Below are 72,089 nucleotides of genomic sequence, written 5' to 3' on the forward strand. Positions count from 1 at the left end.
TGTTCTTTAATTGAGTTGCAGATCTTGTTGTTTTTCATACACAAATTGTATATTTATTTGGATATTGAAATGCAGTAACGTAAATTATAACATTAAAAAAGTTATGTGACTCCTTATTGTGTATTCAAACCCAAAGCATCAGTCCTTGAGAGCAATCTTTTTTAGCAGTTTATAGGTGCAAAATTCTGATTTTTTACATGAGACAACACAGTGCAGGTAACTAATCTGCGCTTTACACCTCCATACTGCTATAAAAAATCCCTGTCAAGGGTTGGCATTTTGGTTTGGATACACATTAGAGACTCGTAACTTTTTTAAAACTATTATTTACGTTTCATTGGGTTATAATATTCAAATAAAAAATATATACATTCTTATATAAATGGAAAACCTCAGGATCTGCAATGCAATTAGAGGAAAAAATTGTGGCAGCTACTTTACTGCATAGGCTATCTAGTGTGACCTGCAAAATGTGATTTCTTGAAAACCAGTAGGAATTAAGAAAAGCTGTTTACAGTTTTATTAGAGGAAGGATTTTAGTGTCTGAAAAGGTATTTTCAAAATTTTATAATTTAATTTATGGATAAGCAGCAACAAAAGAAAATTACCTTTTTTTCAAATTTAGCTAACCAACTATTCACATGATTTTACAAATTTTGTATTGTTTATACTTACCTGCTTGAACATTAAACTACTGTTAAACAATTTATTTAATTTTTTTAAAAATATCTATGGGAATTAGCACAGTATAATCGAAGACGTTGACTGTATTGATGATTGATTTACTTTATTGATGCGCAACGAAGTTGTATAATTGTTGGATTGGTTAAGCAAATTCAAGCATCAAGGGTACTGATCAATGGTTTTTAACATTATATTTTCTTAATCAGTCCATTGGTAAAACGTTAAAACATTGGAATGGCTAAATTTCCATCGACTGCTGTTTTTTTCCAACATTTCCTTTGAATCTTCTGAAAGTAAAAGACTAAATGAAGATGAATAGTGTGATGACAATTCTCTGGATGATATTGACCCATTTGATAACAACTGTCCTGTGTGCGGAGAGTTTGGTATGAACAACGAAATCTGGTATAGATGTGTCAAGTGTTCTGGTTGGTCTCATTCTGAATGCAGCGGTTGGGACTCCCCAGATGCTTACAAATGTGATCTTTGTATGAAATCATATGTTAATTATTTGAAACAAACATTTTTGCTATGTCAAAGTGATGTCAGGTAGGCCTAACTACTCTTTGTTACGATGAAATTAGGCCTAAAATGTTTAAAGGGCAAATATGATGAATGTAATCAGATTTTTGACAACCTAACTCAGTTCCTTTTAACACTTAGACCAAAAACTAAATTTTTTAATTTGTTTTATAAAGAAAAGAGTGTATTATGTGTTTAAATACTGGGATTTTATTATTATTATTATTATTATTGAGAAGCTATGTGTAGCCTAATGTCAAGTATTTTGAGTAGAATACATTATTGTATATGCAACTTTAGCCTAAAACTGAATTACTTTAGTTGAAAAAAACTGCAACAGCGTTACATGTTCTGTTAAAACTTTCATTTACCTACCTAAATTATATGAAGGAAAACATATTTTTAATATTGTGTTCTTAAAATACCTTTTCTTTGATATAAAATTAGTCTAATATTATGTGACTTTGAAAGGAATCCATGACTGTAGTAGTTGGAAAAAGGGGGTTCAAGAGCAGCCGTAGGATTGAGGGTTCGGCCGCCATCTTGGATGAAGTCATCATGACCTTGCTAATCTATGCTAATCCGTATGACAATTAATGCTAATCCATCCATAATTTTTTTATTTCTAGAAATTTTTACCAACTTTGAATCGCGACGTCACCGTTGCACTTTTCGTTATGGCCGCCATCTTAGATTCAAATTGTTATTTTATTTTGGAACTTTAACTTTTCGAAATTCGATGTAAACAACAGTCACCATCTTGTTTTCGTCTGCTGCAGGCCGCCATCTTGTGACGTCATATAGTTCTGTTGGTCACCACCAGGTAGCAGTAGGGATTATTTTTTTTTTTGTTTTAAAAATATTTGTTTGCCGTGGTGTGGGATCGACCTCGAGTCCGCTGGGTGATAGGCAGATGCACTGTCCACAGGTCCACCAGACCAGTTGGGATATAGGGGAATAAATAATCTATATATGTTATGTAATGGTGGCAAGTTTATGAGAAAAGGGGGAGGGGGTTTTGCCTTCCTTAATGCATACCTAAGGCACCATATTTGAATTTAAAATTATTATACTACCGACATCTTTAATTTCAGCACAGACTACCAGACATTACCACCAGATAGCGCCAAATTCAAATATTAGTTAGGGAGTCGGCAGACAGGTGTCGCATGCCGCCATCTTGGTTCTCAAGTTGGCTGGTAGATGTTGCTAGTATCACGCGCCAAATTCGAAAATTAGTTGTCAGAGGCGCTGCCATCTTGGTTCTCAAGTTGGCTGGTAGATGGTGCCACCGTCGACATCTTTTAGTTAATATAATCGATACCAGATGGTGCCACCATCGCCATCTTTAATTCTAAAGTTACTGCTGGAGCACGCCAAATTCAAAAACCTAGTTGGTAGATAGCGTCACTAGCAACCATCTTGGCTGGAGAGGTGTTGCATGATGCATCAATGTATACGTACCCTTATGCGCATCAGACTCACACACGAGAATTTTAATTGTCAAAGTTCCTGAATGTAAGCTTACAGGGGATTACTCGTTTAACTGTATATACCTATTAAGTAAATAACCTACAAGTGTTATGTAGTCAGTCGAGACAAGTCGGTAGCCATGTTGGAACAAGACGGGCCAAGTCAAGACAGTCGGGGTCACCCCAAATCGACTAGAAAAAAAAATTCTTTTTACCCGTATTCACCAAGTTCTCCGCTGCTGTCAATGCCACCCGGGTATCTGACGAGTCCTTATTAATATACTCGTACACATCCTTACTCTATGACTTCTACAAACAGAGTGACCGTACTTACTCCAAAAGGACATTAATATATATATATATATATATATATATTACACCCACGTGAAAACAGTTTATGTTCAATGTCAGGCGTATAGGCCAATCGTCTCTAGAGCCATGATGTCATTAAAGACTAACTACACACACATGAAACGAAACAACACACACACCTACACGCATGACACTAGAAAAGTAATGTAAGGGAATGGCTTTTCATTTGTATTTGCGATAAACAAATTATCCATCCGATTACGCAACCCCAAGTGCCATAATCAGCTTCGCTTCCCCTCCACGATTGTACCCCGGGCTTGGTGCCGGGCACGTATGGTACTAGAAAAGTAATGTAAGGGAATGACATTTCATTTGTTTTTGTAACAAACAAACATCCATCTGATTACACAACCTCAAGCGCCATACCTGGCTGTGTTATCCCACGAAGCTGAAAATTAAAACGATTCCCATAGGAACACATGGGGAGGGTAAATATGTGCAAACATTGAGGGAAAACTAACCATCGCTGAAACATACTTCCCAGGATTAATTACAAAGAAAAACAACAAAAAGATGACAGCACAGATGTCGGAGAAAACAATATTTACTCCTTCACTTCAAAATCTCTCCCCATCCATTCATCATCTATCTCTGCAAACAAATTTTGTAAATAAGCATCCCACTAATCCTCCATATAATTATCCATGTCAACATAATCATCATCATCATTTTCATCATCATCACTACCACTGCTGAGTAGCAGAATGGCAGTTTGAGCTGCATCATTTTCAGCCTCTCTGTCCTGGGAAGAAATTATACTAGGTCCTGAAGAAGGAAGTGTCCTTCGATGCAGAGGGCTGCGAGATCGTTCCCTACTATCGTCCATTTCACTGTCGCTGGATGAAGTCATGTTGACTGGTGCTTGGTCAAAAGCAGAATGAATTCTACACTTACCACGTTAGCATGGAGTAGTAGTTACTTTGACCCCAGAACTCGCTCGAAATGTCCTGCACAACACATTCCAAAACCTGACGCAGCCTGTGGTTGACATCACAAACACCCTGAGTGGCTTGGCGAGATGTGACCTCGCCCCCCACCCCTCCCCCTCAACGGTGTTTCTTCCAGCCCGAACACGTGCTGCAGTGAAAGCCTCTTCCCAAGCATAGAATATATTCTACAAAGAACATCGCTGTAAGAAAAAATATGAATTCATAAAGTAAGATTCCTACTTAAATAATACTAAATTCACTAAATTAAACGCCTCGAAAAACAAGAACTAACGCTAACAGTATTGGTGCAGTCAGGAGACAACTAATGTATCTGTTGCGTTAACATCAGACTCTAGCTTCTGAATCATATAGATACGCAAATGACACACAGGTTTAAAGTACACACACTGGATGCATAGTACGTGCAAAGGATAATTAAGTATACAAAATATAAATCTATATTCCCGGATAAATGTTGTTGTATTGAAATAAATACTCTCATCATATTAAAATTATTGATTGCATTTAATTTTAACAGTAAAATAAATTTTTGAACATAATGTCCAGCGGCCATATTGAAATGTCGTAATGTGATATAAATTTGAGGACAAAGACCCTGAAGAAGCTAGTTGAATCATAGATCTCACCCAGTACTCGTGTACTGTGGTCAAAACGCCGTTCGATCCAACTGCAAAGTACGCGGAAGTAACGTCGGGATACCGCCATGTGCACTACGTCACCGAGGATGGCTACTTCTATCATCACTGGACCAGTGATTGTGACGAGGAGGCTCCGGACATCATCGAGACATCCTGCAACAAGGTAGATTGTGTCGTCCATGATCTAAGACCTGACAGTACATTCCCTACGACATTAGAAGTGCTTAAGGCTGCATCAGCGACTGAAACGTTACGTGTGCGTCCAGGACAAGCGTCAATGAAGTGTAAGTTGCGACGTAGCACCGAGACAGTTATCAGATGGACTGAACAGCGTGACGGGTGGATACACCACACCTTAGAGGAAGGTAGTAATGAAATATTGTTTGCTAATTGCGACTTCCTACAGTGTAATATGCATCTGTTCAAACCTCAGTCTGAACTTACAAATCCTGGCAGGTAGTGACATACGTATATTTGTTGCAAGAGAAGCATTCCCGTTGTCACACCTAAGTGAGTGTTTTCCAGCAGAAACGCTTACTATATTATCTAAGAATACTACAGATTCAACACCGGCAGGGCTATCATCAAAGCAAGTTTTGAAACAGACATACTCATATATTAGTATGCTTGTAAAGTGCAAATGACCATCACGTCTTGTGTTTCATACTTAAACATATCTACAAATTTTTAAAAAAATTTCAAAATGTAAGAAATATATATTGTAAATGTCTCTGTACTTACACATGTGTCGGCTATAATTCAACTTTGCATTTAAAACCCTAAATTACTATAACACCAAATAATAATAATATAATATTTTATTCATGAAAAATCATAAAGTCAGATACCTTTGAAATGGCGTGGTCAATGCAGTCATCACACTACCGGTGATGTAACGTGCTCTCAACCCCAGAAAATTTATTTTCGATCGAAGGAATGTGTTCTTCGGACCTAGGTGGGGACAGCCTTGAGGCAGGTTCATTCGATGTCTTCGGTAGTCAAAAGGCCATAACATCTCTAAAGAAAGAATAAGAATGTATTTGAATAGCTTAATACGTAATAAACTTATTAAATGTAACAGCACTATATATATCAAAAACATTATTTTTATTTTATATATATATAAACAATTACTGCCGTCAGTAATTGTGATGGAAACCAGTGGAAATTTTCATGAAATCAGTTTTCAAACGTGAACCCACCCTAGGTCATATCTCTAACTCCGGTTGGTGACCCGATTGACTTCACATAAATACGGAGGGTAGATGGAGAAACAGTCATTTTTGATGCCGAGCTTCCGTGAGAGAGCCTTCGCCTGATTTCTGTTTGTCTACCATTCCGTGTCTCCTATTCACAGTCAAGGTAAGTGATCTCCAGAGATACTAAGCATGACTGACATTTTGTTCCGTCAGGGAAAGAGGGTCCGCCTTGATGTATATGCCATAGCTATATGGCTCATGCTTCTGGTACTTCTCCGTTGAGACACTTCTGGTATTTCATGTTATTACGTTTAATCTTTAACTATGTTTAATTTTAATGTTAATTTAATTTTTTAGTTAATGCTTTCATATTTATTTTATTTACGTCTTCAAAAGTCTCAGTTAAAATTAATCAAAGACTTTGGTTTTCCGTGCGGCCATTTACCTCTGTTAAATGGACTTGTCCACATATGAAAGAGGGGGAATTAGCGGAGGGAGGTGGATAACGTCACGGGTGTATGACGTATGCAGGGGAGAGACTGTTTGGACTCTGGCGACGCTAGTGGCTCGCGGGCGTAGACGGAACAGCTATGATCATGGGCTGTCGGTGTAGCTCCGTGCACGGGAGTAGGGATACGACCCACACGGTCGTTGTGAACTGTTAACCCTGGAGACTGCTACGCGGAACTATCGTTGCCGCGGCCTGAATCAGCTGATTTTTATTTATAATTATGAAGGAACGGCAATGTATTTACCGTAAGCGAATTTAAACTTTTCGTGAGACGCGAGTGTTATTGCACCTCATCCCGAAGTGCGAAGACCGCTGCCGTTTGACTGCGCTACATGTGTCACCTACGCCAAGTGTACACCCCGGTTACCCGGAGGCGCTACAGTTTTGGTAAATTTCTACTACACGGCGAGAATTATTGTACACATGCACATGGACATACACATACACAACTATAGGCAGTTTACCCACGTGGTGGAAGTTGGTGAATTACAGCCTGGGTGGGTTTCCATCTTTGTCGGGAAGTGGCATTTCAACACGTACAGGTGCATGAGGAGCACAGTACCTCCTATGTTGTTCCAGGTACTGTTGCCCCATCATGCCAGTGGAGTCGATCATCAAATGGTTTGAAGCATTTATTACATATATATTTTTTCTCATTGTGATTGGTTACCTGAGACCGTATCAGTCGTGAAAAGTTCTTTATGAGGCAGTAGTGCTTGTGATCGGCATCAGATATTAGCAGAAGATGGAAATGCTGTTGCTTCTATTCATCAGCAACCCGAATTGGAGTCACCTTATTATCTTCGCCGAGAGTATAGACATTCAAGCCAGTCAAAGTTAAATTGTGTCTCCAGGTCCATTGGTCAACTCGGCACACCTTAATTCCCCCAACAAACTTGGAGATAATGGCCCACTTGAAACATTCGTGGTCTTCTTTCTGGGGATTAAGTACAGCATGTTTGATAGCAATCGATGGTGTCAGAGGCAGGTAGGAAGATGCGCACGCAGTGGGTCGAGCTTGCTGACACGGAGTTGTATGAGCTTCACTGACGTCAGCGACCAGCCAGAGAATTTGCTCATGTAGTCGTCCTCCTCCTTACAGATGTTCAAAATGCTATTTCGAACAGCTACAGCAACATCATCTACATTGTATAGAGGGATGTTGGGGGTCTTGAAGGCATGCAGGTCTGCACTGTCGTCGAATGGTGCTGGTTTTGCATAATTGCACTCAAGCCACATATTAAATTTTACAGCCCCAGTTGTCTCTACAATCTCAGTTAGCTGCGCAACTATTCTATCCTCCATTGCCTCCAGATATGTACATATATCCAATGAACGGTCGATTTTGTTCTCGTCTACGAAGGTACGCAAACTACCATTGAAGGTACGAACCACTTCCACAAAATCATTATTAATATCTTCTGGCTCAATGGTTGATGTGGCCTGGGATGTTGAGGTATTATGTAACACCATGGGTTGAACAGCTCTAGAAGTAGAGGCTTGCTGCTCATCACCCACAAGCATTGTGCTCCGAGTCGGTAAGAGCTGGAGTCATCACCACATACCCATGACATACCAAGCGGTGTGCTGCTAAATTGTTGCGTCGGGCAAAAACATTACCGCACTTATCACAAAGAGCATTAACTGCACGAGACTGGTTTCCAGTACAAGAATCCTCGTGCCTACGACCATCGAAGGCTCTCGTAAACTGTCTGTACCAGTACCGGCAATGCTTGCTGTTAGTTGCATGTGTGCCACTACAGCTTTTCAAATGGCGCTGTAGGTTATCCCGACGAGCAAATGTAGTGCCACACTTCACACAAATGTGCATTTCTAGGTTAAGTGCGTCAGCACACTGACGCTCATGACGCAAAGCATTGCACCACAGAGCAAACACCTTACACAACCTGCAACTAGCACCCATTGCGCCTACCCCTGAACTAACTGAAATACCAGCGGAAGTGGATGATAATAATGATGCCATTTCTCTCGATTTCAGCTCCGGATCAATGGAGAAGTGAATACCTACCAACGGAATACTAGTTTAAGTACTATGTTGAAGAATAACCAGCAGTCACTTGCGTAAAACAATTGAAAGTGTATAAACTGGACTACAAACTTGTTAAATAAAATTTACCACTGTATGACAAACAAAAAGATGTGTCAACAGTTTGACGCTGTAATATTTCACGTGTAACCAAAAGCAAGTCACACTAGCTTTAAAGTAATTAATTGTAATGGTAAAATTGTGCTGGAAAGAAATGCGAGTACTAGCAGACGAGACTCTAACAGACAGTCTACCGCTACGTGATACAGTGCTAGGCTACGTACGTGAAAACTAAGCAACTTCCAAAATAATTACCAAGTCTTTATTGTCTGTGTGAAACTTTATTTATTAAGAATATATTTGTAATGAAATACGTAGCAAATGTAAATAATGAGTTAACAAAAATACAAACAATATTTATGCTTTAATATTGTGTGGGACTCAGTCATATAGCGCGCGATGTAAGGAAATGGAGTCGCAGTGCATATATAACTTCACGTAGCTCTTCGCAGGGTCAGAGCACTAATGGAAACCTTTCAGAAGGTATGTTGAAGCTACCCCCCACCACCAACACCTCTCTTACACCACTCTCTTCAGACAGGCGGCGCGCGCTTCGTGACACAGTCCGAGTCGTGCCCCGACATGTCTCGAGCACCCTATGCTGTCAGGGGACTATTTACGTAAAATGAAAGATAGTAGCTCTGCTGTTATATCACTGGAATACTTTTAAATACTAGACATACTTACACTGATATTTAAAAAAAAAAGCCATAATCTATAGAAATTAATGTATCGCTGCTCATAGCATAGTGCGCTGTCAACTGTAGTTCCTTTGCCTGTGTGTGTCCAAACACTTTAGGACATCTGATTTCAGCATAAGTACAACCAGAAAATATTACTTCCCAATGTGTCCACTACATTGTCCCCAGGGTATCAAAAATGGTTATATGACTACAACTGCATGTGATACTACATAAAATAACAATCACAAGTGTAATACTTTTACAAGTATGTGTAGGCTTCTGACTGTGGTGGACTGAACGATCGTGCCTGCAATAGGACGTTAACACAGACTATGTATGTATCAGTTGAGACGTGATAACATTACAGGTTACATCAGCTGAGACGAGGTCAAAAGACTTGTCCGTACCCTCTAGCATAGGGTCGATGCCTGAGCGCAGCGGTATATGTAAGCCACTAGGATTTTACAGTACATTATGTAGATGCTAACTGCTAATTGCTGGTACTCAAGTAAAAATTGTTTAATAAATACGAAAAATAACCATTCTATGTGAAAATACACTAGAAAAGAATATTGTATGAAAATCCATATTACTCATGGTAGAGAATAAAACTGTGTAAGGACATGTACAATTATAAAAATAATAATGCATGCATGTGTATAGGTACTGGCGAGAAATGAACCTAGTGCACGTGTTACATTGGAAATAATAATTTTAAATAAATATGTTTTAACTTGTGACTTGTCAGAATAAATAAAGCCATCGGTCCCCGACCATGACTAGCATTTGGTTCAGTCAGGGGAAAGAGGACTGAGAATGGTTGCTTACGAGATTTTTGCTTGGACGTAACGTATACAGTAAATGCAACTATGAAAGATTTCAATATATAGACATAGTGAACAACTTTTTTTGTAATAACATAAAACTGGACGGGTCGGGTATCGAGCCACGCACTCCAGACTATGGAGCGTCCTGCCTACCAGCTGGGGTACAACACTGTAGCCACGAGTCGCAGAGTAATCAATGTAAACAATTTACAACTAGCCTACAAACGTGCTAGGAATAAAGCATAGGTATGCAAGATTTGTGTTGGATTTCCTCAGAGTGCTACTAGTTATTCTTGAGACGGTAATTCTCAGTAAAGTTTTTTAGATATTAAATTTTAGCCCGACACTTGTGATTTGACATGTGTTGGTATATATCATAACAAACTAGTACATGCATGGTTTGCAAAAAAGGGAAAATTACCTCTCGCTGATGAATTATTTTAGGAAATATGTTTCAATTTTTTAAATATCTGAATGCACCTGGATATATAAGCTAATATAGAATCCAGATCGATGCCTATAATGTTATCGAAAGGTCGCAGATTTTAGTGCTGAAAAATCTGACTCATTGTAATGATCACTAGACATTCAAAATGTTTTTAATGTTTAGTTAAATTTACAATCCAAATGCTTGTTGACGTCACAGTACAGACGTTAACAATATAGATTAATTTTAACTAATGCTTTTGCTTCTTGTAAAATGTTAAATATATGTTTATGTAAACAGCAACGTATGGATTTACGTTAGGCATTTGCTTATATTAACAGCAAAGTAGGATTTTACACTAGTCTAATGATAGACATAACACTCTACCCTAAGCATCAGAGTAGGTGAATATAGTTCGTTCTGGGACACCGGCTCATGGCTGGGGATTCAAGGATTCGAGGCCGCCAACTTGGATTACATCACTTCTGGCAGCCATATTGGATTTGACCATGACCCTTGACCCCGGCGGCCATTTTGTTTTCTAGAAAATTCCGCCATTTTGAAAATCTTTATTTGTTATTCGATTTTAATGAAAAAATTTAAAATTTATAAAAAAGTTAAATAATCAAAATTTTAAAATAAAATTAAAAAAATATTATTTAATAATATTTTAATTAAAAACCTATGCATCGAACACCCCACTCCTCTACATTACGAATACATCGTCATCAAACACCCCACTCATCCCTTTTACAATTTTTCTTTACACCACATTCTTTAAAATAAATCTATTATCAAAATAAAAATATATATACCATCGTTGTCTGCCGGAGGCAGCCATCTTATTTAGTCGAGACCACAATCCTGATTTCATCTGATGAATGTCATCGTCGGGTGTAGGTTTCTAAGGTACGTTTGTTTGCGTATATATTTTTTACTCTCTCTCACATGTTAAATACCTTTTAAAACTGTAGGCTGCTACCATGAACCAAAAATTAAAAAAAATGAATTTTCTTTTATTAATTTATGTAACACAAAAATTTATACAACAAATTCCTCGAAATATTTACATCAGACACTTCCAAATCGCTTACGCATGAACATATTGAGAAACTGCACCTTGACACTCAAACCTGCCACCACAAACTCATTGCCGTTGAAATGAGCATTAATCAGCTCCTCCATCATTCGCAGCGTCTCCACCAGTCCAGCGCACTCGCACACTTGCCTGTGGACGTCCTCCGGTAGTGATAGTGTGGGTGGAGGCGAAGCCATCTCGGGGTTGATGGTAACAGCGATGACTGTAGTTGTGTTGACGCTGCTGACGGTGGAGGCGACCGTCGCCCGGCAAGTTCCATCAGAGGTGTAAGCGGTCGCGTCATGGAGAGTGTATGTAGCCTGAAGTGGCGATCCCTGCTGAGCAGGCGGCTGCTGCCCGATAGCAGCAATGGTGATGAGTTGTGGCAGCAGACTGCAGCTTTACAGCATCAATGGGTATGAGTGGCGGTGGTGGGATGAGTGGCGGTGGTGGTCCGCGTGCCTCAAACACTTGGCGGGCCGACTTCACCGGCTAGAGGTCCAGCAGTGAGCGGTCCCGTTCAGTTGACTGGCCTCAAGGATCCTTGCGGGCTCAGCGGCGGCACTGACTCCAACACCAACAACGCTGTATTTCGCTCCAATTGTGGAGATATGTCTCTTCATCTTCTACGGCTGTTGTGAGGTCTATTATCGGTGGCGAAGAGATCTCACCATCTCCCCCCCCCCCCCCCCCCTCGCCCAGCAGTGCTCAAAATCACTACCGTGAAAAGACATTGTTAGCTCTCTAGCAACAAACTGAAGCTTGTTTTTCAAACATGTGCAGTATTTATGCTATCCTTTCCCTACCCTCCTTGACAGCCTTGTCCAAGTGTGCACTCCCCCGTGACGTACAACCTCTGACGCACCTATCCTATACATGTCGCCACTTGTTCCAACCTTCAAATATCATTTTAAGTACCACCCACAAGTGCTCCGACGCTAAAGTAAAAGGTTTATACAGTTAAGAAATAAATAAAACATTGTTATTTATTTACAACATGCATTTATTAAACATAAATTATTAACATCATATTACATTAAAACATCAGTATTTTTTATCCAGCTGTTTTCAGATTTATCAAATCCTAACCACTTTACAAACAAACGGTCGTCTTTACGTCTTATTACTTTCTCTACTAAATAATCATTTGGGTACTTGGTAGGTTGAATTTCTACCTCGTAAATCTTCCAAGTAGTAACATCTCAAACGGATATTAACAACACGGAATATTTCTGTAGACCAGTTAGGAGTATACCCTTTTTCAAAAGTATGTTTATATTTTGAAATGCGCACAAATTCTCCAACTTGTGCTTTAGGTTTTTTTACCTCTAGTTTGATGTAAAATGTATGTATGGCGCCACCGGCTGCCGGCGGAAGATTGGGATTAACTAATCGATTGTGACCCAACTTCGGTAGGATCGATGACGCTATCCACAACATCACGGTGACAGTTGGTATTATAAATACAGTAAAACCTCTATTAACAAATATTCTATTTAACGAAAAACCCCATACAACGAAATAAAATTTTGGTCCCGCCGAATCGCCATAAGATCAATGCGGTTTTAACCTCTAAATACCGAATTTTATTTGTTCCGAAATAGTGAAATTCCCTTTACAACGAACTGCCGCTTTTGAAAAACACGCAAAAATAAATATCTCCTACAAGACATACACTAATTTTTTTGCATAATAATATGCACCATTGCGGAAGACAATAAATAAACAAGTATCATGGATAACACACGTCGTGTATACATGCCACACTTTGTTCAAAATGGCGGGTACATTTAGCGCTAGTGGCAGAAACCTCTCGTACCATCGCTCTGGCAAGACGAACAACTAGTATATTTTGCGTTTCTATGGTTAAAGATGCGCACACGCAAATATTTTTAACTATGGTGTTGTACAATTTCCGTTTTTTCAGTTTTCACTGTTGTTTATTTATTCCACACGTAGTTACGGAAATCAACAAGTTACTACTGTAAAATGAATTCTAATCCTAAAAAGCAGCAACAGATTGACGTTAAAATAAAATTAGAAATTTTAAATGCAGTTGATGAAGGTGGAAAAAAAAGTGATACAGCTAAACGTTCGACATCATGGCGTCTACACTTTCGACCATATTATCGAACCGGGAACAGATCGAAAACAACGCTTCTCTGGTAGGGACAAATCGAAAACGTGTGAAAGAATGTAAAAATGATGATTTAGACAAGATACTTTTTGACTGGTTAATGGAGGCTAGGGCATCTAACAACATCTCTGGGACGATTTTACAAGAAAAGGCATGCCAGGAAGCACTGGGGATGGGAATTGATAATTTCCAAGCATCAAATGGTTGGCCATTAAACAAGTGTATTCTATGTACTTTTTCATGTTTAATTCCTCATATCGTATTAAACAGTTCTAGCCATTTATGTGAAGCTTTATGATGACTAGAAATATATTGTGCGAAACCTCCATTTAACAAACCCCTTTACAACAAACACAACAAATTTTGGTCCCTTGAGATTTGTTAAATAGAGGTTTCACTGTACTAAATAAGGAATATATGATTCACACTAGCGCCACATTTGAAATTCAAAAAATTAGTGTGGAGAGGGTGCCGCCATGTTTTTTTTTTATTTTATAGTGGTAGGCGGGAAATTAAAAATATCTTGTCGACTGCTAGGGTCCGCCATCTTTTTTTTTATAGGCATTCATTGATTTAAAAGAAAAAACGTTAAGTCTTATAGTAAAGCCCTATTTTTATAGTACTAGCGACGAATTCAAACACCAGAGATTATTTGTTAAGTGTTAGCATGTTTTTGCTATAGTACTAGTGGTTTTTATAGTGTTATGTTATTTTTGCTATAGTGAAAGAATAATGTTTTGTTATTCTGCTATAGTACTTTGTGTAAACATGCCAGCCACACTCCGTACAAATGTTTTTCAGTGATACAACTGTTACTGAACATAACCTAAAAATGTCAAGCGACACCACAGATATAAAATGTTAACACGTGTTATGCGGAGCTCCATCACTCACCTATCCTGCTTGAAGGTCCGCAGACAACTGAAACAGTAAGATACTTGCAGTCAGGTAAATACTGCCAAATAGAGTCTGCTCTGTGAAAGTATGTGTACGCAGTTCCCCCCTCTCCTGCTCGTAACTGAAAGTATGTGTTTTACCACAAGAATTCACCTCGAGCAATATTTTCCCCAGACTTGAGACTGGGCATTCTGGCCAATTATATTGATGATAAGTAAATATTACCATTGTTCTCTTGTAGTGTGTATTTTTTTTTCAAGTAATTAAATATACAGTGGCAATTATTATATTTTTCAACGCGTTGTGTAGCGCGAGAGTCTCCAGACATGCGACGTGGCGACGTGTTCCCCCTCCTGATTTAATAATAGGTGGTCTCCTACGTAGCGGAGATGCCAGCGCGCGCCAAGCGGCGGTCGCAGAGGCAATACGTAAAAACAGCAGGTCCTTGTTGCTCACATCTGGAACTCTACACGGAGGAACGATTCAGTCTCCACAGTAGCCAGTTCATACCTGGAAAAAAACTTTAAAAATCACATTAGAAACATAGTTTAACACTGTGTGCTGCTTTCTATGTCACCTTAGAGACCGGTCTCAGGAGGCACTGAACGCATTACCCCTTTTTTTTAGACAAAACAATATACAAAAACAATGCCAGAGTAAATATTGTCGCGGTTCAAAATTTTGCAGGGTTGTTGAAATCAAATTTAGGGACTTTACTGGCGGGACTCTGGGCGGGCTGCTCTGTTCACTTGTCGGCGCGGCACCCTGCGGGCTTGCAGATTTTTGTTTGTTGTTTGTTCTGCCGGCGCTGGCGCAGCCACGGGCCGCAGTTACTGGGGCGCGCTGTCGTAACAGGCCGCGTAGTGTGGCCTGCACGTTGGGGAGAGGGGGGGGGGGGTAGCCTTCCCAGATGTCCTAGTGAGTTGTTAAGTAAATTTGGCTTCAATAACGAGCGTTTATTATGCTAGGCGCGGCGGTGCGCACAATTTTAAGTGCAAGTGAGTGGTAGCTCGGGGCTTACTCTGGCGGAAGCTATGGCCCTCGCCAGTGGTAACGAGTTGCTTAGTTTAAGTTCGTTTGGAATGTATGAATTTAAGCTCACTCTGACGGGAGCTCTGTCTCTCGTCAGAAGTCACGAATCATTAGAGTCATAGTTTTTGAAATGTAATGTTCGTTCGGGTTTTCAAGGGCAGGAGAGGTCCCTACGGTAGTTTTTAAAGTAATTGATCAAGAAATGCTTATTGGAAAATGTGAGTATGGAATTATCTTTGTTTTAATTTTAATTATAAATTATGATGTATTGTATTCGGGAGGAGTAGGGAAGAGTTTAGTGAAGTTCTCTCTCTCTCTTGTATGGCCGTTCAGTAGTTAAGTAATGAAGAGATTGTTGTTGTAAATTTTAATCCCTCTTTGTAAATGTTCGTAAAGACTGATTTTGAGTCTTTGACTTTAAGAATAAAATCATTTAAATTTTGTATTATGTTATTTTGCAAAATCTCCTTAGCTCAGCTCTCCCCCCCAGACATCCTGTACGGGATGACGAACCTATTACCTTCGATCCAAGGTACATTAAAGGATTTTAAGAAGTTAAGAGGAATTCTAATTAATGCCTTTCGTAGAGTTACGATTCTTCCCCCCCCCCCCCCCCCCCCTAAAATTGACATGTGACAATATACATAAACAACTCCTGGGTAAATATAGAAACCATTGCCTGGATATATATATATATATATATATCACTATCTACTTTAACATATATGCAGTAACTGTATGCAGTATGCTTTTGGTACTGCAGCGTATATGGATCATCAGGGTTGGGGTGACATGTATGGATTTTTTCGAGCATGGCCTCAAAATCACACAGTAAACTACAATTGGCATCTTATCGGAATGGTTGAATTTCGCAAATTTAGCTACGGGTGGCTGACCATTGGCGTCAAGCTGCGGCATTTCCATGCGGATGGCAGCATGTTGCCTGCAGAGCTCACGGTGTTTTTCTAAACACTGAAGACCAGTGAGCCCACTAACCTATCATGGCCATCGTAATGCTTGAAACAACGATTGCATACGTGGATAGCCTTTGTGTGTGTTGTAAGCTGCGAGCGCACCAAGGCGGAAAAATAAGTAATTAATGTAAAATGGGACGATTTGTCATTGGTCAGGAGCAGAAGATTGAAGTGTTGTTCCTTTTCATCTGGAGCGACTCATGCAGGAACAATCTTCTGGTTCTCGCCGATGTTGTAGATGTTGACCGACACACTGGGATTATGCCTCTCGAACAGAGGCACCTGGTGAAGGCGAGTGGGGAAGTCGATGCCAGCGAAGTCGAACATCCCCTCCAAGTCATGGTAGCCTTGGTCCACCCTATAGATATGGTCACCCTCAACAAACTTGGAGAGGATGGCCCACATGAAGCATTTGTGGTCATCTAGATTTTGTGGATTGACGACAGCGAACTTGTTCTTGATGGACGTGGCTAATTTGATGTAGGAGCTTGCACGGAGTGGGTCCAGCTTATTTACACGGAGTTGGAGTCGCTTCACTGCGGACAAAGTCCATCCAGACCCCTTCCACATGTAATCCTCCTCTTCCATGCAGATTTTAGAGATGGCTCGTGTAATCAAGTCCTCCACCTCATAAACCACGTATAGGACATTGACGGTCTTGAAGGCTCTTTTATCTTCACCCACATCAATAGGCTTCACGAAGTCACACTCAAGAACTATGTTGTACTTGACCGGACCATGAGCCTCAATTTCCTCAGAAAGCTGGCTATCAGCTTAGCTTTTATTGACTTCTGGTACGAACATATGTCCGTACGGGATGTATTTAAGTTCCCCTTGAACCAGATTTCAGCGGTGATGAAGCCATGTTGATTAGCCAACCTAGCTCCGGTCACCACCTTAGTACGTGCAGTGCTGGGCTTAGGTATAGCTACTGTAACTGACGCCATCTTCTGCTTCTTGGTCGGAGGTGGTGCCGGACCCTTGCAGACCTTGATGTGATTTTTTAAATCAACAAGCCTTGCGAATTCCTTGCTGCAGATCACACAAGAATGCACTAAGCGGTTAGGGTTCTGTCTGCATGTTGATTTCTCATGCCGCCTGGCATCACTTGAATGAATGAAATTAGCATAACAGTAGGCACATTGGTTAGTCGTGGGAGCAGCACCGGTGCACGAAGCAAGATGTTCCTCCATCGTGAATTTGTGTGGTACCATATTGTCTTATATTTGGCACTGTTGATGGTCTCGCTGCTGGTTGACGTCACACTGTCGCTCGTGCCTGTACCGGTTGTGGCTCAGTGTGAAGGTGGCAGGACAGAAACGGCATTTCAGGTTATTTGTTGCCATCAAGCTAATGTTCTCAACGCACGGAACACGCGTAGGAAGCTCGACGTACGGAGAACTATAACAAATGAAGAATAATAATAATAGCTAGCTGCTCGCATAACAAAAAAAAACTGCAACTAACCTACTTTGCAGCACCGGTTAGGTTGTCACTGCTTCCTACTCAATCGCTGACAATGAGTAAAAAAGTACTCAATAACTGCAAGTAATTATAATGTGTGTGTGCCACGGATGTAAATAATACGTTACTAATAGCTTTTTACAACTACTAAATATTTACGGCTATGAATAATATTAACGAGTATGAATGTATGTGTAAAAAACAGTAAACATATACTATAATGTTAAATATAACATAACCATCTGACACGTGATCAAATTAACATGCAACTCATTTCAGTAGTCAAAAACATACGTGTTAATGTACTAGTTAAGATTATAGCCGCGCGTGCAGCAAAACATGTTCAAAACAATCTGATCAAACCTTGAAAATATTTTTAGAGTGTAAATAAATAATTTACATGTTCACTTAACAGGATACCTTCATGTTTTGTCCACAAAAAACTAACAATTGCGGTGATTTATATAAACGATACATGTATAGATTAACTAAAAAAATAATAATAATAAAATGTGTGTTGAAACTTGTACTGTGCGACGTAAGAAAATTGAACCGCGGAGCGACTGTAATTCCACATCTGTTCACGTGTCGAGTCGATACAGTACTGACAACTTTACAAGCCAACATCTGAGCCACCCCTCCAACTAAACCGGGTGGCGCGCGCCGTTTTTTCCCCTCTCTCTCCGCTACCGACGCGACAACACGTTTTGTCCATGCTCTGCTGACACGTAAAAAATGTAAGGAAGCCTATCAGTATATATGAATATATAAAAAACTACAGTTACAAGTGTTGTTGTATGATAACAATTTTATATATTGAAAAAAGTTAAAAAACCAATTTACTGTATTTTTTACTGTGTGTCCGAATAACATACGCTATAAATAACTACTGTGTCTGAATAACAAGTGCTACAGTGTCAGAATATTGTTACCTACAAAAAAAAAATACATCTGTGGCTCCACACATATTTAAACGGAAGATTCTATAGAATTGAAATAAAAAAATGATAGTTATTACAAAAAAAATTAATTTTTTTAATTGCGTACTATTTAACAGCGTATCAAATTACGTAATATTAATTTAAAAAAAAAAGTATCATAAGTGTGGTATGGTGTATTTAATGCATTTTAGTTCAAGACCATGAATTTCTATATAAAAAAAACTTTCCTTCAAGAAATTTATTTGCCTTCTGTTAAAATCTTTCTACAACAATTATTCAATGAAAAATTGTTAATAATGAATTATAAACTAATATGTTTACCAGTAATACTACTATTAATCATTACATAGACTAACCCATGATTAATTTCCTGCGAGATGTGAATTACACTTGAAGAAAACACACTGGGTTTGATATTTCATATTTAAAGTTAATCACGAATAACAATCACATGAAGTATTTGAGTAGCCCATATGCAAAACCCGCTAAATCCAAAAATGATTGAAAATGAGTTTATAGTACCTATGGATTCGTCTTTTCATTGGCTTCAAATTGATGTGAAGAACGAGTGTGAAACCAAGCTAAAACCCATCAAAATATTGAAGAGAAAAGTGAGCTCAGTTGCAAAACCTGTTAAGTGACTCACGACAACAGATATAAAACCTGTTACAATAATTGGAAATGTTAATACCAATAGCCGCTATATCCATGACCACCATGATAACCAGAACATGTTTCCATTTGCAATACCTGTTATAACTGCTATATCCATGACCACCATGATAACCACAACATGTTTCCATTTGCAATACCTGTTATAACCAGGGTGGTATCCTTGTACATGCACATTAAATTGCATATAAAATGATATTTCACATCATTTTGTATGCACATTAAATTACATATAAAATTATATTTCACATCATTTTGTTGGCTATTGCTTTGTAGTTGGTAATGATAAACAACATTCTATGAAACAGTTCTTCAACAAAATTTTTGGAGCCAAAATCTTAATGTAATCTGTGAATTGTGAGACGAGAGACGATTGTGTTAGGGGTTGGTTTATGTTACGAGTAGGCACATTTTGCTAAATTGTAATAATGGATGGTGAAGAAGCATGTCCCGGTAACAATGTAGCAGAGACTCCTGCACACAAATCAAGAAAATGAAAACGTAGGCCGGAGATGTGGAAACGAAATGTTGCAAAGAAGGCTAGGTAAGTTAGAAGGTGATTTAATATCAGCCTAACATTTGCTGTAATTTTATGTCCTGCATGTAGTATGGTGGCTAATTTTTGTTACGACAAATATAAACATTGAAAATAAGTATCGCAATACATATAAGTCTGCACAGCAATGGGTATGTTTTCTTTTCAGACATCACTCAAAGGGATTTCCTGTTATGCCTTCCTACGGACATGGGATGAAGGGACGTTTTCAGTGTCATCAGCTGTCAATGCAGGACGTACGAAGAATCCACCGAAAGTACTATGCAAATCCAGATCTGGAATCCAAGAAAACTTATATCCTGCAGCATGTGACAGTCTCGTCCGCCAAAAGAAGTCGTGTACCAGAAGGTTAATCAAGGCGACAAGTAAGCACATGTTATACATTATCAAGGCAAAGGCAAGGCATTATTAAACATGTAAAAGTGTGTAGAAAAGTATTTTTAAGTGCTTTAAATGAGAGTTCCAAAGACTGTGTCAGAAATATCTTCACCTCGGTGTTACTCCGCCTGAAACTCGTGGAGGAGCCCGAGTGCTGCCTAAACTTCCTGACCAAGCGGCATATTACAAAAGACAAATGTATCTCTTTAATTTTACTATCTGCGAGGGTGTTTCAACCACTTCTCAAAACACGACAAACATATTTTTATATGTGGACAGAAGATGCTAACGCGAAAAGTTCGAACAAAATAACATCAGCATTACATCACAGGCTTAAAAACCTGGATCTTGATGAGGTCACCAGAATCAGACTCTTTTCCAATGGCTGTGGAGGCCAAAATAAGAATCTATCTATGATCGGCATGCTTTCCCATTGGATGCTTTTGGAAGCACCAAAACATTTGAAAGATATCATAATCCTGTTTCCAGTTGTCGGCCATTCTTTTCTACCCTCAGATAGGGTATTTGGAAATTTGGAACGACAGTTCAGAAATGAAAGTGTTATTGAAAATCCAGAAAAGTATATCCAGGTATTTCATAAGTTCGGTTAAGTAAATAATCTTGGAGAGGACTGGAAGTTATATTCACAGCAGATTTTTAAACCAAGAGGAAGATGGCACTTCCAGTTTCAAAAAACCAAGAAGCTTGTGCTGACTAAAAGCCACTCTAGAAAGAGCATTTTGGTTCAAGGGGAACCATTTTATAACTTTGAAAGTGGTGAACCTAAAACCATTTGCAAAAAGGGTAAAACATTTAGGGATTCTCAGATCCTAGATGTAGTGAGAGGGGTGCAACTGCAGGATGCCAAAATACACGATGTGCGCACATTGCTGTTACTTCACTTTGGAGAGAAGTGGGAAGTAAATGCCAAGGTCACATTTTATACTCTTGTGTTTCAACAGCAGACTACAGATAATGTTCCAGCCACAGAAAGGAATGAAGCAGATGAAGATGAGATGAATGATTTTGAGTTGAAATACGACGACGGTACTGAAATATCTTAAGTGTACCTACGTTTGTTAATAGGACAGAACACTTTCAGAGTGATGTTTTCAAATAATGGCTGTATATATTAATGTCAGTGCTGTCGCGATGTCGCTGTCGGAGGAGTAGGTTGTGCTCTTGGGTAGCTCCCGAAAGTGTGCAATTTTAAAGGGGAAAATCGTAATAAACAATAAAACAAAGATAATATATCGACAAAAAAAGTGTTAATCTTTAATCTAGTAAAAACCTCTTAGCAAAACTCTTAATAGTTTAAAAGTTATTAAAGAAAACATGAAATAGTGCTGTGCTATCAAGAATCAACGAAAAAGATACGAAGAAAAAATAAGATTTCGGCAAATCAAGATACATCATCTGAACCGTAAAATATCTTCAAAAGGCAAAAAACCGCTTCGCTTAATCTTCAATAGTTCAAAAGTTATTTTAAGAAAACTGTATCTACATGCTCATTATGGTAAAATAATTTTCGGACATCTGTGATAAATTATCGAATCTTCACGATAACCTTGGCGGACCTTAGACAAAAATTTTCGGAACTTTGATATTCTTTTCTGGTACATTACTAAAAATTATCGGCGGAAATTTACACAGGAAGTGCAATGAACCTATAAATTTTTAACAACTTTATACAATTCTTTACAACAGTTACATTGTAATTTACATTTCAGGACAAAACCCAGTACTTAATAATAAAACCAGTATTTGATAACTATTTTATAAAACACATTAATAACTATCGTACAATACCATTATAACTTCCAGGTTAACCATAATTTCAGTATACATACTTACAAATTCTGGTACACCATACCACAATTCCAGTACGAATTATTGTGCCTTACCATAATTATCGCACACTTTTAATTCACATTCTGGGACATCATGGATATCGTAAATACAGTCATTTCAGCAGTACAACATGAATTAAACAAAAAACAAACATTAGAATCACCACAAATTAATGTAACACAAGAAACAAAAAATGAAGTCAATCCGGAAAACGAAAATAAAGAACAATCACAAACAAACAACAAAAACAAAATGAAGAGACGGATCAGAAACCACAACAGACTCCTAAAGTACAGGAACAAACTAGAAAATCAAATCGATCCCACGGAAATCTACAGAGAGATGGAAAAAAAAAACTTAATGCTAAGACGATTGGAAGAGGAAGAAAATTTGACTTTGGCCATCCAATTTATTATCTACGAAACTTCATCAACAGGGAAAAGTATTTTATTGCCATACTCCAGGTACGTCATGGCAAGAAAACTTCTCAAAGCAGGTCTACCAAACGATACAACAAAATGTACTGAAATCATCAACGAATCAGGAAACGCACGCGGATTAAATCCCATAAATTGGAAATAGGAAGAACGTCATTTGATTAAACGTTTTGGGAAAATTACTCTTAAATATGATAATATGAAGAAAACTTGGCAACAAGAAATAACAAGAATCACTCTGCGCGCTCATTTGATAGTGACATAGATATAGTTTTAGTTTAGTGTAGGGTGTGTACAGTAGTGTGAAAAATGAGTGATAAAAAACTCCAGAAAACCCAAGCCCCTTTGCACAGGGATCTAAAACAGCCCGGACACCTCCTAAAACCAGACAACAAAGCGAAACTAAATCTGAATCTTGGTATCAATCCCCAACCGTCCAAACCCCAGAACATACCCAAATAGAAGGAAAAAAGATGAAAGAAGAAGATAAAATGGAATTTCAAGAAGAAGACACAGAAGAAGAACAATTTGAAATCTTAGACAAAAGAGTCCGGTTAGAAACATCAGAACAAAGCTCATCAGGATTTGCCGAATCAAAACAATTGAAAAAACCCCTAGAGAATCCCGAGCTACTTTAACAGTTAGAGACACAATCTTCAAAGTTTTAGATGGACTACAGGAGATCATTACAGAACAGGAACTTGAAATTATCAAACTACAAACCCAATTAGAAGAAAAATAAAAATTTGAAAAAGTATAAGTAGTGAAATAACTCACTTACTCAAAGGTCGCAATGCCAAAAGTACAGCAGGAAAAACAAGAACCCGTCAAAATTGTCATAGAACCAAAAGAAAAACAGCAAGATGGTAAATCTGAAGTCACAAAACCTATATAATCACCTCAAGCATCAACCCATCGGAAGCGAAAATTCAGATTAACAAGATTATTAAAATTAATAATCAAGCATTTATTTTGGAACTGCCCACGAAGGAACAAGCAGAAAAAATTCAAAAATTAGTTCAAGAAAAAAATCTACAAATGACATGTAAAAATATAGTAAAGAAAAATCCAAAAATAATAATATATGAAGTCCCGATAACAGTGAAGCAAGAAGAAATATTCAAGAATATATACGATCAAAATTTGACCAGCTATACCACTTTCGAGGAATATATAAAATCATGCAAAATTAGGTTTGAAACAAAACCCAGAGGTTCAACAAAAAACGTAATTTTAGAAACAGATACAAATCTCTTTAATTACATGATAAGCAATGGCAGAATCTATATTGGTTATGAAAAAAGATGTATGTGCAAAATCCGGTCATACAGAACAACAGTGTAAAGGAAACATTTTCAAATGTCTAAATTGCATAAGAGCTAAAAAAAAACGGAACGGGAATGTAAACACAATTCTAAAGACAAAACCTGCCCTATGTTCATTTTAACAAGAACTAGGGTCGAAAATAATATTAATTATACTGTTAAATAAACCCTATAAGTTTCTTCAGGCTAACTTCCAAACTCGAGAGCAGTAACCATTGATATAAATACTAAAGTTATAAATGAAATATTTGACGGTTGTTTTACAAGAAACATATTTAAACTATAGTAAATGCATTAATTTACACAAAGATTGGCAAATAACACACTTAAATGATGAAAAAAAGACTAACAGCAATTCTCACGCATAAAGATATAGAAATATTGCAGAGCTGCCAACCTCAAATCACACCCATCAGTAATGACAATTATATGAAAAAAAAAGTATGCGTAAATAATGCGCGATAAATTTTTCCTGGGGAATTATGACACAAGATAAAACAAGGACAATAATATGCAAAAAAATTAAAAATATAGGCCTATGTATATGAATACAATGCAAATTAATGAATCGAAAAAAAAAAACTATTTGAACAATACAATCATCTGAATATGTAAGAAATGTCAATAATTTTACTGGAAATTTTGAACCTTCAATAGAAGTATTCAAAGTTAAACTTGTGAACAACTGTCTTTTTATTTGCTTCTTTTATCCTGGTTGGATTAGAACTGTCTAGTAAACAAGCAACAGAAAACAAACAAAAGTACTTGTAAACAATAACTCTGCGTTTGTTAATTTCGTTTCTTCAGATGTAGCGAAAAAACTACGATATAGATTTATTGCTTGTCATGACTATAAAATAACCGCATGTTTCTTTGATTCAATATGCCGTCTACAGTCATCCCTTCCACCATGTGCAATCGAAAAGTCACACGTGCATACATTACAAAACGCGTGGTGTTCCAAAACATTTGAAGACGACAAGCATGGCCATTATTTTGAATAGTTTAGGTCGAAAGTTCTGAAGTTGCGTTCTTTTTTTTCCCCAGAAACACTTTTGTTCTGTCACACGCTTCATTTCTACAACCGACACTGAAGAGCACAACACTATCAAAAAATTCACGTCTTTAGACACGACAAAAACACTATGATGAAAAAAATGGCTTTCAAAAAAAGTAAAACACAGGTTAGCCAAAGTACCGTACAAAAATTATCGTGATGTAATTAGCCAACAAACGAAAAGTCCGAGAATATGTACTAGTTGTGTCGCACAACAGACGTAATACTATCCCAATATTATTTCAAAACACGAATTATCTACTTATTTCCACAGTACATGCGCGCACATACTAGTTCCGTTATTTCGCAACCACGGGATGTATTCGAACTGCGTTCATGAAACAGCACAGCAGAAACGGAATTTTTTCCGTTTCCGTAATAAACCAGCGATGTTCCGTAATGCGGTGTTAAATCCGTAATAATTACGGAAAATCCGTAATGGTTGGCAGCTCTGATATTGTTACGGCACGTTTTCGCGCTGTTGTTTTATTTGACATTTTGATTTTTTCACTTCAGTTAGATAGAAGGTTTTGGCAGTAATTTGGGATGGTTTGTTAAATGTTGTGTAAGGACTGTTGCGTTCACGTAGTGGGATGCGCGGGGCATTGCCCGCTGCGCTTCACGCGGCCGTAACGTGACCGGGGCGTGCTGTGGGCGCTGGTTGCTAAACACGGGGGGGGGGGGGGGGGGGCTGAGGGGCGTAGCGCATCCTCCTCCGCGTGGGGGCTACGTCCTGTACGGAGTTTGGGTGGGGCGTCAACGACAGGAGCTCGAGCGGGACGGACGTGGTTGGTGGCGAGGGAGGAGGACCCTCGATCTGGTCACCAAGATGTAGATTTTACAGCTAAGTAATCTTCATTTTAATTATGTAGTTGTAGACTTTTTATCTGTACGTTGGTAGTTGTGACCGCCGTGACTCTAGTTATTCCACTGTTAATTTTGCGTTTAAGTATAGTGGTTCATTTTTAGGAGTAATGGCTAGAGGCCTGACATAAATTTACACTTCAGATTGTAACTAAGGCCTCGCGCACACTGGATGCGTATTCGTATGAAATTCAGCCGTCCGAATACGCACGACTACGTACGAACGATCTCAACTGTTGAAAGACAATGAACGCTCTCACACTGTGTACAAGTTAGTCGTGCGTATACGTACGTGTACATCAGACGTCCGACACGATCCCATCTTGTTGGGATTTGAACGTACGACTAGGAAACATGGATGTTGAAATATTTATTAATATGATACATGAAAGAACTTGTTTATGGGATCAAAGCGATTGTAATTATCATTTACGTGATTACCAACGCACTGCATGGAAAGAAGTGGCAGAGCAACTGAAAATACCAGGTAAGTTAACATTACAACATGTACACATAGTTAAACAGTTTCATATGGTGAATACAATATTAGTGAGTTCTGTCGCGAGAAAAATATGTTTTTAAAGTGTCTCTGATTGCATGAGCTCGTAGTGCACTTCGGTTTTCACCTAAAGTAGCGAACCTTCTGTTTGCGCCAACAATGTTCGTGGTTACTGCTTGTTGTGTCACCTCTGTAACACCTTCTTTATCAATTATAATATTATGAAGCAAACACGCACACTTCACTATGTCATCTGCTCGGTCGGGTTTGACCTCAATCGTTTTCAACAATAACCGCCACTTCCCGCATAGTATACCAAAAGCACATTCCACGACTTGTCTTGCTCGAGTGAGGCGTTGATTGAAAATCTCTTCTTCAGGGCCCAAGTTCCTTTGTGGATAAGGACGCATGAGGTATGTCTTCAAAGGGTATGCCTCATCACCTACTAAGAAGTGAGGCAAGACTTTATCACTATCTGGTAACTGTTTCTCAACTGTGACATTAAGCGCTCCGTTATCCAATTGCCTTGAGAGATTGGAATTTGAAAAAATACCCCCATCACTCTCCTTGCCGTAAGCCCCAACATCTATAGCAATAAACTTGTAGTTCGCATTGACAACAGCTTGCAGTACAATGGAAAAGTACTGCTTGTAGTTACGGTACATACTACCTGAACATGCGGGTGCTTTAATTCGTATGTGTTTTCCGTCGAGACTCCCGCAACAATTAGGAAACCGCCATTTTGTCCAAAAATCATTAATGATAGATGTTACATCTCTTCCCGATGGAAACTGCATATGCATGTCGTGAAGACTGTCCCAAAGCACTTTGCATGTCTCATGTACAATGTTACCAACAGTGTTGTTGGAAATTAGGAATGAATATCCAAGTGTCTTGAATGATGAGCCAGTTGCTAGGTACCTGAAACAAAATTCCTCATTTGTTTCAGTTGAAGAGCTCAAAAAGAAGTGGAGAGGAATGAGGGATACATTTGGGCAAGAGCTGAAGAAAGTGACAACGACAAAGTCCGGTCAAGAAGCCAACTCAGACCATTTAAGTAAGTGGCCATATTTTAAGATGCTACTGTTCCTGAAACCCACAATGTCTCGAAGAGATTTAAAAGGTTACATTCCACCAACTCTTGACGACGCAGATAGCGAGGGCGACAGTGCAAATACAGGTACGTTGGCAAAATCTCCAGATTCACCTGTGGCAAGCAATAGCAATATGTCACCTTCATCACTGACTACAGTCAAAACCCCTAACAAATCATTTAATCTACCATTGAAAAAACATAAAAAAAGGAATAGGGCAGATGAAATCGACGAAAAACTTTTGCAGATTGAAGAAAAGAAACTTCATTGTTTTCAAGAAACCTTAAACGATTCCGATTCACAATTTCTAATGAGTCTTGCACCTTATCTAAAAGAATTACCAAAACATCGTAAATTAATTGCGCGAGCAAAGTTACAACAGGTTTTAATTGACGAACAAAACTTGCTTTTATCCAAAGCCAAGCCATCTGATTATTCGTCCGATTGTAGTGTGCATGTATCAACAGTTTCAAGTGATCTGCAGCCCCTTGGGATACGGAATTCGCAAGAGACTACAAACTTGGTGTATAACACCTCACGTTAATGCGAAGTTCCTAGCTGGATAGGAAATGAGTAGCTACACTGTGGAGGAAACCCTTACGTGGTATGAGAGAAAAACAAATAAATATAACCAAAATAGCAAAACCATTTATAGTTTAGTAAACTCTATACGTACTCGAACAAGCAATTAACAATAAACTGATTAGATTCGTAATACAATAATGATCAATTTACATACGCCAAATATACAACAAAAAAAAGCCGTTATGACACATGCAATCCCGGGTCTAGTTCAAAGCAATTCACCACGACCAAGGTAAAAGGACTAAACGCCCCAAAAAACTGCGCACCCGACTAAGCGCGCAAGCCCAACAAATTCAGTTACAAACAATGACTCTCAAAAATTCCAGCATTGACATACAAACCGAGACAAAGTACAAGTTACACGATGGATTATTACTCTACCAAACCTGACAGTACTTCATTCGACGCGGCGGACTAGAGATTGCATGGCCGTACACGCGTATTATTCACCGTGGTCGTCGTTGCAGAAGGTTATAAGCTGGCTAGCGTGATTCCAAATTATTAAAGGTTATGATCCTTTAGACATGAGTTCTCAACCCCGCTACACCAGCACGTTTATTTCCCAAAGTGAATTTAAGTAAAGTTCTGTCAGACGTGCCCGAACGAAAATTTAACAGATACAAATTTACAAAACATTATGACGACCAACAGCAATGAAGTGATTAAATCTGACAGAACGGCAACAACAATACTTGTTGTTTCTACTAAAACTCAGTTGAAAAGAAGAGGCTCCAATGAGCTCTGCGAGCCCTTAAATAATAGAGCCTAACACGATTGCGCATGCGCGGAGGGGAAATTAAGGGGAAACGGCGCACCGCACACCAGACACATGAGAATTCAGCTGTAAAAAATTATAGGCGAGAGGGAGGGGGTAGGAGAGGAGTATAATGACGTGAGGAGAGGGGTGGAAGGAAGGCGCATGTACGAACTCTGAAGAAACACCCGCTTCAGATCAATCTAGTGATTCGTTGCAGTGCAGCGTGCAACAGTTTTCGCCTGCAATGCGTATTGACAATCGTAGCGACGTGTCTACATTAATAAGTGTGGAACAATCAAGCATTTTGCAACAGGACGTACAAGAAGAATATGTGCAACAAACCGCTACACCGCAAGAGCAGTTGTCATCAGGCGGAGTTATGTCACTCACGGATTTTATTCTTCATTATAACCCGCAGAAATGAATGTGTCTTGTATGTGCTCACAGTTGGAAAGTTACGTTTTCACGTACACAAATAGCCAGCCGACAAAAGCCCACTCAATTGTTGTAGTGTATTATTATTATGTAAAATGTTGATTAAAATATGTATAATATAATTAATTAATTATATATATACTCTTATTCACTCACCTCAGTGTTACCACTAATCGTTCTTCAGGTGTTATGGTCTTGCGAAAGTTGTTGTATTTTGTCAATGCAGGTCTCACTTTACTTAACATATATTCAAATGTCTCTTGTGTCATACGTAAATATCCATAGAACCGATTAGGATCACTTTTTAAATCGTCCCAGATGTGATGAAATTCACCTAATTCTTCTCTTCTCATGTGTATTACATTCACCCACTCTTTTCTTTGGCGGTGCTGACGTATTCTACGTCTCACAAGATAATTATCTAAAAGCAATATGTTACTCATGTTTCCTGCCTTCCTACAGCTACAAACTATGCACGTTCGTGTCGTACAAAACCGCAATCAGTGTGCGAGCTCTTTAACGCACAATATGTGTCGTACGTATACGGACGACGTTCATACGCATCCAGTGTGCGCGAAGCCTAATTGTAAATTCATTTGCCAGTAATCGCTTTAGAATTGAAAGTTAAGGGGCTAGCATGCCTCAGTTAATCAGTCCATCTTACGTGAGGACATTTGTCGGACGTTTTTGCTAAAGACTGTGAAAAGATTTTAAAAGCTTTTATTTGAATAAACATAAATGTAGTTCTCAACTTGCAGTACTTCGTTCTTACTTAAATCTTGAGTTCCTTTCCCAGGCTACTGTCTAAGTTTATAAAGTTATTTTTTTTTATAATGGTTCTTAGTCAGATATTTGAGGTGTAATTTAATTATAGGTTTTCCTTGTAATCTACAGTTCTGAAAGATCCCTGGTACAGCTCTAGTTTACATCCCGTGGTTTTTTTTTGTGCAGGCTTCCCTGATGTCTGGTGATGTTATCACGCAATCTCAGGGTGGTGGAGGCTTTGACAGTGTGTTTATTGTCGTTTTGTGAGTTAGACTAAGACGCAGTCATCTCATCACATTTCATTATCATTTTCACACACCCACATTTCATGGTTATTTTATCATTTCATTTTTTTTTTCACACCGGAACAATATTAGCTTTGCAGACAGAAAGACAAATGAACTTGAAAGCAGACAGATCGGTGTTTGACCACTGTTTTATGGAAAATGTTAAATTTTTTTTGAAAATGGCGGTATTTCCTTGCCGTATTACATGTATACGCAGTTCCAATCTTCGTACCATGGACGAGATTGCACCCAATCCTGAGTCTAGACACATACAAATCATTGGCTCCGCTAATCGTATTTGATATGAGCAAACAAGACGAATCGATTAGCAGTTCAATGATTGAGGGCCGATTGGAAATTTTCACGAAATATGACGTAACGCCACTCACAACGGCGTTCTGTCTAATCCTACACGACAGAGTAAATAATTACGATGCGTTTTCAGGTTGTACCGGAAAAACAAACGGTCGAATTTATGGCTTACCAAATATTACCACGGACTACAGTGGGAATAAGGAAAAATCCCATACCACCAAGTGAAACACAAGCTGCAAGATTTACTACAGCAAAATCTGAATGGTATAATTTACGTCGCCGGACTCGAACAGAAGAAATAGCTACGAGAACTGTGTGACGACGGAGCAGCTGAAATCGTAGATTTGCAGGATGAATACGGCTGTCCTTCACTGCGCAAACTTTGTTCAATGTACGAAGCTAAGCAGCCATACGACAAGTTTGAATGAGTGTGTGCATGCACAAACTCACAGCTCATGCATAAATGGCACTCGCAGCAGTGCGAATAATTTTTTAAATATTGGCATGCCCGATAAATTTATAATTTTAAAATATTGGCACACCTGAATTTTAATATTTTTTTTTGGTATAAATAGTACGAAAATCATGCTCAATTAATCAGTATACGACCGGACACGATGACGCCATTCCAGTCGGAGATTGCGCACGTGAACACCACGCTAGACTTCAACTGCGTCGAATATAGTTTTCAGGATGAAGAAAATTTACGCACTTATACGGAAATGTGTTACGGCGGAGTATTGCATTTCCTAATGGCTCATTCGCCACGAGGCTGCGAACCATCCCAACAACTAATAAACTGTTGCAGGGCAGACAAGTGTGTCGTGTTTAACCTCAAACCGCAGACTGTACTGCCATGTAGATATGCCAACTGTTACGGATATTCCGTAATTATTACTGATTTTAACCATAATTACGAGGTTACGGACGTGACAAAATTTCTACGGAAAATGCCTTAAAAGAAGAGACGAGACAGTCGATATATGTTATCGACTCTGACTTGGCTGTGGCTGTCACATGGCGATATATCGAATCGACTTAAGCGTGTGCGCCATTCAGTTGTGAGAACTTGCGTCTCGGCGTGTTGTGCTGTTAATTTTTTGTAATTTTAATGTGTTACGTGTTGCGACCGTATAGTGTGTGTATAATAGTATGTGTTAGTCAACATTTTTTGTGATAAATGTTCTCACCATGTTTTCAAAGCGGCAAAAAGTTCTTCAGAAATATAGACAAAGCTACACTGAAGAGTGGCCATGTTTGCGTGTGTCCAAACGGTCTGAAAATCACGTGTGGTGTTCTGTGTGCGATTGCGACTTTTCAGTTGCTCATGGAGGTAGAGACGACTGTAGGCGGCACGTGAATTCTACTAAGCATCAGGACAACATGAAAATAAATTGTACATCGAAGCCGGTAACATCATATTTTGCAAACAAAGACGACACTTCCGTTACAAATGCCGAGCTTTTATTCTCGTCATTTCTGATAGACATTCCAATTGCATGCGCGGACCATGCGAATTCTTTGTTTCGAGCAATGTTTCCCGATTCTGCCATTGCATGTGGAAGGACTAAAGCTACTGGTCTAGTTAAATGCATGGCTGATTCCACAACAAAGCATATTGTACAGCAGTTACAAAATGGGCCGTTTGGTTTGGCAACAGACGGTAGTTCAGATTACAATATGAGCTCTGTAAAATTGTATCCAGTTGTTGTGTCATACTATAATAGTTGTCAAGGCCGAATATGCACCTCGCTATTGTCTTTGCTGGAATCCACTGATAGTACAGGGAAAGGAATCTTTGATATATTGAATAAGGAACTGACTCAGAAGTCTATACCTTGGAAAAATTGTGTCTCCTTCGCATGTGATAATGCAAACACAATGGTGGGCAATTTAAAAGGAGTTATAGCTTTCATTAGAGAAGTTCAACCTTCTGTACTTCTGCAAGGATGTTCTTGTCATCTTCTTCATATAGCTGCACAAAAAGCCTCTAGTCAATTCAGGGATTTAAATGTTGAACAGCTTTTGATACAGTTGTATTATTTTCTTCAAAAGAGCTCGAAACGTAAGAACTGTCTAAAGTTGTGTGAAGCTGTTTGTGGCACCAAACCCCACAAAATTTTGAAACATGTGAGCACTCGATGGTTGTCTCTGTTGGATTCTGTTAACAGGATGATCGAACAATTTGAAGCTTTGGAACATTTCTTCTCTGGTGACAATGCTGATGTTTCCAATTCACAGTTTCTCGACATAAAGTCTCAGATTGAAAATCCTTTATGTAAACTGTACTGTCTCTTTTTCAGTAACACTCTTCCACTTTTTGTTTCTACCAATGTTTTTCTTCTACAAGAAGCTCCCCAAATACATGCTCTACAGAGGAAACTTGTTGCTCTTTACACAGATTTACTAGTAAGATTTGTTAAGCCTACAGCACTCAAAGATAGTACTGATAATGCATCTATTTTTGATGTTGACTTTCAAAGAAGAAAAAATCAGAAAGATGATCCTGACCTAGTGATTGGTGCTAGCACTAGAGCCTACATCCAAGGGAAAAATCTTACAGCTTTACAGATAAGTCAGTTTTATTCCAATGTTAGGGAATTTTACAAAGCAGGCTCTGACTACATTCTCAAGAAAATGCCCATTTACAATGAGTTTCTGAAGCATGCTGAGGTATTGGATGTTCGTTTGAGAAGAAAAGTTTCATTTTCTTCTGTTCAGTACATGGTTACTTTGTTCAAAAACTTGCCTGTTAATATTGGCCAATTGGAAACTGAATTTGCTGCTTACCAGTTCTCTGATTTTGGTGAAGAAGTTCTTGCTGCTCCTAGTATCGATGTAGCATGGCACAAAATTTCCAGATTGCAAGATGAAAGTGGGCTGTACAAATTTGGAGAACTCAGCAAATTAATGTTAACTATTCTTTTAGTTCCTCATAGCAATGCACCAACTGAAAGAATTTTCAGCATAGTACGAAAGAACCAAACTGTATTTAGACCCAATTTATCTACAGAAACACTAAATGCACTGCTTGTGCAGAAAGTGAAGTCATTTACTCACAACACCATATGTCACCAAAACAAGTTTAGCAAAGAAGAGTTGGCTGCAGCAAAACGTGCCACAAAGTTGTCCCTGTCTGATGAAGGACAGTAATATGGGGTAAAACTATCATGTATAAACTATCAAAAAATGTTTTTATATAGTGTAACATCCAATATGAGATTTATCTTTAACATTGGATTATACTCACTATCAGTAGGTTCATAATGTTCAGTGTTCATAAATTTTTGTCGCGCCTGATTTACGCATGTGTAAAAAAAATTGTGATTACTGATTGTCTCACCTGGGGGTTGGCATCTCTAGCCATGTACTAAAGAACAAATTCTCGGTACAACTCTACAAGCATGTGCGACGCAGACCGAGGAAGACTCTGGACGCGGTGCACAGGACGAGTCTGAACCTGGGACATCGTTGGACCAGGTCAAGCCTCGAACCACCTGCCGCGTCCCAAGCTAGCAACTCAGTGCCGACGCAGCAGTGATCAGCCCCAGTTATACAGTGATAATACAACAGATTCAGATACTGTTATTCGTACCGCAGTGCGGTCATTACTAGAAGAATGTTTGAAAAACCTCTAAAATAAAAAATTTATATGTGTTAGTAGTAGAAAAAATTTCATCTTTAGAATCATCTACAGAATTGCATACTTGGGGAAGGTGGGAGGATATTTCCGAAAGGAGCGTACTATACCCTTTCCTAGTAATAACCAATAATACCTACATCTTATACGCAATGTTTAATAAGTATCGAACTTATCATTATGAGATAATGTGGATTAAACAAGATATAATACGTACATATTAACTGTAAATGATTATTATAATATGACAGTAATTATTAAATACTTTTATTTAAAATATGTATGCATACCGGGATTAAATACTAAATTTTTCGTTTCATCGAGTATTTAACATATTTATAGAAAACTTAAGATCTATTCAGGCTACAGAAATAATAAAAGGTGGTGTTCATGCAAAGAAGTTTACCATTTAATTTGCTGTTGTATCATAATAATATCAGTGTCAATTTTATATTTTCATATGGAAAATAATCCCCTCTGCTCTTAGTATTATGAACGAGGAAGAAACCACAAATATATTTCATCTTTCCAATCGATAAAATTATAATTATATTATTTAAACTTTGTGGCGGTCGTGTTTGTGGAATTAGTTATGAATAGGCTCAATAGATTTCACACATGATAAATGATAAATATTGTATCTAAACAAATAAAAATTAATATTGACAGGTTGTTCCAATAAGCGCGTGGTTACTTATTAATATGATTAGAGAATCTAATGTATTCTATCCATCAATATAAATTCGAGGATACCAAATAGAATAATAATTTATATTGATCAAATGTGTTTTTTTTATATACTTGTATATTAATTTATCAATCATTGATCTTCTAAAGTATTTAAGGAATACATTCATTGATTGATGTTTACTATCAACTTAGGTCATCAATGTTACCAGTATTCAATTATCCGTTCTTTTTTTTATGGTTCGTACATGTATTTTGTGCTATTACAATAAAAGTACCTTATTGAAATTGTAGGTGATAGTCATAATTTTATTTTTTAGTAAACGACAAGTCTGTTCCAGTATATTTACAGCACCACTATATGTTACTTTGCACATTCCTTGACTTTTCAGAAAATTAACCCATGATTAGGTAACTTACGTAATATGTTTTTATAATGTATGGATTAACTATATGTGTGTATACTTAGAGAAGAACAAACAAATTAACCGTAAAAAAATTGTACCAACTCATTACATAAGAATTCTATTTACATGTGTAGACAATGCAATTAAAAAACGATTAAATAATAAAAAAATTAACTTATACATTTTCAAAGTACAATTGATAAATTTACTAACTTTTAAATTTTCAATCGTTTACTATATAGAACCTTAGTATTTCTTCAATTTTCCAAATGTTGATATCAAGTCTATACTTATGCCATCAAATGACAAATTAACAACTTGAGATATGTTGCTTAATCCAATTCACTATTCACGCCATTTTCATGATGATAGTAGAGAAGTGAGGATATTTAATCTTCAATCTTTCTGAGACTTGTCTAAAAAAACATTTCCTTTACTTACAATGCTTGATCAATTTGTATGATAGCTAGTCTATACCCAAAGCATATCGTAGACCTTACAGGAATATACCATCTACTGATTACATCAATTATATAGTCATGTTCATCCAACTATCTGTCTCAATGTACTTCATGTTATCCCAAGATCGGTACCAATGATTAGTAGAAATCACAGAAAAGTGCTATAAGGTCTAATCTTTACATTATCCATGTAATGGTAAATTTTTATTTAATGCTGTTTTGCACTGTTTGACATGCAAAAATGACTAAAATCAACACAAAAATAAAAATATGAAGATAGAAAACAAGACTGAATCAGCTGATGACGAAAAATTGTAACCAACGATGAAATTAATCATGTATTATGATGAACACATAAATATCACACAGCACAAGGAACTAAGTCATGCCAAAAAATAATGTAACTACAATGTCGAACACAGTGGGTCTACAAAGTTGAGACACATTAAATGTGTGCGGACAATAAACCTGGTCAACGTAGCAAACATAAAACATATAACACATTAATGAAGATAAACAGGTTCTATGGACACCGCAAAGACGATAGCACTGACGTATACGGAAGTTTTTTTTCTATGATAACAGTTGTGGTTTGTTAAATGTAGACTTGACCATCATGTTTGCAATGCATTCGAGTTAAAAATTTATAAGAGAATAACGAAGAGCTATTATTAAACTACTTATAAAACATAAAATTTAACAACGTGGAAAATAATATTTTTTTTGTCTCTGTGTATTGTAATTCTAGTAATTTTTTGATTACCCTAACCGTAGTGTCAAATGTGCGAGTACCTAATCAATGTGTAGAATGTGATTCTCCGGGTATGGAATGCACTTCCGACTGACCTATCCATATTTATCCGATATGTGCATACAGCGTCTAAGATTAGTTTTGAATAATCAATCCGATTGTTTGCGACTCGCCCTCAATAAGTCATCGCGCAATAAATTCTTATTGTAGTATCACTAGGATCTCTTATTTATAAGTATTGGAACATCACTTTATGATTTAATAGGTAAGGTTTTTAACTCTGCTAATGGGTTGTTTTACTGATAAAAAACATTAGGTCTACGGTTTGACAAAGTACATGACGTTTAGTATCTAGAAAAATTAGGTTTGTAGTTCCCTAATTTTTGTTGGTATTCTTTTTATTTTCATGTTTATGTTCTTTTATAAAATAGTATGGATTATATTAATATTTTAGAAAATGTAAGTTTAATATTATAGATTTGTAGAATTTTTTTTTCTTGTTTGTGTTCATGAACGGTTGCCGGATATATATATGTGTGTGTGTGGGGGGGGGGGGGTCGTTACAGACACAGGTTTCCCCCCCTCCTCCGCTATTCGTTTCATTAGCGGGTGATCATAAGGGTCGTTGGGGTAAGGGGAAGGGAGGATAGAATACTATATAGACGATTTTCACGAGCGTCCTCGCCACAGTCATTCGCGGTCTGAGCTGACGGTAACGATATGTCATACGCAAGTGACAGTGAGGAGGAGGCCGCCATGATGGCACTCCCCCTTGAAGAGGATTACCGGAGCTCCGGGTGAGGAGCTAGGTCGAGAGTACACCTGCGGTTGGAGGACCGGGGTTCTCGACTCCAGGACCGTCATCACCGTCGGGTGGAATGGCTCCGGGGGCACCACCACCAGTGGCCCAACTGGTGTCGCCAGTTCCCATTTGGTCGCCACCTTCATCGCCGATGGAAACCACCTTCCATGAGATGGAGCTATCGCCGACGTACTGGATGTCACCGACCCCATCATTGATGGAGGAGCTCATGACATCCCTCAAATCTGTGCAGGGGGCTACGGTCACGTCAACTGTACAACTACCTTCGGCAACAGAACTGTGGGGTCTAATGGCCCTCCTAGATTCCAGACCGTCTGTGGTGACCGGGGCGGAGGCGACGTCTGCACGGGATAACGTCCTGCAAACACTCCTGGATGCTGTCAAAGAAATGCAGGTACAGCTGAGGACAGCTGTCTCACTACTTCGTGAGATTAAACTGAACATTCAACACATTATATATCCTCCTTATTAGGTTCTTTATATAGTATTACTTAGAATTATAATGTTCGTGTAGATATTTGTATTTCTTTATCATGTGGGAATTTTATACAGTGAAACCTCGTTAATAAAATACCGGTTATTTCAAAGTTCGCGTTAATTCGAACACTTTTAATTCCCCTTCAGACTGGGATAGCATATTTAATGTCAATCAATACGGTTAATACGAAATATTCGTTATTATGTATTACGAAGTAACCTCACGTCCGCTCACGTAGTGTACTATTGTTTTATTATCGGATAAACCGAATGAAATTTTAGAACAAGAATCGCACACTTTAATCATGTGCACGCAGCTTCACTATAATTCTGTTAACGGCATGTATCAATTGTCTGTTTTTATCGTATACTTTCTACGGTCCCGGCAAAATTGCCATACAACTAAGGATAAAAAAGTCAGCTTGTACCGATGTTCGAATTATCGTTTTTTCCGCATTGATCATGATAACTTTTCGTAATTAATCACAATTTTATTTTATACTTACACACATACATGTTCTTGTTATTTCCATAGACAAAACGATAACAGTTTCTTTCTATCAACACAAAATAAAAACCGTCAATTTATATAAACAACATAAACGGAAAATCGATACAATGGATGGCGCTAAATTTGAATTCATTTTAACACGCCCCTCTCAAATTTTTGCGTCTCTACAGACTTTTAATCCCATTGCTTCTGCATGACGATGATGCGCAGGTCCTGGAAGCGGCTTTGTGAGAGCATCAGCAGGCATTATTTCTGTTGGTATATATCTTAAACTTAGTTCATCATTTTTCAACAATTGACGCACAAAATGGTATCTTGTAGCAATGTGTTTAGTGCGTGAGTGACAAGTAGCATTTTCTGCAATGTATTTCGCACCTCTGTTGTCTGTTCTGAGATCTATTTTTGATAAATCAATCAAGTTCAATTCCAACATTAAATTTCGTAAATACAAAGCTTCGCTAGCTGTTTCTGACAAGGCTACATATTCAGCTTCAGTGGACGAAATCGCAACTGATTTCTGTTTCTTCGAACGCCATGATATTGCAGCTCCACTTAATGTAAATACATATCCTGTGTATGAAATTTTATCGAAGATATCATTTGCGTGATCTGCGTCAGAATATCCTTGAATTCCATATGAGTTCCCCTTAAATGCTAGGCCATAATTTTGGGTACCTCGTAAATAACGTAATACACGTTTAGCTGCTGACCAATGAATATCTTGGTACTTTTCATTGAACTGCGATAATCTGTTTACAATAAATGTAATGTCCGGACGAGTAGCGATTGCCAAATACATCAATGATCCAATTAATTGTCTGAATGGTTTTTCTTCACTCCCTTTTCGATTTGAATTTCCATCTGGTAACTTTGCTTGATGTTTACAGGATTACATTCTTCCATGTTAAATTTTTTCAAAAGATCGTTTATATATTTTTGTTGACTCAATATAATTTCACCATTTTCTTGATTAATTTCAACTCCTAAACAGTGTCGTGCTAATCCTAAATCTTTTACTTCGAATTCTTTTGCCAGACCAGTTTTAATTTCATTTAGCTTCTTTTCATTCTTTGATATGTACAAAATATCGTCAACGTAGACAACTAAAATCGTATACTGATCTTCACTCATGTTGTAATATAAGCAAGTTTCGCTTGCGGCTGAAATAAGTCCAATACCTTGCAACACTTCACTTAATCTTTTATGCCACTGACGACCAGCTTGTCGTAGACCATATAACGCTTTCCTTAACTTACAAACTTTATGTCCTTGTGCTAGTGTCAGGAGCATTTTTTGAGCTTCTTTTCCTATTTTGCTGTTTATACCATCATTTGTAATTATTTCTTGTAAAGCTTCTTGAATGTACTGTGGGGGTTCCATAAATATTTCTTCTTCTAAACTTCCATTTAAATAAGCTGCGACAATGTCCAATTGAAAAACTGGCAGTTTTTCACGAGCAGCCAGTGCCATCAAAAGTCTAACTGAATCTAATCTTGCTACAGGAGCAAATGTATCAGTAAAATCAACCCCTTGTCGCTGCGTAAAACCTCGAGCTATAACTCATTTTTAAGAACAATTTTACTTGTGATAACTGCTCTATGTTTAGGACGTTCAACTATTTCCCAAGTATTATATTTTATCAAACCTCGAATTTCTTCAGAGATAGCTTTCATCCATTCAGCTGCTTCGTTTCCAGTCATAGCTTCTTTCAGTGTTATGTTAACCAAGTTTGCTTCGTCGAGTATGTCAATTTCATTTTCTGCACCATCAACAAATGTTTCATCATCACTCAGAACTCCTTGCGTTCCAGTATGGTTATAATTTTCATATTCTTCTTGATCTTCATTTACTTTTGCTGTTGGTCCAGTGTTATAAATTTTACGCGGTCTTCCTCGTTTACCTAATTTCTCCAATCGTGGTCTTCCGGGCATTTTATGCAAAATTGGCTGAAAAATTTCATCTTGTGCCTGTTCTTTTTTATTTATTTGCATATGTACACATTCAAAATCATCTTTATTACTCTCAATGGTTTTACTTCCCTTTTCTTCATTCAAAAATTGGTTTTCCAGTATTCGTACATCTCTTGCTACAACAACTTTCCTTTCGACTGGAATCCATACTCGGTAGCCTTTCGATTCTTCAGAATAACCTACCAGCACACCTTCTTGTGATCGTGAATCAAATTTTGATTTTCCTAATCCTTTTTCCAAAACAAATGTTTTTGCGCCAAACACTTTCAAGTTACTCAAGTCCGGCACTTCTTTGTTCCAAGCTTCAAATGGAGAATGACTGTCTAGACTAGATGTTGGGCACCTGTTTCTCAAATAATTTGAAGTAGATACTGCTTCAGCCCAAAATCCATGACCTAATCCAGAACTTATCAAAAGACATCGTGCCATTTCAACTAATGTTCTATTTTTTCGTTCTGCCATTCCATTTTGTTGTGGTGTATAAGGAACTGTCAGACGTCGACGAATACCATTTTTCTTTAAGAAATCATCAAATTCCTTATTGCAATATTCTTTACCGTTGTCTGACATCAAACATTTTATTTTACGACCAGTTTGTGTTTCAACACAAACTTTGTATTCCTTAAAAACTCGAAAAATATCACTTTTATTTCTAATGAATCGAACTTCACACCAACAAGTGCTATCGTCAATGAATGTCACGAAATACCTAGCGTGTCCTAATGACTCTGTTCTTGATGGTCCCCAGACGTCGGTATGTACTAATTCAAATATGTTTGTACATTTTTCAGATTTCTTGGGAAATGGCAAGGCGGTCATTTTTCCTCGTAAACATACCTCACATGTTCCCAACTGCTTTTCTCCATTTAGCTTTATTCCAACAGCTAATCCTTTTCGCGGAATCTTTAACAAGTCTTCTTCATTCAAATGACCAAGACGATGATGCCATAACTTCAAACTAGCAGAATTATCATTTGCAACATTTGTTTGTTCTCTACTACCGCAAACATAGTATAGATTTCCAACTCTTTGTGCTAACAGTTTTATCTTACCATCTTTCCCGAAAACTGTTGCACCAGTTTTGTGAAAAGTGACTGTATTTTCGTGATCAGTGATTCTCGCAACAGATAACAAATTTGTTCTCAATTCTTTTACTAACAGTGTATCATTTAGTTTTACCGACCTGTTTACTTTCCCATCCGTAGTAGTAACTTGCGCAGTTCCTTTTGCAACAATTTCAGTCTCCGCACTGCTAGCTAACAAAACTTTTCCATTTGTTGATGACATATTTAGAAACGCTGCTTCATTACAACACATGTGAGACGTGCAACCACTATCCAGACACCATCGATCATCGTTTGATGTAATCTTCGTATGTAAAGATTCCTCGGTAATTTTCTCTTTGATTTTGAACACATCTTCAACTTGAGATTCAACTTTTGACGAAAATTCTTGACCATCATCACTTAGTTTTCTGGGACAATCAATTGCCTTATGTCCTATTTTATTACATTTAAAACAGTTGTATTTGAAAGGCCTATTAAAATCACTATTGTATCTGCGTGGACTTCCTCGATATTGCTTGAAACTTTTCTGATTTTTCCTTACCCACATAACCTCAGAATCGTCTGTATCTCGTTGATTTTTAGCTTCATACCTTTCGATAATTTTTTCTCGAAGAACATCCGGTTTTGGCAATTCGTTTTGAGACTCCATTGCACATCTAAACATTTCAAAACTAGGTGGTAGTGCGTTTAGAAGTAACGTTGATTGTAAATCATTGTGCATCTGAACGCCCATAGCTGACAGTTTTGCAATTATATCGAAAAACTCCATCAGTTGTGTGTGGAAATCATCATTTTCCCTTATTTTGTACGAAGTTACGCGTTTTAATAAACTTGCCCTTTTTACTGGTCCTGTGGAAGCATATTCTGACTTTAACTTATCCCAAACTTGTTTTGAAGTTTTTAAACCTTTTACCATACGTAATAAACTGGGATCTATTGCAATTATTAGATCTGATTTTGCTTTAGCATCATCATCCTCCCACTTTTCAAGGTCTTGTAGTGAAGCGTCCTTACCTTCAACTGGTTCTGGTCTTGGCTTTCTTCCATTTACGTATACCCATGTTCCATTTTTAACCATCACAGCTTCAATTTGAATTGCCCAAGTATCGTAGTTCTCCTTTGTGAGAGGTTTAATCGAACTCGACGAAAACATCTTAAAAAACTTATTAAGTCTGATCAAATTTTCACAACTTTTACATTCAGTGGATCAACAATTTATATTTTAAGCACTCTGGGCCCATAACCTGATAACTTTTCGTAATTAATCACAATTTTATTTTATACTTACACACATACATGTTCTTGTTATTTCCATAGACAAAACGATAACAGTTTCTTTCTATCAACACAAAATAAAAACCGTCAATTTATATAAACAAACATAAACGGAAAATCGATACAATGGATGGCGCTAAATTTGAATTCATTTTAACAGATCATACAAAATATGTGGTCCCGTCACTATAAATTATAATAGATGATCGTTTAACCATAAAGATTTTGCAGAAATAACCATTTCTTAGAAAGAAACCGTCATAAAAACGGTAACGATAGTATACAGTAGTAAAAATCAACTTAAATCTGCAGCCAAGTAATGGAGCACGTAAATACGAAGAAATTGGATGATGTACCATAACTACAGTACAAACCCAATTGTTATCCTAATATAATTACCATAAAAAGAACTAAAGATTCTTTGTCGATACCATAATTACTACAGAAGCACGATAGCTACCACATTTGCACTACAGTTACTGTAACAACCGAGATGTATATTTACCGTGACGGTAATGTATTTATTTATGACATATCAAAAATAAAGAACATTATTGAAAAATAGGATGTTAAATTTTTATATGTACGTTTGGCACATGTTGCGAAGAAATAATGCGATCTGAAAAAATGCAGTACTACTACGAAAAGCGAAAAAGGTAATCGTGGATTTTTAGGTTATGGCAGTCTCTCTCGTTTTTCAGTAATATCGGCCGAAAATTAACAAGCGTATCAGAAGTCGGCAGAAATGCCGATTCAACTAAATATTGGCAAAATCGGCTTCTTCAGTACAGCTCTACATTTTATGACATGAGTAAACATATTTCAGACTTCAGGATATTGAAAAAGACTTTAATTTCCATGTAGATTTATTGTGCGTATGTTTTTTTTGCAAGTGTAAATTGAATTAAGTAAAATACTTCCATTTTTATTTATTTTTCAACTGATTTAACTTTAATGACAAGTAACTGATATATTTCTGACACTAATTTTGAGGTTGAAATATTTTTTAAAAATTCTTAGAGTGAAGTCCACTTCAGCATTAATTGTCTTGGAAAATGTTCTGGCTGCTAGTGATGTAGACACTGATGTCTTGTCTTCCTTCGACAAACTTTGCAGTGCAGTAAAGGACATTTATGCAACTAAAAAAGTGCAGGAAAAAATCAATGAATTTTTCAAGCCTCTTTAATTCTCTATTTGACTAATTTTCGAGTAAAAAATCAATACTTGATTTTGTTGATTATTATTAATGTGAGCATATGCACCTGTTAATACAAACCTTGTTAATACAAACTGCAAAATTTTATGTCCCTTCAGGTTTGTATTAAAGAGGTTTCACTGTATACTGTTTATCGTGTAGCAATTTATAAATAATTTTATATCTGTGTGATGATTTTTTTAACTTTTTTGATTTTGTGCATTTTTAAATTAATATTTCTAACAAATAATATTTGTATTATACTCAATATGTATGGATTTATTTAATTGGTGAATGTTCACTGATTATTAAGAGGTACGATTTTTAAACTGTCATGTGCTTTACACCTGGGAAGACCGCTAGCAATGAATAATTGACTTAAGCTTTAAATAAATTACAACTGGTAATTAGGTATGTATGTGTTTTATATACATTCTAAGGTTTTGTGTATGTTTGTGTATACAAAAACACACACATACACACACGTGTGTCATGAGGTATGTAAGTCAGGTCCGTTGCTGACTCTGCAAGGCTACGCCTCGCGTTATCATTACTCAAGGCCGCAGGACCCGGCAGAGGACGTGCTTCGTGTTATCATTGCTAACAGATGGTTCGTGCCTGTAGACCGGCCTCTGGTCTTTAACCGACGAGCACTTGTACACATGCAAAAAAAATAACACTCTTGATATGATCATCATTTTATTTTACAATTATGTTAATTACTCTTGTGATTTCATTTTGCAATATGTGCGGTGCAACTATATAATTAGAAAACAAAAACACTGGGTCTTGTATAAAAGCTTTGCATACCTGCCAACCTATGAAAATCTGAACTAGGAAGATTATTAAACACAAATAAAAATACCAATTTAGACAAAAAAATTACCTATATAGCTACAATGCAGACTTACTGCTAAATTACAACTAAATTACACAAATTACCCACTATCAAATAAGCTATAGCTACATGAAAAAATATTTGTGCGTTGTTACCTGTTGATTGTGATACTTTAAGATTAGCACAATATTTCACACAAGAATACAACTCACAGAATCTATCTTGGCTTCCGATAAGAATTTTGCCAGAAAATTAATATAACATAGTCAAACAATGTGGATTATAAAAAGAAAAAATAATAAATTAATACTTAGCTAATTTGGAGCACTGGAGCACTGTGGCTTTAAAGAAGCAACTGTTGCCTTCTTTGCTCTCTTTAAGAACTCAGAACTAAAATTTTGTTCATAACACAAATTTGATTTTCTTGTCTTCAATATTGAAAGGGATTCTAAAGTGTCACTGGACATGGAGGATATGAACTGTCTTCTGTTTTTTTTCACCAAACTGAAAATCCTTTCACATTCCGCATTGCTGTGTGGAATGGAAAGTATTGATAGCATTATTCTACAAATTTTATCATATTTCAAAATACCATCAACTCCACGAATTTTGGCTAACTTAGTCCACTTCACATTAGTGTACAATTTCCGAAGCAATGCGCCTAGCTACTGTAACAATATTAACACTGCGTTACACGCATTCAAATTTTACCATGGTTACACGCAATGTATCTACCAGATACATATATTAATAAACATCACTTATATCTTTAAAAAGTATAATTATTTTATGAGTAACTTGTACATAAAATTAAACAAATGTTTGAGTCGACTTGCGAGTTAAGAAAATTAATTTACTCATTTGTTTACATGGTAATCATTACACACTTTAGTTATATAAGTTTTACAAACACTTATACCGTTTCACTTTTTTGTTGCGGTATTTACTCAGATATTCGTTCAAAAGCTATATTCACTTATTCTTCTTGTCCCATATATGTTTCTTTTTGAGTATATTATATTTTGTTTTATTCTTGTTCCTGTGCAATAATGAAACCTCCCCCTTATATTTTACTACCCATTTCATTCTTTTTGATCACACACAGTTTATCTCGCAAATACAAGTATTTTTGGAACAATTTCATTTACCACAATAGCATGTATACATTATTGAAAAGTAAAGGAATACTGAATTATTGGTATAAATGATTTAGTCTAAAAGAACAATCGGCTAAAAACTGGGAAAATACAGTTCAGTCATCACTATCAGGTGTTCTGTTCGTTGCATAGTCTGAGCACACAATTTTTGCATGTTGCAGACACAACCACTTATTGAATTTAATGCAATGATATTTGGTACGGCGAGTTTTCTTTGTGGTAAAACAAGGTTCACATCTTTTCCTCTTCCCATATTCTTCTCTGCCTGATTCGATCTTCTCCTGTTCATTTCGCCCTTGTAACCTCAGTTGCAATGATGATGGAATCCCTCTGGTACTTTGTGCTCGATGATCTATATGCTCGGCTGTCAAATCTCGCACTAACTGTTTCAGAAACTGTCTCCTATATTCGCTTTCATTTTTGTTGCCCAAATAAATAACTTGAGCATTTACAGCTGCAATATTCAACATACTGTAAAACACTACCATCGGCCAGCGCCTTGTATTTCTAGCAACGTTGTAAGTTGCAGTCATTTCATCCAAGACATTGACACCTGATTTGGTAGCATTATAAAACGTTATGATTTCTGGTTTCCTAAGGTCACCACTCTCTTCATCAATTGCTGCATTATAATGAAGGCTTGACAGAAGAACAACTGTTTTTCCCTTTTTTGGCACATATGACACTAAAGTCATTTCATTTCGAAAGCCAAAGATGCTACTTCGTGGCTCTCTATCTCTAGCAGAAACAAATTCAACAGGCAGCTCTCGCTTATTTTTTCTAATGGTGCCAACGTAACTAAGCTAATGTTTTTTCAACTTTTCTACGAGTTCCACACTAGTAAACCAATTATCAGCAGTTATATTTCTACCACTACCATAAATATGTTCTGAAAGCATCATGACAATTTCGCTACCACTGTTGCCATTTTTGAATGGCCCATCAGGCTGCTGTCCAACATACACTTCAAGATTGCTTGCATAATAAATTTTTGCATCCACCAGAGCAAAAATTTTACTTTAAAAGTATTGAAAGTTATCAGTTGAAAATAGGATCAATATTCAAAACAAATAAAATATATGGCTGGTTTGCTCAGTAATTCGCAAAACCGACCACTAGGGAAATTAATACTTTCAAGTAAGGGATCTTTTACAAATTTAAGCGAAAGTTATTTTCGTTACTGAATCCATCTGAACAGAGGAACTGTATTACAGCGTGTGCAAAGACATAGATTTTTTAAATAGATTTAAATCAAAATACAAAATTATATATGGTAATTTAGATGAACATGCATTGGAAAGAATATGTCTCAAAAGATATGTAAATCAATTCAAAGGAAAATTTGTACGTTTGCGTAACAGTTTTTAAAATGAAATAGCTACAATTGATATCCGAAGCGCTGACAACCAAACTCGATGACGTAGGTACAGTAAGTCCTCGGTTTACGTCGGGGTTACGTACCTGAAAACCGCGACGTAAATAGAAACGATGCAAAATGAGCCATGTTTCATGCCACCGGCCGACCACGGCCCAAGGTCGGCCGGAAGCGCTGGCATACAGACGTGACAACGGGCAATTTTATCAGCAAATGACAACCGACAGCGTGGGAAACAAGTCCAACTAGTACTTCTCAGCTTTATAGAATGGTTATTTAACCAGCTGCTTTATTACCTTTATTGATTGAAATATAAAAACAGATATATAGTACATACTGTACGTAATATAAACGCATAATGCATTCAAAGTGCAAGGATACAAAGTGGTTTAGCGCTACACAGATTTTACTTTAAGTCATTCGCGGGAGAAAACAACTGTTTTCTTTTGGAGGCTGGTAAGAACAAAGTCAAAAGAAATGCATACATACAATAAAAGTACTATAAGTATGACAAACATTGAGAGCCCTTGATTTAAAATAATCACATGAAGTAATAAACACCTAAAAGAGGTTATACAATAGCGCGACGCAATTCTTACAATTTACGTACGGGAATAAATCTAATAAAAATCAATGTAAAATATTTTTCATGAGAAACACTACTTTAAATTTACATCGCAAACAATATAAATTATATCATTTTACGTAACATTTTAAATGAAAAAGCTGTGAATACACTACACATAGCGACTGAAGTGCCAAGGAGTTGGACGAAAAGGGGTAGGAGAAAATGCTGTGTCGTTGCGGGAAGTAGATAACACTTCTACGTGCGAGATACGTGGGTGGCCGAGCGGGCGGGCTAGTATTGCATCACCACGCGGAGAGCAGGAAGCGTCCCTCATGATGTATGATAAGATAAGGCGGTGAACATGTAGCTTACGCTACATAGCATAAATTAACTACCGAAGGAAACAAAGAATTATAAACGAATTATATACGGTGTTTTGGTTAAAATAAAGATTTACGGTCATTGTAAACGACGTTATTGTGAATAGGCGACAACTTAAATTGAAACATGAGTACTCAAACATTAGCGACGTTAATCCGAAACGACGTAAATAGAGGACTTACTGTACATCAGAATGAAGGTCTCCTGCGCAGTTTGGAAATGAGACTGCTATGGATCGTCGAACAACTGGACGGTCTCCGGGTAAAAGGTAACAAGTCACATTTTGGTGATCTTTAGTTTATTCCAGCAATAAACTCTTAAGTATACTTAGAATATGTAATGCATTTTTAATCGTTGGTAAATATGTTGGTAAATAAAAGAATAATGCAAGAAAAATTTAAGTATTTAAATTCAATTTTTATCTAAATTTTTTTGTTTCTCCTGCAAAAAGTGAATTCTTGACTTGTTACCTATTACCCGGAGACCTTCCAACTCATTCCAGAAGTAGATATCTCGTTCAGCTCTCGCCCAATGTGGACTCTAGACGTTCTGCGAAGCCTTTTTTATATAATCATGACTCTCGTTAAGCTGATGCCCCGAGTTTTTACGTCGACTGCTGTCAGACCGTTGCCATCTGTTAAGCCTATGCTGTTTGGAAGTAGTGGTATCGTGCAGGAACTTGAAGTAGGTGTTGATCTTAAAGAGATTTCGTGTAGTCTAGTGTGAGATGGGCATTATTATCTTCGAATTATAATTGAATGTCAATCTTGCGTATTATTGTCGTGTCGAAAAATTTTACTTCGAATGATGTTACTAATCTGGTATTAATAAATTCATCTGTTTCTTGATCTCTTCTGCAAAAATTATATTAATCTTGTTTCCCTCAGTGTCGTAAAATAATTTCATTATACTTCATACTGTTCTCCACAGTTAAATAATCTTGAATTATACCCGGTACAAATTTACAATCCCCTTCTATTGTGGCATCAGGAATACCAAGGATCATAATATGTTCAAAACATAAAACAACTGTATATTAACCCACAATCAATTTCATTACAAGTTCATCCACTTCAAATTAATAAAAAAACGGTTATCATGAACAACATTCGTTAAAAGTTAATGATGTTGTATCTAGTGATCCAGTGGTGTTGACTAATGTATTTGCTGAATACTTTTCAAGTGGTTATGTGTCCTCTAATGTCAATTACCAAGTTCCCACCTTAAATTCATTCCTTGATACAATATCTGTTCCCTCTGTTTCTGACAGCCTTGTGCTTTGGGGCATAAGGGCTCTAAAACCCTCAATGTCTACAGGACCCGACTGGATTCCTAATTTTATTCTGAAAGGCTGTTTACATTTATTAGTACCCCTATTAAACCATTTATTTAATACTAGTTTAAGAACCCAAAGTTTTTCCAAATAAATGGAAAATTGCAAAGGTCATTCCAATTCATAAAAACGGTAGCAAATTAAATGTGGTTAACTATAGACCAATATCACTATTAAATGGTCACTCTAAAATTTTTGAAAAAATAGTTTTTAAAATCACTAATTTCCAACTAAAAAATCGTTTATCTAGTAATCAACATGGCTTTAGATCAGGAATGACCACAGCCACCAATCTAATTACTTTCCTCAATCCTATTTTTAATGAAGTAATTAGCAGGGGTCAGGTAGATGCCTGCTATTTTGATCTTGCTAAAGCTTTCGATACTGTAAACCATTCATTACTGTTAGGCAATATACATAATTTCGGTCTTAGTGACAATTATGTTAATTGGTTTTCTAGCTACCTTAAAAATCGAACTTTTTTTGTATCTATCAACAACTCCAATTCTTAAAATTTTATAGCTAGTTCTGGAGTTCCTCAAGGTGGTACCTTGTCTCCTTTACTTTTTAACATATTTATTGATGATATTACTCAAATTCTGAATCATTCTTCTGGCACTCTATTCGCAGATGATCTAAAAATAAGTAGAAAAATTTTCTCTTTTAATGACTGTTTATTATTACAAACTGACATTAATGAAATTAATAACTGATGTAAAGCTTATCTTGTGACCCTCAACAAAGGCAAAACAAAAATAATATCCTTTACCAGAAAATACCTTCCTATCAAATACGATTATAAATTGGGCAACACCTTAATTCAGAAATCCTCTTCTCTCAAAGATTTAGGTATCATTCTAGATTCTAAATTGTTCTTTCACCAACATGTTCAACATTTAATTTCTAGTTCCCGAAGAACATTAGCTTTAATTAAATATGTCACATGTTATGCTACCAAAACTGATTCTATCCTCTCACTTTATTTAGCATTAATTAGGTCAAAACTAGAATACTGCTCAGTAATTTGGAACAACATCCTATATGTGCGATAATATGAAAATCGAAAATATACAGAATAAATTAATAAATATTATTATTCAAAAACAACTTCCTCTACCCAATCTGATATCTCTCTCAAATCGAAGAGAATTACTTGACTTTATTTTTATTAAAAAATGTTATACTAACAAATTAAACTGTAAACCGGTTTAAGAGTACCTCCTTTTAACAGTCGTTTAACTTCCACTTTATGTACAGTTAACAGAAATAATGATATTATCTTTAGACTAATAACCAATTTTAATAAATTTGATAAAGACTTTAATTATTTTCCTTAGTTCCTAATGATCATATGTGTTTTAGTTCTGTATTGTCTAAATTGTAACGTTTGATTTTTGTTTTATTGTCTTTCGTTGTGTGTATTGTTTTGTGTTTTTCATTTATGTTTATTATTGTGAGTGTATATGTATCTAATTGTATGCCAACCATTAAAGACTTTGTTCTGATGGTTGGCATGTTACAATTACAAATAAATAAATAAATAATAAATAAATTATTAAAATTTTTAAAACGAATATCTAATTGGCAATTTAAATTTACAACCTTGTAACAATAGATGAAGAGACTGAAAGGTAATTTCGTGTTGACATTAAAACAAGATCATAGAGAAAAAACATGTTTTTCATAAACTGTGTTGTAAATAATAAGTAAATGAATAATTTTACTGTTTGTAACTAAAATTTCTAGGAAGATACTAACCTTGCATTTATAGTGCAAACATTTTCTTAATATCTATGGGGATTTTAAGAGAGCATAATGATATGTTATTTTTTTCCAGATATCCAATTCATACTTCCAGTATAATTTCTTTTAAGGAATTGGAAAGCATTATGAAGAAAGCACACAAAAAATACAATCCACCAATTCCGAAAGATTTGAAGGAGTATTGCATGCTGTTGGTGCAGAATAATGTTCGTTATGGCGTAGTAGATGGTAAACCATTCTTCAGAGGCATTACTGGTGGCAACAACGACAGAAGTGTTGTTTTCATTATTCAACAACTTCAGCATTTACTGTTGAGCAGCAACGAGCTACATTTGGATGGAACATTCAAGGTTCCGCCTAACACTTTGGAAGCTCGACAGCTGTTTAGTTATGGCAATGGGATATGATCACGTAAGCATTAAATGTTGAAAAGCCAACTGAAAGGTTGATTTGCTTAACAGCATTATAACAGGTAAATACTATTTGCACAGGATTTAGACACTGTAATAGTGGTTAAGTACAATTAAATCTCAAGTCTGAGCTGAGATAGTTACGTAAGTATAATACTTTTGAAAAAACAAGAGCGAACTTGTAATATTTTTCGGTGCTTCGGTTTGGACTGAATTAAAATAGCTGTGAACTAGCAGTGAAAAAACCGGTTGATTATTGAACATTATGAAATTTATAAATTGGAGGGTATTTTGAGGTGCCTGTGACACACATTTCAATGCACATATAAATGCAAATGTTTAAGCTTTTATTCCTATTCTTTTAGTTACCTGGAGTTTGGCGTGTCAAAAGTATTGTATCTTTGATTATCTGCGCGCCAAGAACGCGATTAATCTCTCTCTAAGCCACGTTCATCACAGTTACAAGTCATTCTCTTTTCGTAGCACTAATTTAAAGTTTTTTTTTTTATGAAAACGTTGTGAAGGAAAATGTTGCCAATGTTTTGCAGGGAAAAAAAATATTTTGGGAAATAAGTTCTGGTGATAGCATTTGCCACTTCAGAAAATTATTTAAATTAGTTAGTGCTGTATCTACCATCAGACAAATTCTTGCGACTGTAATAATATGCCACATTTTTAATCGCAAATATCGGTGTTTTGTTCAAGGCATTTCCAGTCGTATTTTGCTTGATGGAAAGCATAACAACTGAAGCTTATGAAGTGATTTTTCAGTATTTAAAGACCACCTGCGGAAATATTAGTCCAGTTTGCATCATGAGTGATTACGAGGCAGCCTTGAAGAAAGCTGTTGCAGAACAATTTCCACAATCTAAACATGTTGGTTGCTGGTTTCGCTCTGCACAGGTGAAAATATAGAATACATTTTGTTTGTTTTGTTTTATAAATTCAAACAATATAAATACCACCAGAAACCATTCTAATAACTATATACATAAGAAATGTTTTTAGGCTGTCGTGAAGAAGGCACTCGTTGGAGCTGAGGCGTTCCTTAAAGAGGATGTTAGACAGGTTGTGGGAATGCTGCAAGCTCTTCCACTTTTGCCACACGAAAATGCACTGGAAGGCTACAACGCTCTAAAGGTTTTTGCCGAAACGAAAAATTTGCTGCCAACTCTATCTACAACACCAAAGTAAGAAACATTGTTTGCATTACAAATTAATTATTTCTTGACATCCGATATAAATACATGTGAGTATTTTCGGCTAGATCAAGATATAGTCAGAATCTTGTTTTTATTGAAAAAAAAAGTTAAGTTAGGATAATTAATTGAAGAAAGAGTAAAATTTCATTTTTGAGTTAGTTTAGGGGAATGAGTAACATGCAAATGCCTAGAAACTCAAACTATATTATTAAAGTTCCCTTCATTAAGAAATTGGAGCAAATGACAAAGTATAAGTACCTTTGAATGATCAAAAGTTTCATACATGACTACAAGAACACAACATTTTAAAAACATTGCTGGAATGTAATAATTGCTTTGTAAATTTTTCAGGTACTTCGAGAACCAGTGGCTTAAGAAAGTTGGGGGCAAAATCATTCTCCGTTTATGGGCAGGCTAGAAGAACTATCACAGACACTTGATGATGGTAGTCGGAAGGCCACATCCAAATGTTTGGCATTTCACAGGTACTTGAAAGAAACTGTATTTAAAATTTTAGAATGTAGAAAAATATTATTTGAGACTTTACTTGTAGAAAGTGATATATACTTTTATATTTATGTATCTGTAGATATCCTAACATTATAAATGTGAATGTTAGTTGATTTGTTTGTTTGTTTGTCACACTTTTATGCCTTAACTACACAAAGGATACAAAGTTCATCCATAAGTTAATAAAAAAAAAAAAATAACACGCTTTAACAGACCTTGTTTACAAACATTGATTTTAGATGAGGCTGGAGGTTGGAAACAATACTGGTAGTTCCAAAGATACATTAGTATACTTAAATAAATAAATATATACATTAATAAAAATATAAACAATAATGACCAAATAAATAATAAATTTGGGTACTTGTAGCTGGTAGGCCTATACACAGATTGGGCATGTAATACTTTCAATTTTATTTATTTAAATCACTTAAATTCTACTTACCTAGTTTTTGACTTGAACCACCATGTCCAACGAACATTCACCGTATTGCCTAGTGTCAGCCAATAATGTCTAGAGTTATTGCCTGATTCTGAACTCAACTACAAATGGGGTTGTATTTTGAAAAGAAATATACAGGCCTATAGTTAAATTTCATAGAAACTGTCTATATTTATTATGTTTGTAAATTTTAAGATTGCACTGCAATACTTTTACTGTTGAAGTTCAGTTTACGTAATCTGTCGTCAGTATAAGGTTGTAACCTTAAAGCGGCAGTGCATTATGGGATGTTATTGATTTCTGACAGTTCTTGAACATTTCAAATCAGTGGCCTTCCAACTGCGATGACATAAAAGAAAACAATGTGGTTCAAATCAGCTTAAAAGTGTAACTAATTCTTGTATCCAACTATGACTTGGTTCTTGAAAGAGAGATGGAGGCCGGTAAAGTAATATAAGATATGCTAGGCTATTGTTCCACGTTACAATATTTCGGAGTGCTAAGAAGAGTTGGAGCTACGCATCCGGAGGTAGACCCTCAGCCTAGCCATGATAAACGGTAAGCGTTTCTAAACCAACGCCAAGACCATTACGTCCTAATAGCTACCCGTAACGGAGGAAAGTGACAGTGAACAATAAGTACCTAAGTATGTTCGGCTGTACTTATAATGTGAACTCCAGCCATTTTCAAAATTTATATATTTTTAATAAATCCGAAATTTTCACCCATCAGTAACATTCAATGCAGTGGTCTGTAACTTTGACCTTCTGCCACGTATCCATAGAAAATAGCCTTGAATAAAGGTGTCCTACAGTTTAGTAAGAATTTATAGATATCCTTTAAAACACTTGTTTTAAACGTGCACAACATTTATTTATCAAGTTTTTAAAAGGATGATAATATTCAAATTATTTATAAACACCTGGGATTAATAGTATCGAATAAAGACCATATATGGCTTGTGAGTTGAGCGAATTATTGTTCACATAGTTTTAAATTATCTGTTGGTATTTTTTTGTCTTAAAGGGTTGGGTATGTAAAGTGTCACGTTTGTCTAGTAGAAGCATGTTGTGAAAAAATGTCGCCTGTTGCATTGTTGTTCATGATACACTAATTATTTCTCTCACTCGTATCAAAAATATTTTTTTTTAATGTTTGGCACGACCAATCATATTTATTGAAATCGTTTATTTCAGATTTTTGACTATGTACTAAAGTAGAAACTGTAATTAATATTAATATATTGTATTATACTAAATAAAACAGTAAGATTTTTATAATGTGAGTACACAGAATCAGAAAGTATAAATAAGTATGTACTACGTAGTTTAATTACAACAAATTTAATGTGATTGCCCACAAACAAAGAGATATATAACCCATGCCTTTAGCTATTTCTTTGAACGTTTTCTTTATTGCCAAATTTAACGTTCCCTTTGATCTACGTTAAACTGCAACATTTTATGTTAAAATTTTGTATGCACAATAACTTTAAGAGATTTTTTTTGCTGAAACTCTGCAAGGTATTGCGGGGAGTGAGTGCCGAAATATTGCCAGACTAGAGCAAGGGATGCACGTCTCCAGGGCGAGAAAACTTACTTGGCTTCTCCAAGGTCGATGCATTCAACAAGCCCAGGAACACGTTGTGTCAGGGAGGATAACGATTTTTGAATTTCTTTCGACGATGTGACACCGTGTACAAATTGGTCATCCAAAAGATCTGCTAGGAGACGCTAATCATGATGACCTGACAGAACTGTCCGGTGAAGATTCTCAAGGACTTGCACAACTACCAGGTAGTGTGTAGTGAATTATAATACCGTAAACAGAATCATATTTCTCTCTTTATAATGAACGTCTGCTAGGTATCAATGAGTAGTTTGGACTTCTTCGATTATACTTTAGCAAAAGTAAAAAAAAAGTCATTTACTATAAATGACAAAACTTTAATATCAATGATTTAGGTAACTGGTATATAATATCCATGCAAGAAATTTAACCATTATCAAAAAAACTCTAAAAACAAATTCTACTATAAATAAAACAGCGTTGGTGACTTGAATTACTGCTAAAAGTATGTTATCCCTAACGCTGAACTGAATAGTTGACGTTAGTATGCATACAAGTTCCCAAGCCAAGTTAAAAATCCCTTAATCGGTGAAAACGTCCTCAAATGTAATTTCATTTTTATGTAATTTTAAAAATTATCAAAACTATAAAATAGCTATTCGAGCTAACATATTGTTACGATTTTCCTGCGGGTTCGTAAAGGATAGCCCAATTAAAAGATTTTATTTCACACACACAGTTTTATTTATTACCACTACTTGTCACTTACAAATAATCTTCTTAATTGGCAAATAAATTACACTTAAAGAAATGTCAATTCCCCAGTCACTCGTCCGCACACCTCGCTGGGCCGCACCTCTAGCGCAACTCTCACCGCAGCACCCCTCGTGGGTCTCCGCCGCGGGACTCCGTCGCCACACTCCGCCGCTGCACTTCCCCTTCGCCGAGGATCCGCTCAACTCCTCGCTCGCAACTTCACTCGGGACTCTGCCGTGCCTGCGACTCTGATCGCCCGGAACTCCACCGCGGTAAAACTCCCGACTCCACTGAACTCTCTCACTCCCTGCCCTGGAACCTTCGTCCAAGGACTTTGCCATTTGCCGCACCCGCGGCACTATCGCCCGGAAACTCCGCCGCGGGAGAATTCCCGACTGAACTCTCCGAACTGACTGACGTCCTCGGGCCTACCTCCTTATATAGCACTTGGGTTCCCGCCCAGAAACGCGTCGTGAGTTTTCGAAGGACGTGGCGGCTGCTCAAAGCACGTCGATAAACGCAACAAGCATCGGGTTCCCACAAAATGCGCTGATAAACATGTCTGAGTCATTTTATTCCACAGTGCGGCCTCTTTTAAGTAACTCGATCTGAGGCAGGTGCGCGCTGCGACGGTCAGGATGTTGCGAGATAGTATGACACGAGATAACAGGGAGAGGATGCGGGTGGAAAGGGGCGCAGACAGGCCGAACGAGCGCGGCGACGCCAAGCACTGCAGCCAAGCGCGATCGTAACAATATGTTTTAAATTCGCCTTTAATCTCTTCTTTATATAAATAAAAATTCTTTACACATTGGTAAGGTAACAATAGACTTCAATGTGTTGATTAAGTTACAGTCTGTCCTAATAACTCAACAAAATTTCTACATTTCTTATAAACAGATTTTGCAGACAACTGCACAAAATTTATCTATAGTACTGAACTTACATATATCCTATGCTAATTATACAAATTATAGTACTTTACTTAAATTTTTTAGGAAAATTTGAGGTAAAATAATATAAGGTAAGGGACCTACTGTAAAATATTATCTAATTCAAATCATGCAACATATTAAAAAAGTAAATTTGTTTATAGTACCATCATTAAGGTGTTCAACTAAGCAGTACCAGTAAAAAAAAATAGTAATGAGTATGCAGCATCTATACGGACGAAACATTTACTTGGTTACCACAACCCTTGTTTTACTAACCAAAAATATGATAAGCACTTAAACAGATCCCAATTTTTCAAAATCACGAAAAAAAATATATGTGTGTGTTCGGGAACATTTGCAAATGTTCCGGAAAACTTGTTTTGTCCTTACAAAAATATATATGAGGAAAACTGCCAAAGTGTAAACAACACATCACAGCAGGGTAAAAATTTTTATTGTTTCATTTTATGTAAATACACTTACATAACATCTCGTTTTAAATGTAGATAAATTGTCATATTATTGATAAGTAAAACTAAATTTTAAAGTTAATCAACGTATGGACATGAAAAACTTTGAGTAAAAAATTTTTAAATTTATAATTGGGGTCATTTTTTTCCTTCGAAATATCGTCTAGATATTTCAGTTAGCCGACAATATCTTTCATTTTTAAATTTCAACCAACTTTATGATTTCAGTCCCATTAAAAATGTATTTATGAATGACTATAACGCTGTTGGTGTTGACAATTTGTTTTTCATTTAATAATCTGTTCTCCTTATGGGTGGTGGTATGATAGATGAAGCAATTCCGAGTACGAGTGATGGACAAACAAACATAGCTTCCCATGGACACACCTTGAACCATGAAAGAGGTACATCATTATGTTACGAGTACATTATATTATGTTCATGCTGTTCATTAGTGCAAAAAATTGTGACTGTGTAGTGAATTATTAATACGTGAACTAAACCTGTTTATTTAGCAAGTACATGTTTTAAGATCGCCCATTTATCTCATCCTTTGTTCCACTGAATACGGTCTGTCCAAATAACTTAAATTTCTAGATTTCTTAGAAACTAATTTCAGACAAAAGAACTAAAATCGTTTCTAATGATGTATTTATACGTGGTCTTGGTTAATTATACGAATTGTAGGACTGTACTCTAATAGTTTTTGGAAAATTCAAGGTAAAATAATATAAGGTAGAGGCTTACTCTAAAATAGTGTTTACTTAAATTTAACCATCGTTCTTCTGCAAAACTGTTTTTAGATTACATATTTTCGTTTATGTCTTACATTAGTTGTTCGGCCGGTTAATCATTTTTATGGACGATACATTTACTTGATAACCACAACCCTTCTTATATTGACAAAAAAAATTACAAGCACTTAGAAAGATCCCAAACTTTCAATATCACCTAATAAGTATATTTTTGAATTTTTATTTTATAGATATTTTTCAGATTACGATCCGGAAACATTTCCGAACGTTCCAGAAGACTTTTCTCGTCCTTACAAAAATATGTATGAGGAAGACTGCCAAACAGTAAGCAACCCACCACAGCCGGGTAAAAAAAATTGTTTTAGTTAATTTAAATACTCATATTTAAAATAGTTTTTAAATGCATATAATTTGTCGTATGAATGACAAGTAAAATAAAATAAATATATATGTCCATTATCTTATGGTCATTAAAAATTTCATGTTAAAATATATTTACATACCTGCCAACCCTCCCGCCCTCCCGCAATGCTTCCTTTCGCTTAGCGGCACTAGAAATGGCCGGTGTCAGGTTTCAAGGTTATGTTTCTCCATGTGCTTGGCGCTGCGCTGTGGCGCTCGCAAAGCTGTCTCACAGCTCGGCGATCGGTAACGTTCGTCTCACTTCGGATAGAACACGAAGGGGGTAGCCAACCCGTAATCAGCGCTTAAAATAATTCGCCAATAGAAATCTTGCATTCTTGACCATCTTACATGCTTTGTGCAGCATGGGATTTTTTTTTTTAGTTGGTCATCTATGGTAGTTCGTGTCGTGATAAATATCAATATGTTTACAAAATTAATTGCACGGCGAATGTGTTTATGAAATGAATTGTAAGGTTCCATACCTCAAGTAACATGGCGGAAAAGAAAGTGACTAAATACTTGACTGTATACAAGAAAGCTTACAGTGACGAGTTTTCTTGTATTTTAACTTCCAGAAAAGGAGATCATTTTGCTTTTTGTTTGCTGTGTCTTGGTGACTTTGCTGTATCGCATGGGGGAAGGTGGGACGTCGTGAAACACATACAAACCAAGAAACATCAAGATAATGTACGCTGTGTTGATGCAAACAAGAAGAAAGTGTTACGAATGCCGAGTGCTTGTTCACATGTTTTGTTTTAGAACACAATCTCCCTGTTAGTTGTTCAGATCATGCTGGGTTATTGTTTCGCAAAATGTTCCCTGATAGTGCTATAGCTCAACAATTTGGCTGTGCACGTACAAAAAGTCAGCAATTATATCTGAAATGGCAAAAACGGAAGAAGAAAAACTTGTGCAGACGTTAAAAAACGGTACATTCTCTGTGGCGACAGATGGGAGTAATGATAGCGATTCAAAATTATACCCCATTGTTGTAAGTTATTACAGCAGTGAAGCAGGTAAGTTGGAAAGTTCAGTGCTTTGTGTACCTGTACTGTCTGGAGACTCTACTGGAGTTAATATTGCAGCATTGGTCATACAGTCTTTGAGGTCACGGAATATTAAACTACAAAATTGCATATCATTCAGCACTGATATCGCTCCTGTAATGATAGGCTTGAAAAACGGGGCAGCAGCACACTTAAAAAAAGAAATGCCCAATTTGTTTGTTGTGGGTTGTGCTTATCATTTAATCAATTTGGCTGCAGAAAAGGCAGCAGCAACTCTTCCTTGCAAAGTTGATGAGATATTAGTAGATATTTATTTTTATCTTGAAAAAAGTGCAAAAAGGAAAGATAAGTTAAAAGAATTTCAAGTATTGCACGACACAGATTTTAAAAAAATGTTAAAACATGTTTACACTAGCTGGCTCTCGCTAGGGAAATGTTTGTCAAGAATTCTGCTAGGCATTCATTAAAACAAAAATACTGTACATATGTGAATGAGACCACTATAAACATAGCAATGAGAGAGTAATTTACAAACTTCCATGCAAAAATGTGCCACATTCAAATGTAGAATGCATAACATAAATTTATCTCTTATTTGTATCCTTCCACAAACACCATTTTTGACCCACAAAGGAAATTTTCGTACCAGAAACATTTTTTTACCCATTTGCGGGCTACACCATCAGAAAGACAAAATTTTGACTTAACTGCCAAAATTATTATTTATAATGTAAGATTAAATAAAGAGGACAGCTAATATAAACTCTATAGGGGCAGTTATATGGCTTTAAAATGCATAGTAATAATATAACCACGAGAATGCAAAGCCATTTCTATCTTTAAAACATCCATTAAATTTAATTTTATAATCAATTGTAATACATATCATGTTCCATAGTCATAAGAAAGCCTTATAGTGACCTCAGGCAATACTTTCATTAACAATCCTGAGAGGAAATTGAAATTATTCAGATTTTGGAAAAGTTAGAAAAAATGGCCTAGTTCCTACCGGTATTTAAAAATAAACGATGGTCAATTTAATTGATCTTGGGCAGAATTATCTAGCTTTCGGCATATTTTATGGATATTAGTACGGCTAAAAGCATAAGTGATTAGAAAGTGAGCAATATTTAAAGGTTTCAAGTATAGGTAAGCGCAGAACATGGAAATTTTATACTGACAACAGATTGTTTTTGTGGAAACTAAACAATTACATATAATCTTTGAAAGATTTGTGCAATGGGATGCATGACTTGATGTAAGGTTTTTGGACATACGCCATTGCTAAGTACAGGTATGTCTGTAGAAGAAAACTAAAAAAGAAACACAAAATAAGCAAACAATTGCTGTTGTCAACAGGATATATACACAACATATAGTTCCATAACAGGAATATGGTCGGAAAAAAATGGACTAAGAGAACGAAAAAACCACAACAAATGATGACAGCACGAATGATATTGAACCCCAAAAAAATTCGGCACAACATTAAAACGAGACAAAAACACAGAACACATGGAGAGGAAAACAACAAAACGAAAAGATGAAACAAACACAATAGCTGTTTTGGAAAACTATTGTGTTTGTTTCGTCCTTTCGTTTTGTTGTTTTTTGTCTCGTTTCAACGTTGTGCGTATTTTTTTTAGGTTCAATATTATTTGTGCCGTCAGCATTGGTTGTTGTTTTTTTCTTTGTTCTTTGACCATATTCCTGTGTATATATCCTGTTGACAACAGCCATTCATTGCTTATTTTGTGTATTTTTTTGTATTTTTCTTCTGCAGTAACATGTGTTTAGCAATGGCTAGAGAGCTGCAATATTCGCGGATTTGATGACCTCTAGGATAGACTCCACGATCTACACACTCGAGCAAATTCCACATCATCGACTACTAACTAGTAGGACTTGTTAACTGGGATGCTTCCGATTGGATACCTCTTCAGTTGAAGATTTTTCCTTGGCTCAAATTTCTTGGTATTAACTGTGAGCAAATCACAGAAGCAAAATGAAGATATTTGGATTCTAGCATAATGCGAAATGAATTAAGACTGTTATACGTTGATTTTATTTATGTTCCCTCATTTTCATAGCTAGATTCTATATATTTATATTCCTACCAAAACATAAAGTGTCATACCTATACCTGAATGTACAAGTAGAATTAACATAGCAAAACTAAAACATCATATTGTACATATTTTGCATATACAGTAAAACAAGTTTATAGTGAACCCGTTTATTGTGAATTTCCGTCTCAGTCCCGGCAAAATGATGTGAGGTTATGTATTAATTTATTGGATATAGCGCACAACTTTTGTCAATGTTGATATGTTTTCCTGTGTACCACGAACAAATTTTGCCGACATAATGCACATTTATCTCAAATATTTTCATATCATTACAAGTTTTTCACAAAACGTCTATTCTGGATCACATTGAAGTTTTTCTCCGCAGTACGCTACTCGATTGTCCACTGTTTATATTATAAACAAGTCGTATTTGAGTGATCTCGGTAGGCTACGTGTAGCAAAAATGGTGACCAGTTTGGAGAAAATAAAAATAGTTTTCCCTGCATAGTTAAAGAATTGGCGGAATTGCGAACGCGTGTATATTTAATATGTTATCAAAATTAAACGTAAATCACCGCCACACAAATACGTATGTACATTATAGCAGCAAATTCAATATTTTTACGTCTCATTTTTATCGTTCACGTTTCGGACATTTTGATCGAGTAAGGTTCGTAAGACTACCACTAGATAGAACTCTGTGGACTAAATTTTTCCATAGATAGTGAGAAAATTTAGTTCCAGCTTTAGAAACTGCGATACTAAATGATACGTAGGGATCTTTGATGCACCAGAATCGTTATTTTTCGTTTATTTACTTTTGACAGTAAAAATAATTTTGTGTTATTAAGCTGCAAATGTGCTTCATTAAGAAATACCTACATAAAAAAGGGTGAAAAACGCGGTAAAAAACGTAAGGCATTATCTGTGAGAGTTAAACTGGACATTATTGAAGCTAGTGTACACAAACGTGTACTTGAAGAAATTAATATTTTCTTTTAAAATTACGTTGGAACGCTATTGCATGAATTAATAACAGGGCGCCAGAGGTATTTAACATGTGTAAGTAAAAATAATATACTTAATATTTATTTTTATTAAATCAACCATATCAACATGATGAACCTTGAGTCATTATGTCACAAAAACAAATATTAAATAGCTAATTTAGTCCAGTCTATGGGATTCTATAGACAACCTGACTCTTAAACAAAATAAATAAATAGTATTTAAGTTCCTTAAAGTGTTCACAACGTAAAAGTTTTGGGATTTCTCCGGCTTGCTCGAGCATGAAATTCCTAGCCACTGAACCTGTGTGAGAATGAATTGTGGTTCGTAATTAAATTGCTGATAATTGCCGAAAGTCAATGGTCACGTAATTTAATAATACATTAAAGTTTGTCCTAATAATGTTCAATGAAGTTGACGGTAAGATTTACGTTAGCATCCCAATACAAACACGATGCAGGCCATACCTTAACTGGACGATTAAGATCGTTCAGAAAATACGTCGTAACTCACGTAAATTGAATGCAAGCCCTCTGCATTCAATGTCAGGGCATCTCTGACTATTGCCCTGTATGCAGACGTAATTGTCACAGTGCTAACGCCGAAAATAGCCACGCCACGTATAAATATTCCCCGAGGGAAAAAACTTCACGCACTAAATGGCGTCATTTTCCACTCTTTTTTCTTCTCTCTTGCCTAAAATAGGCCAATCTCGGCCGCGACACGTAAGCGTCCTTTTTACCTAGGCCAATAAAACGTAATTTTGACACAAGCATAGGCTCGTTGAAGCTGTTCCAAAAGCAGCGTGATTATTTATATCAGCAGTTGTCATGACGACGCAGCACGAGCTGCGCGCGCCGCCATGCAAGAAACAAAACAAAACACTGCCAAAAGTCCGGGAAGCGGTATTAACCTCGAACGTAAAACAATAACAAACAGTTTCAGTTAGTCTGATAATACCCAACCCCACTGTCCCGCACGTGTTAATAGCAAAGGAACTGGGAATAGAAACATCCACATTAAGTACAATATTAAACAAGCTGAACAATATTCTTTCTCAAGCTGCAAATACGTCACAAAGTATTAAACGCCTGAAAAAAGGAAAATACGCTGATGTTGAAGAACCATTAATAGAAAGTTTGTACATGTGTAGTGCATTAAAAATAATATCTGCATTTGCTCATAAAACTGTTATATAGTTTGGTGTTTCTGTACTTCTATAACTGATTTTTTTTTCAGTTGCAAGCGCACGTTGTGGCGAAATATATAAATACTTACCAATGGTATTAGAAGAGGAACAACTCATGGAATTTCCAAACACCTACCAGCAAAAAGAAGATTTGCAACTATGCTTGATTCGGGACGAAGCACGATAGCTTGCACGGATATGTCAGAAAATCCATGTGTTATATGTCTGGAAAATGTGGCAACAAGGGTATGTCCCATGCGGACACAGAACCATGTGCCGTCCATGCCTCGTTCATTTTCTTGAAAGTGATGTATTTTATGAAGTTACTTTAGCTAATGGCGAAGTTCAAACCACAGATATTGTACTTCCGGACGCGTGTGCACAATGTCGGGCTTTAGTTGGGCAATATGTGCAAATTTATTAAGGTTCCTATCTACCTGCCTTTTAAGTTTCAAAAATGTGTTCATTGTTTTAGGGACTTCGAAATAATCCTATCAGAGCAACAGCTCTTAAATTTTTTATGCTACAAGTAAAATGAAATCTTTCTGGAATCATATTAATACATTTTCTCATTTCGTGATGTAAGATACTAAAATTACTTCTTCAAAACAAGCAATTTGATGCCTGTATACCCAGTTATTTATTAAAAATTTGTGACTAAAGATGACATAGTTATGATCAAAATGATAGTATAAAAGTGTATGGTCACCGCTTTGAATTTCAGAATATTCGTTTAAGAAAATTATAGACATTTTGGTGTTCTTAGTGCAGTATTCCAAAAGACAAAAATAAGAATTTAGGTGTTGAATATCCTACACTTGTACCCTAACCATATTCCTAATACAAGATAGGACACAGCAGGTCCCTTATTTTTAGGCAACGATTATTGTTGTCCTAAACGTTGCTGTATTAACGCTCAAATTTTGCACATGCACACTGCTCACTTTTTCCTTCGTCCAGATGCCTGTAAAGATTGTGGCGCCATTAACTCGTACATAGTAATTTTCGGTATTATTTATATTTAGTGGGAGAGGCCACTAAATAACGAAGCTAGTCGAGTTTAACCGAATGCAATGACGTCAATCATACGTCATAAATGTTGACCAATAGGAAACATCTAAAACAATGACGTAGGTATTAAATATCCAGTACGAACAAACATTGGTGTTAAAATTCTGTTGATTTCTTGAGAGTATTATGATGGAGATGGATACGGGTTCTGCTGGTAAGAAGTATGGTGAAAGGTTTTCTGCTTGTGAAAAATCTATTTTGTTTTCGCTCGTTGAGGCCTCTTCGAGTATTGTGGAAAATAAGAAAACAGATTTTTCCACAATTGCTTCAAAGAAGAAGGCATGGGAGGACATACCAAAGTGTTTTAATTCGTTCAGCGAAGTTGCGAAGGTATGTTCTTTATAACTTCTGCATAATGAAAAACTATATTTCTCCTAAACGAGTAGGAATTTCGTATCTCTGCATTTTGCGATAAATAAAAGTTTTTTAGAATTTTTTTCTTTTTACAAAGAGGGACTAAACTACATATATACCATAACCTCATTAGAATAGCTGTTTACATATAGGTCATTTAAATGTACAGTGTTTTTACTATAATGTCTCATTTATTGCTGAAATTGTAGTAATAGAATTGCTAAAAATATCTCATTGCTTAGATTTGAACATGTGTGGTAATCTAGTAGTTTTGGTGTTTAATTTTGCACGAGTTTTGCTTCCCGAAATATGTGCATAGGTAGCAATCTTCTACCAGCTGCATCTTATTTATTTTATCCAATTTTTTAACTATTCAAAAAAATTTAATTTTGCAAGGCGAAGTTTCTGTTAGCTGATTCAGTAATGTACATATGGTTGGTTAGGTTTTATTTAGTTACAAACAGACAATATGTTTAAGTATTTCAATTATGCATGGATAATATTTAAAATTACACTACACATTTACAAATTTCTTTATAATGTATTTGCGAGTGTATTGCATATGTGTATTCCTTTAACTAAATAAACTTACTATTGTTTCCATTTCTTGTGTGATACAGTATTTTGTTTTGTTTTAGCGATCTGGTCTCAGCTGAAGAAGTGTTGGGAGAACGAGAAGACGAGGAGAAAGAAGATTCTGGCCACAAACACCAGGCAGCGAATGACCACGGGGGGTGGTCCTTTTGTGCAAGAAACGCAAACTGATCCAGAATTGGAGATGGCATTAGCTGGTTGTCAACACTTCTTAAACAACACTGGGGACTGACATGATTATCACACCAGATGCAGTGAAAATTCCATAAACCATGTCAGAGGCATTTATTTCAGTGGACCATGATTATTTTTCTAACAGTATGCCAGTGACATGTGGGCACATGCAATGTTATTACTGACACATCTGTTGGAGGAATCACTGCAGCACCCTGTTCGTCGCCAATTACTTCCCATAAAAGGTCAACGCTACCCGCTGAGTCAGTTGCATCATGCAGTAGAGGCAAGCCTGCCCCACCAGCGGTTCCTTCGTCTGGTCGTGAAGGCGCGATTCACAGGCAACGCCGCCTTGCCAAATTGGATGCTGCGGAAAAGGCAGATATAAAGCTGCAAAATCTACAGCAGCTTCATCTGAAGCTGCAAGTGAGGGAAGCAAGAAAGGCTGCTGCTCGTGAAGATGAACTTCACGAGTTGAAGTTACGGCAACTTCGTAGAGCTGCAGCCAGGGAAGAAGAGCTTCACGTGCAGCGTATGAAGCAGAGAGAGCTAGAACATTTGCAGAGAATGGAGAAACTGAAAACTGAAAATGATATTGTTCTTTAAAAATATTTAAAGTTTAATATCATTTTCAGTTTTCTTGGCATGGTTAATAGGCCTCTTGGGGAAACTCTCCATGTAAATAAAAGAGTTAACGCATTGGGCACTGTACCTCTTGAGACCTGTCTCAAAGGTGATGTGGAAACCAGTGCACAGCCCAGAAGAGTTCCATTGGATCATGGAGAAAAATGGTGAGTAGTGTTTTTTTTTTTTTTAAATTATTTACTTACTTATGTCTTGATGTTAAAGTAAATGATACGCTAATGAAAACACTTAAAAACTCTGTAATTGTGTTGACACTTAAGCATATTTCATAACTAGGGACAGGAACTTTTCGGTGAGTAAAATTAGTGAAAAGCGGTGAGGAAAAAAAAGCGGCGAAATGTATCTACGCGTACCTTTTTTTAAGAAAAAGTAAATGAACTCAGTAATGAATAATCAAAATGTTTAGAACTAATATTTAGAAGTGAAAAACCCTTCAAACTTAAAAGTAGCTACTCTTCCAGAATGTCAAAACTTTTAGGTTTAGAGGGAAGGTTTGTCAATAAAATATATTCCTAACTCAGGTGGTATGCTAGGCCAAAAAGTTAGGTTTCTTTAGTTTTAGGTTTGGTTGGTATAGGTGAGTCTTATTTTATATTTGGTAAGTTTAGCTTAGGTTAGTTTTAAAATGCCCATTTCCAACTAGCTTAAATTGGGTTTGGTTTTGAGAGCTTCTAAATTTAAGCCACTCCATGATTACAGACATTGATGTAGGCATAAATACAAAACTTCAACATATTTCTTCATCCAGCTTAAAATACTGGGGTCTTGAAGTTTATGAAATGGGATGTTCGCTTTGAGGAACACCTCAGTGGTCTCCATAGCAAAACGATGCGCTTCAGTTTTCCTTTTTTTTTTTTTTGCTTGCTGCACACAAACACCATTAGTATGCTGCAGTGCTACAGTAGCGGGGGAAGAAATGCGTGACTTTTTGTGCTTTTCACTGCTTATGTGCTTAAAAATTGAGGGGTTGTTACCACAATGCCGAAATTCCACAACGCCAAACGTACAATAACGCAGAACCATAACGCCGAATGTCAAAATTGACCACAACGCCGACAGCTAGAAAACTGCTGTGTACCATAACGCTGAAATAACAACTGAATGAATTTGTGTGTGTTTCTTAAATGTACCTTAACGCCGAAATACCACAATCAAACCTAACCTAACCATACTTAACCTAGCCTATCCTAACATAACCTAGTCAAACATAACCTAGTCAAACCTAACCTAATCTAACCTTTGTGGAAGTCCTGGAATGACATTTTTCGGCTTTTATGTATTTTGGCGTTGTGGTACACAGCAGTTTTCTAGCGTGCCGGCGTTGTGGTCAATTTGGCATTCGGCGTTATTATACGTTTGGCGTTGTGGTGCGTCCCCCAATTGAGTCTCTATGGTCCCAACTGACTCTGCAATTACATTATTTACAAAATAAAACTGCCTTATCTGTCGAATAGAGACCATCAGAAGAAAATTCTTAGGCCCTATCTAGTGCGTTTATGTCATACTTCGTTCAGTTACCGCAACGAATAGCCACCGAACAATAATAAACGCACGCATGTGCAGTAACCTAACAACCGAAGAAAAAAAATCACATACATCCATCAATTTGTTTGTTGCAGTTTAAAATTGCCTAAAGTATTTTATGGTTAAGTAAATTATGAAGAAAAAACACTTGTAATTTTTGTTGATATTAAAATGTACGCGTTCTGAACGCGGTATCGATTTTATCTACCGAACACGCTTGATTGTATGATTAAACAACAATTGATTGTTCGTAAACGTTCATGTTCTTTCTCGCATTCTCGTACTGCTACGTTGGTAACACGTTTATTGAGAAACGCGTTTTGTTTTGATAACTTCATGGCACGAGAAACAAATGTTGAAGCTTGTAATGTTAAAATGCAAAATACATATAAATGGTCCTGGATTACCGTCATCTGTGGTCGTTAACCTCGCCGTGATTTATTGCCACAGAATGTGGTTTTTGTGGTTATGGTTGGAGAAAATAAATTGTTTACCTAGTTTTGCCTAATAATGTTGCCGGCACGGTGAAATGTATTTTCATGTAGTGTTTTATTGTTTTATTTTTTATTGGTGCGCTGGTGTTACGAACGGAAGATGAATTATATCTAAATTATATGTGTTTGTGGCAATTTAAGCTTTAAATAACGAAATTTTGACCAAATTCGCGAAATAACGACGGTGATTCGCGATCGCGAAAACTACCTGTCCCTATTCATAACTCAAGTGATATACATTTTAACAGTACTGTACTCTCACCTGTCAAATTTATACGGAAATGCATGGATCTGTTATGAGTTTTTTTTTGCCAAAACATGCTGCATGTGTGCACACTAAAGATCTGTTGTAAAAAAGCAAAAAAAATTATTTCTAGAATATTTGTAATTTGTGGAACAATTTAACTTTATTGTCATCAACATGTGCTCAGATTTGCAATGTCTAGTTCGTTAGAAGTTCCAGACCATGTGTCCAAGTTGGTCCCTTGATCCTGGTGGCATGAGCCCGTTCAGTTTGATCCTGTGGTACATGATGCTTGCTGTAATAAGTATGTCAAAAGATCCTTGTGGTTTAACAACAAATAATTATCGCAAGTTGAGTTACAAGATATATTTTCCATTTTATTTAACATGGAATAAATAATTGTTAGATCACATCTTTCTACAAACTAAATTAAAACACTTGCAGAGTTAGATTTGTTGAGAGGGGGCTCACCAGATTTCACGCCTGTGGTCTGGGCTGTGCTGTTAAAACAATATTTCAAACTGTGTTTTCATAATTATAAGTGCAGTGCGTGTCATGGTAAAGCTTTTTGAGAAATAATTTGGTCTGCCTTTATAACATCTAGCAATGAATTTTTTTTTAGTTATTTTTGTATGGTAGATATGTTTGGTAGATAATAAAATAGTTCATTGCCATTGTATGCTTATTTGTTATTTAATTAAGAATGTCACCATAAATATGTTGCATATCTCTTTAGAAAATAAATTAGGGGCAGAAACCACTCTTCAAGACTACATACATGGTACATTTTGAAAGTGGCAGCTTTTGTAAAATAAGGTTAGTAATAAAACTGAAAAGTTTTTGAAAGGGAAATAAAGTTAGACATTAGAGAATAAAAATAGTTTTATAGAGATGTCACTTGCTTTACTTTCCACGAGTCTATATTTTAAAGATTTATAGAGTTTGAAATCTTTACTTCAGTATGATCATATGATAATTGGTATAAGACATGTCCTTTCAGAAAGTTCATCTCTTTGGATTAGTTAGCTTAAGTTTACTTTAAGATGAATGGTTTAACTATAAGTAATAATAAGTCTAGTAGAACAAATGAACTGCCAAAAATCAACCAGATTATGAATTTTTAATACTAATATGTGTAGGCCCACAAATAAAATTACACACAACTATAAAAACATCAAATTTAAAATTGCTAAGATAACACTGTTAAAAATATAAAATATTCATAGCATGTACAAGTATTTCTGACATTTAAAAATGCTGATTTTTATTCCCGTTAACCCATGCAACAAAAATAAAAAAAAATTGTTATTATGCTTCTGAGAATAGTGTTCCCCCCCCCCCCCCCCCACCCCACCACCATACACACTCTCGAAAGGAATTTTGAATCAAAATCACAATATTCATGAATAATTAATATTTTTCTAGTAAAATATTTAACGTACAGTAAAAGATATTAATCACACTCACACATACCTGCCAACTTTGGCCAGTCCAAAAGCGGGAGGTTTTTTTGTGTGGGGGAGGGGGGGGGGGGGTGCAGGAAAAATTTGTTTATTTTGTAAATTTTGAAAATTATTTTAAGAGTAAACCAGCATGATTAGCACAAGCAATGGGCAAATTGTGTTCTAAAATAAAATACTTTAACAAACACTCTGCTTTTGTCACACTATCTTCTTTCCGACTTGTGTCACGAAAAACGTCTAATTTCTGATTTGATGCCATAGCATTGACGGCATGTTTCTTCGTATTTATATGCTTCAAAACAATGCATACAAAATACTCATCACGCAACTGCTTCCACAAAATAATATTTTTATGAATACACCGTTGAATAAATTCGAAGACTGTACTATAATGCTACCTCTACACTTCGTCTGTGAGGACAGACGCGAACAAAGGCGAATTTGTTCGGGGACGAACAAACAATTCACACATAGCCGGCTGACAAACCGAAGAGAATTTGGGCACGAATGTAAACAGTGTTATCATTTACTCATTATTAATCCACTCCGTCTTTACTTCAAACTAACACCACCGAAAATACAGTTTACAATGTTGACAAAACACGCCATCTTGGAAAACAAATGAAACCTTTTTCTGGTTGGCTAATAAACACCAATGACAAACGTGTACCAAAACAGCTCCCATAATTATCGTAAATAACAACGTTTCTTTCTTAGATGTACGCTTAACCAAGCGTTTTAGCCGATAATTGTAGGCATTTAGGCTATTAAAATAACTACACGTTATGGTACGAACCGTAGTTACTATACGATTGTACGGAATAATGGTACAAACATATTAATTCTATAAATTTATTGCATTAAAAACTTCAAGAGAAACAGAACCAAAAATCGGGAGATTTGAATGACAAATCGGGAGGGCGGGAGAAAGGGTACAAAATCGGGAGTCTCCCGCCTAAAGCGGGAGGGTTGGCAGGTCTGCTCACAGCATCAAAGAAAAATTGATAAAAATTACAAATATGTGTAAAATAAAGGAAATTAAAAAAATACTTTGTAATGAATTAGTTTTAAACCAGTAAATTTTAAGTTTGAATGTTGTTTTGTAAGTATTAATAATAAATTTAATCATGATTAATTGTTGTATATAAAACAATGTTCGATTAATATTGCTGTACATACCTAAAAGTCTCAATAAAACATCTTGGTCTCATGCATGGTACATTTTTTTATTTTTGTAAATATGTCCAATGAGCTCTGATGTGGTTTGTTAAATGCCGCTTGTCTCTCAGGTTTGCGTCACGACAGAATTGAAAATTACAGTAGTACA

The sequence above is a fragment of the Bacillus rossius genome, chromosome 11 (assembly GCF_032445375.1).
Source record: "Bacillus rossius redtenbacheri isolate Brsri chromosome 11, Brsri_v3, whole genome shotgun sequence".
NCBI lineage: Eukaryota > Metazoa > Arthropoda > Insecta > Phasmatodea > Bacillidae > Bacillus > Bacillus rossius.